This window comes from Eumetopias jubatus, unplaced genomic scaffold (assembly GCF_037043125.1).
Source record: "Eumetopias jubatus isolate StellerSeaLion01/CBP00866 unplaced genomic scaffold, mEumJub1_p1.0 scaffold_6, whole genome shotgun sequence".
Taxonomy (NCBI): domain Eukaryota; kingdom Metazoa; phylum Chordata; class Mammalia; order Carnivora; family Otariidae; genus Eumetopias; species Eumetopias jubatus.
Window position 1 is genome coordinate 135,277,445 of NW_028274812.1, and position 71,749 is coordinate 135,349,193.

The window sequence follows — 71,749 nt, forward strand, 5'->3', positions numbered from 1 at the left end:
CATGGGTATCGAATTCTGTAACAGAATGGGAAACAGTAATTCAATCTGGCTCAGTCATATATTTGAAAAACATCAGCAAAATTGTAGACAGTACAGATCAGAACCCCTCACAGCCTAGGACCCAAGGGAAGAACATGGGTATAGATCATGGTGCTTTTAGCCCTGGAATGGAAAGACTAACTGTCACACTCTTTTCCAGATTTTGGAAATTTGTGCTAGAACTGAGGCTGACTAGTTCATCATCCTGGATGAAAAAAATATTAGTAGACCAAGGTTAAATAAGAATTTGATTTGTTAGAAACTCTTCTCCACTTGGGAACTAAAACACTGGTAGGAAGTACTAGAGGAGTTGGAGCAACCATTTCTGGCTCTTCAGGGCAAGGGGGCTGGGTCTCGTCTTGTAAAGGTGTGTGAACACAATGACCCCTGCAAGTCTTTTTTCCAGTTCCGTGTTTCTGTGATGTCAGTGTTACTTCCTCTCCCAAAACCCCCAGCAGTGGCGGAGTGTCAGAAGCCGCAACTGACAAAACCCGTGATGGTCTTTGTTGAGTTCTTCTTTTGGTTTCTCTGGCAGGAGTCTGATGGAGGAGGAGTGAAAGGCTAGAGGTCTGCTTTGGGGCTGTGGTCTCAGGATGGTTGGCTCATCAATACCAAGATGTCACGTCTGGATGCCTGGTTGCCAACCTCCGGCGTCATCCCTGTGCTTGAGGGTGTTGTGTGTGGGGGAACCACAGATGCCTGATTTGTGTGGACTGGACGTCATCGAAGACCAGGTTCCACTTCCAAAGTTTTCATACAGATCATAGGGTCCTCAGAAGGCATACAGATCATAGGGTCCTCAGAAGGCATCCGGGGGGAATGAAAAAGTTATTGAAAGTCATTCTGCCTCAGTATCCTCAATGAGCAGAGGGGGTAGACCAGCTACCTCACAGGGCTATGCAGGTTAAACATAAAAATAGATGTAAAGGTCCCAGCATAGCACCCAGCACATAGTAAGTATCTGCTAATGGTAGCTTTTCTTCTTCTTCTTTTTCTTTTTCTTCTTCTCCTTCTCCTTCTCCTTCTCCTTCTTCTTCTTCTTCTTCTTCTTCTTCTTCTTCTTCTTCTTCTTCTTCTTCTTCTTCTTCTTCTCCTTCTTCTTCTTCTTTTTACAAGACAATACCAAGAGAATCTCATTATTTGGAAACAACCAGATAATGTTTTTCTTTTTCTAAAATATTTTATTTATTTATTTGAGATAGAGTGAGACAGAGAGCACAAGCAGGGCAGGGGGAGAGGGAGAAGCAGGCTCCCTGTGGAGCAGGAAGCCCGATGCGGGGCTCAACCCCAGGACCCTGGGATCATGACCTGAGCTGAAGGTAGACGCTTAACCAACTGAGCCACCCAGGAGACCATAATGTTTTTCTTTTTATAATTCAGTTTGGTATTATATAGACAATGTTAGCCTTAGGCAGTAGTGACAGCGGTAGGTTGAGATCCTAGTAAAAAAATTCCTCAGACGCTCCCACGTAGGGAAGTCTGGTAAAAAAAAAAAAAAAAATTGCTTCCCAAGAACTGTTTATCAATAGGCAACATTATCTGGCCTTGGGCCCCACTGCTGAAGCGTGGTAGGTAATCTGGGCAGGCATCCTCTACCCTCATTGGTTTTCTGACCCCAGACACACACGTGACCGGACTGGTTTGTTGCTTGCTCCAAGGTGAAGGTGATGTCTTACCCATTACCGTGGGCTCCATAGTGTTAAGCCTAATGGATGGTAAACTCCATGTACTCAGTTAATGAATGTTTGCTGAGTGAATGAGTCAATCCAGAATCAACCTATATCCTCAGTGCATATCCACCACCCACATCAGCTCAGGTGCTCCACCGATTTTCAAATTATGGGCTCAAAATTAACATGAAGTATATGATTATACCTTATGGTACAGGAGATGTTCTATCTTATGAGACCATCCCAGTGGCTGAATTTGGGAACGAGGACTTTGCATTGAATGAGCTGTATAATGGACCCTGGCTGCTCACCGGCTGGGGGCCTCTGGCTGAAATTTCACGAAGCTTTGATAGAACTTTCATCAAATTTACTGAGAACTTTTCATTCCTCTGTCTAAGCATAAGACTCCATTCAGGGGAACTTCTTCATCAGAGTGTTAAGACCAAACCCAGCCTCTTGTTGTTCCACATGGGAATCCATCAAAATGTCACCCAGCCTTTGTAAGTTTCCGGCTGGTTTCCCATCCCGGCAGCTGTACCTGTTCTCACTACCAGGAGACCGGGCCTGACGTGGACAGCCATCAGCATCACTAGTTTCCCTGCGAGGTACCCAAGGCTGGATTTTTTTCTTGCTTCTGAACTTGAGTTTCTCCTTCCTTGACCCCGTTCCTGCACTGACCTACCAAGTTCTCCAGTCCACCTGCCAATCACTTGCTTTCCCTCTATCTGGGTAGACAGCCTAGGTTTTGTATCTCGGCCAACAGAACTTGAACTTGAGTCCTAATTCTCCTTTCCTTTCTTTAACCCACGAACTTTATATAGCAATTTTTATTTATAGCTGTGCCTGCACCTTCTGGAAGATCATGTCATGAGTGAAGCGGGTGGGCAGTGTGGAAGCGGGGGTGGAGTGGGGTGGGAATGACAAAGACCTTCAGCGGCTAATATTTTGCTTTCCCACTTTGGAGGACACACACACGGGTGCAGAGCGCTAGTTCTCTGCCGTGAGACAAATAGTGGTGTGAGCCCAGCCTCAGGTTCAGATGCAGGTGGGGGATGGGGAACTGGTGGTCACATCAGCCTCTCATGCATGGATAAAGGGGTCTTTACCCACAAATCTAGCCAGTGTTCCCAATCTTGTTTGTTTTATATTCAAGAGAAGGCAAAAATCTGGATTTGCATATAAAATACCAGAATTTTTCAACATTAGCTGGCTTATTTAAAAAACAACAACAACAACAACAAAAATCCTCTGTGCTGGCCAATTAAAACGGCCGGTGGGCTGTGTTCAGGTCTGCTGGCTACTGGTGTGGAAGGACTCTGGCTTACAGACACCTTTTGTAAGTGGCAATTTTCTGACTACGTGGGGCATTAGTGTTCTTCTCCTTTCGTATCCGCATGAGTGAATGCAAGAGTCAGGATCTGAACCCACATCTTCTGGCTCCAAGTCCATGGGTCTTTTGCCACAGTGACTGTTATCCCAGTTGCTGAGGTTTTCAACGCACTCCCTGATGTGCTTATGCTGGGATAGCTGACCCTTCATTCTACTCTTGTGGACACCGTGTCTACTAGACCTCTGGGCTGGGCTGAGAAGTCAGTGTTCTCCAGGGAAGCTCCTCCCAACACAGCTGGAGCCTTGGGGGCCACGCACGATGGCCTCAGAGCATCTCCTGTCCCCACCCGTAATTAAGTAAAAATAGCAGGTGCTTGAACAATATTTCCAGAAACTGGTCTCTGACGTCTCTCAGCTCTGCTCTCCTCCATTTTGGCTTCACTTCAAGGTGGCAAGAGATCTACCACCTCCTGGATTCCAGTCCAGAGAAAAAGAGAACGGTGGCCTTTCTCTGAACAGTGGCAGCTACAGGCTTGTGGCATAAGACTGACTCCGTCTGTGTTGGGTGCCCATAGGGACTGGGCCAGTCCCTATGGCCAGAGAAATGCAATACACAGAATTGTGTCCTCTGCCCACCCGACCTGAAACACCTGCAGGCGGAGCAGGTGGGAGGAGTGTTTCCCTAAGGAAAATCAGGCCCTGGCCACCCAAAGAAGGGCAAACGGGTACTGGGTGTTAAACTTCATTAGTAATTTAATATGATTTGGTAATAATAGAACATTGACATTCTACCCAATGTCAGAACGATACAGAAAGGTACACTCAGAGAAGCATCACCCCATGCCATAATGCTTTTACCCCTCTCTCCCATACTCCTTGTAGGAAACCAACAACATTATTTTATATTTGTTCATCCTGTGCTTCTTTGGAGAAATATGTATGCAAATCTTCTTGTTCTTCTTTCTTACACAGAAGATAGCAGGATACATATGCTCTTTTGCACTTCCCCTTTTTACTCAACAATCTCTCTTGGAAATCACTCTGTATCAAATCTCATATCAAAAAAGAGCCATAGAACTCTTCCTTGTACCGTTTTTCATTTTTTATATCTCAGCACCTCATTGTGTGTACACACCATGTTTTTTTCAACCAATCTCCTGTGCTCGGGCATTTAGGTAGTTTCCAAAATTTTGCAATTTTAAATAATGCTACAATGAATAACCTTGGGTACCTGTATTTTTATGTTGTTGGAGGTATACATTTGGGGCGAATTCTTAGAAGTGGAATTTCTGGGTGGAAAGGTAAATGCATATGGTGCTTTGTTAGATATTGCTGGGCTCCCCTCCGTGGGGATGGCACCATATCACATTCCTACCAGCAATGGACTTGGGTGCCCGCTTCTTTAGCATCACCAATAACAACATAACAGCTGTTAATTGTTAACAATAACAGAGGGTACTACGAAGCTCTTGAAAAATTTTTTGCTAATCTGATAGGTAAAAAATGATTTTTTTTAAAAGATTTTATTTATTTATTTGACAGAGAGAGACAGCGAGAGAGGGAACACAAGCAGGGGGAGGGGGAGAGGGAGAAGCAGGCTTCCCGTGGAGCAGGGAGCCTGATGCGGGGCTTGATCCCAGGACCCTGGGATCATGACCTGAGCCGAAGGCAGATGCTTAATGACTGAGCCACCCAGGCGCCCCTAAAAAATGGTTTTTAATGTGGATTTAATTTGCATTTTTTTATTTGGAGTAAAATTGATAATTTTTTTACATGTTTAGTGAGCAATTTTACATCTCTTTAATCAATCGTCTCTTCATGTCTTTTGTCCCCTTTTCTACTGGATTTTTAAAATCTTTTTTCCTCAATTTTTAGAAGTTTTTAAAATATTAGATACTGGTTCTTTGTGATCAATGCCGCAAATATTTTTCTGCCAGTTTTCGTCCGTGTTTTGACTATTTTAAAACTTAAAAATTTTTTAACATTTTCTGTTGTCAAATTTACCAGTCTCTCATCTAGATTTTTGGTCATATTAAAAATTCTTTTCCTGCTCAGATTCCATAAAATTTCATCCTTGTTCTTTTCTGGTACCTATGCAATTTCATTTTGCATCTAGATTTCTGATACCTTTGGCAATTTTTCTTGTAGATAGTGCAAGAAATAGATCTAGGGCGCCTGGGTGGCTTGGTTGGTTAAGTGTCTGTCTTTAGCTCAGGTCATGATCCCAGGGTCCTGCGATCGAGTCCCACATCAGGTTCCCTGATCAACAGGGAGTCTGCTTCTCCCTCTGCCCCACACCCCCGGCTCATGCTTATTCTCTCTCTCTCTCTCTCTCTGGCAAAAATAAACAAAATCTTAAAAAAAGTAGATTTAATTTTGTCTATTTACTTATTTATTTATTTACAGATTTTACTTATTATTTATCTGAAAGAGAGACAGATAGAGAGAGCATGAGCAGGGGAAAGGACAGAGGAAGAAGGACAAGCAAACTTCCCGCTGAACTCAGAGCCTGATTCAGGGCTCGATCCCAGGCCCCTGGGATCATGACCTGAGCTGAAATCAGATGCTTAACCAACTGAGCCACCCAGGTGCCCTGATCTAATTTTATTTTTTTAAAAGTGACTATCCGGTCAGCCTAATACCAGTTAGCCCCACTGATTTTGGAATATCAACTTTATCACCTTTATCACATTTATCATAACCCAGATTTCTACAAGTATTTGAGCTGATTTCTTGACTTCCTATTTTATTCCATTCATCTATCTGTCTTTTCTTTTTTTTTTTTTAAGATTTATTTATTTATTTGAGAGAGAGAGAGTGCTGCGTGGGTGTCAGGGGAGGGGCAGAGGGAGACAAGTAGACCTCCCCGCTGAGAGTGGAGCTGGACTTGGGGCTTGATCTCACGACCCTGAGATCATGACCTGAGCTGAAATCAAGAGTCAGATGCTTAACCAAGTGAGCCACTGAGGTCCCCCTCATCTGTCTGTCTTTTTAGGTGTTGGTATTAGGCTGTTGTGATGATAAAGGCTTCATGGTGTATATCAATATCTTACAAGACCAGTCCTCTTTCATAGCAGATTTTTTTTTTTTTTAGAGAGAAGAGTTCACAGAATATTTGCAGGCTGATGGCAATGACCATGTAGACAGATGAGTCAGGAGAGAGAGGGAAATATTCCAGTGTCCTTGAATAGGCAGAGAATACAGATTTGGGAAGTCGGTAGCTTTGTTGGGGAGAAGAATTCTCTTCTGGTTTTGTTTTCCAGTGACATAAGGACCAAGGTCATCAGCTCAGAGTGGGGGAGGGATGGGGAAGAGAAGGAGTCATCTTGCAGAAGGCGGTGGCAGAGTGACTATGGCATTGCTCAGGCGACGCAGAGGGCCCACCTGAAGTGTGTGGTCACGCATACCAGGCAGAACCTGTCAGCCTAGTTGTGTGTTTTTCTCCAGCCTCATACAATGGCTTGAGTTTGGGAGCTGAGTGGGCGAGGAGTTGAATTTAAATGAAGTTGGGATTTAGCCAAACAGATACGACAAATGGAAAGAGGGGTTTAGCAGTATTGGGAGCCTGGATGCAAGGGAGCAAAGGGATGCGCCGGGGACCCAAGCTGGGTAAGAGGGGCATGAGGGCAGGGGCACTGGGGCTGGGGGGCGCTGGTGTGTGGAATGGATGCAAAAACATGGAAGCGGTCTAAGAAATGTTGGGGTCTTTGGAAGGAGCGGTAATGATCCTGGGTAATGATCGACAGTCTGATCTGGGGATGGGTGGATAAGACGTCAACCAGGACATAGAAGAACCGGGAGGCCAGAATGCAGGGTAGTTGTGTTTGCTGTTGTGATAGAGACAGAGAAGACAGCGAGCCAGATCCTGGAATCTTCGCGAGGAAGGGACAGTGGCTGGGAGGCTGGAGATGACAGCTGTGAGAGGGGCAGCGGGAGGGTCTCTGTGAGTCACTCCTCAGGGACCTGCAGGATCGCAGCATGGGGAAGCTCTGGTCCCCATCACCCCTATCTCTTCAGGATCCTCTTCAGTCTGCTCCCCTGGCAGCCGTCCAGGGTTGGATTTAGCTGAGAAGTCTGAGTCTAAGGGGCTTGCCTGAGAGATTTGTCTTTAAGTTTGTAGAACCTGCTGTTTCTTAAAACTCAGAGGCAATTCGGGAGCTTTGAGGGAGATGATGGAGAGCCAAGTGGGGCACTTTCTGAAGGGCTGGCGTGAGTTCCATCATAGGTCCTGGGGTTCCCCTGCAGTGTAGACCAGGTGAATGGAGATGCTACTTGCTGTCATACAGGAACTCAAGCTCAAACACTCAAAGAGTCAAATAGGCAAAACCCTGTGGAAACCTGGGGAAGCCTTGTGTATAGGAGGAGGCACCCTATATCCTCAGGTCAGCCTACGCAGGCTCCAAAACTAAAGCCTTAGCTCTTTCTTCAAGTTCCTAAGTGCCCAAACCCACCAACCTGCTTCTTCATTTCTCATCCAGGCTTCCTGAGAATCCCCAAGCATCTGAAGTCACTCCTGAAAGATGATGTGTCCCAGCCAAGTAAACTGGACCTTGGCCCCCTTCAGAAGGACCAAAGCTGTAATGAGCTCTGGCCGAAGGCCGAAGCGCTGACCCCAGTGTGGCTTGAGACACGGAGCTGAGGCTCACTCTGCCTGAGGCCTGTTGACAAGAAGGGCCCCAGGTCTCCATGAGGGAAAAATAGATAATGTCTGAACAATTAACCTTTAAGGGAACCGGCATATCAATGGAGTTAGGATGGGGTCCCTGTCTGACCAAGGGGACACGTGAACATGTATGATCTAGATCTTTGTTAAGAATTAAGGATTATGGTCTGTGCCCAGTTAAGATGTTAGAAATAAAATTCAAATCGATGTTCTTTTCAGTCGTCTACAGTAATTTGGAAGTTGGTGTAGAGGTAGGAGAAAAGTGCTGGACTTGGGGGCCCCCAGACTCACGCTCACATGGACCAGGGCTATCAGGTAAGAACTTACATCGACTTTCATGCGGTGTCCCAGGAGGTCTGTGTGTGGAGGAGGGGCAAGGTCCTACCAGCTTTTATTCTCAGGCTGTGCTTTGCCAATGGCATTGGGTCCCAAGGTTGACAGATGGAGCCTGGATTGGTGTAGAAAAGTGCGAGGGCTGAAGGTGGTTCCTTTGCTCAGAGGAAAATGGCACCTCAGGATTCTTAGCCCTGAATCCCCATCTGAAAGAAATGCCTCAGATCTTGTAGGAACACATACATACCCACTCCTACATAGTTATATCCTCAAATTCACAAACTCAGAGCTGTGATTCTCCCCCCTCAGACAGAAGCAGCTGCATACCCTCTATTTGCTCAGTAACCGGAGGTCCCGGGTAAGAGAGAAGAGCCTTATCACATAGAAAATGTGTTTTGAACCCCAAGCGCCAAACTTTGTTCAAATGTACAGATCAGCGGCTGTGCCCTTTGAGGAATAAAGGCTCCCCAAATCCTCCACCTTCCATGGCTTTTTGAGGGTTATGTGCCTATATACAACACCCAGCTCTGGGCTTGGGAACACGTCTGGGGGCCCCGGGTAGGAAGCTCTGCTCAGCTGGGCACTCTCGGTCCTGCCTCACTCTGGGTCCCCAGAGTCCTCAGGATCGAGGGTCTTGTCCTGTTCCCAGCCTGACTTTCCTGTCCCAAACCCTGGTGTTGGTCCCTGCCACACACACACACACACACACACACACACACACACACACACACACACACACACACTGTCATATCGCCTGATGCCAATCATCTGCCTTCCTGACCTCCCCCCCGCCACCCCGGGCAACATATACACAAATGCATACATTGTCTGCCGATTCCAGCTTGGACCGACTTACCGTATTTCAGAACCCACTGAAATCTTGGCTTTTGCCCCCCAAACATCCCACCTCTCTTTTTCCTGGTTGGAAGACCTCCTTTTACTTTCTGGACTCATGACCCCACACAAGACTGTCTTTGGGATAATGGACAGTTGAGTGTCCTGTCATGTTTTGATCGTTAGGTAAGGTCTATTCTGTTTGCTGTGAGATATGAGAAAGCCTGTAATTTAGTGACGTCTTACTACTTTACGCTCAAGTGGGCTACTGTATGTGCGTTCTGGAGGAGCCCTTGTTAGCTTGTCTGCATCTCCATTATATAAGTGACCACAGACAAATTTGAATTATCTCTTTTCTTTTGGCTCGATGCTCACTTGAGTTACCTAGAGGGCGGTTATAGAGTAAGTTCTGTGGGGCACTAAGGAAACCTGGGCCAATGGGGCTCCTTACTGGCAGAGCAAAGGAGCGAGCACAGATTCTGAAGTCCCAGCCTGGGACCAGGTTTAAGCGTGGAAGAGAATATTCAAAATTTGCAAAGTTCAAGACATATGCTTACCATATCCAACTGTGGTCTTTTAGGTCAGGTCTAGCTGGACACCAATTCCCTCAGGCATAGAAGCAGACATTTTAATATCACCTATGGGAATCATTGTAAGGATTAAAGGGTGTGCTGTGTATGTGTGGTGAGTACCACTGAGGAGAGGTCTTTTCTCTTCCTAGACCTAGTGGAATGGGCTTTCTGGGGCACTGGTGACATATATTCTTGAAAGCAAAACCCTCGGGGCACCTGGGTGGCTCAGTTGGTTAAGTGTCCGACTCGTGATTTTGGCTCAGGTCATGATCTCAGGGTCGTGAGACCGAACCCCGCGTTGGGCTCCGCACTCAGGGGGAGTCTGCTTGAGAGTCTCTCCCTCTGTCCCTGACCACTCTCTCTCTCGAATAAGTAAATAAATCTTTAAAAAAAAAAAGACAGTAAAACCCTTAAGAAACCTTAGATGTTTTTGTGTGTGAACGAACACCTTTGCTGCCATTACAATTGGAGACAAACACTCTGACATATCAGCTCTTCCTCTGGCGGCCTCTCCCAGGTCTGTTTGGGTGGGGGAGACTTTTCCTGGCCTTCCATGGAACCATCATTTGTGCAGCATCCCCAGGGCCCCACACAGCAAGGAAATGAGGGAAAGCAAGCAACACCTGGTGCTAAACAAATACCATCATCTTACAAATGAGTTGTCTGTGGGAGAATGATTCTTGCAATATGTAGAGCAGAGGGAAGTCAACACCAGGACCCGGTACTAGAGAATCAACACCTGAGAGGCAGTCCCAGGACTTACTGATAGCTCTGCTGTGTCTACAGCTAAATTCCAGGAGAAAGCTAAATTTGGAAGAAAGAGCAGGTGCTAAAGTTCATAGATTTCAGTCACACCAGACGGAAAGCCCACCTCTTGCTCTGTGGTTTGAAGAGTGGAATTCTGCAGGTACAGAAGCATGAGAGTGGGTCATTGTTTGCAGGGGTGCCTAGTGGAGGGTGAGCTCATGCGAGCCCTGGGAACATCCCCATCTTTCTCCCTTGCCCTGGCTGAGACCATTCCTGTTGTGGGTGCCAGGGTAGTTGGGAGCTCCTGAGACGTTCTCCAGCATCCTACAGAGTTATGTATGTGACTACTAATGACTAAGACAGATGCTTTATGCCTTGTTCGGTTTTTATGGGGGTTATACCCCCAAAGAAGAAAAATATTAATGAATCATTCAGTAACAAGGGGTCAGATGGTGATGGAGAACTTTGTCTCTGGCATCCACTTGTTATGTCCTCTCTCCTCTTAGCATGAGTTTTCCTCTCTCACCTGAAATCCCAGGCCATCAAGGATCCTCTCTGTAAGGTCCCAGACAAGCCTGCTGCCACTAGATGTTGCCCGCCATGACATAAAGGAGAGGTTGCGTGGGGACAGCCATAGAGGTGTTCAGGTGGTCTTGCATGGTGTTTGGACAAAAATCTATCATTTGTAGCATTTAAGAGATTTCACAAATATCCAAATTCTCAACTTCTCTCTCTCTCTCTCTCATGCCTGTGTCACACATGCGTGCGCATGCACACACACACACACACACACCCCAAACCTGAAAGAGTTGGCAAGCCTGGGTTAATTTCACATTAGCAGCTATTGGCTGGAGCTGAGTAGCGGCTGCTCCTTTTAGATGGGCTGCTGTTGTTCAGTTTACCAAAGCCCCCACCATTCCCTATTGCCTCATTCTCACTTAGTTCAAATTTATAGTCAGGCAACTGACTCTTTTTATTCACTCACACTTCCCTTCCTGGTCCTGTAGGTGTTTGTTTGAAGTCTCTGCTTTGGATCTTCGGAGCGTTCTACCTCCTCACCTGTTTCCATACAAACCTCATCAACTTGTGCCCATTTCCATAAGCTATCCTGTTTCAGTGACGACCGAAGAAGCTCTAATTGGATCGGCAAACTCACAGAACAATATTAATGGTCCTTAATGGTTTGATAACTTTATCAGTTTATGATGACCATGATAGTATGGCTTAAAAACTAACCACAGAATCTTTATGGGGATTCAGCAGAAGGCATTCACTTTGTTCAAGTGGTCTGCTTAGTGGATGAAGGTCAGCTGTTCCAGGTTGGGTTAGGCTGGAGGGGAGGTGGGGATGGCTCTGTTCCACATTTCTTATCTTCTTCCTGGGATTTGGGGGCCAGCCTAGACATGTTCTTCTTACGGTGATAGCAGAGGTACAAGAGAGAGTGAAATTGGCACACCTTGATTTCTGCCTCATTCTACCAGCCAACAAGTCATAAGATGAAACCCAAGTCAAGAGGTGGAGGAGCATTCCCACCCACAGCTCAAGGGTATGGCAAGGTTACAAAACATATGTATAGGTACTAGTTAACCTTACACCAAAAGGATCTGGCCTTTGCCCTTGGCTATTGGGGGTGATCGCTAGGCCCCTGAAATGCCCTGCTTGATAGGATTGTCTCTGTTGGCCTGGGGGCTTTGGCTACTGGACGGAAAGTTTAATAATGTGATTTATGGTGGAGGCTTGTGGTGGAGGTAGTATATCCATGTCATTTCTGGAGGGACTGGGGACTAAAGGTGAGACGTACAGGTAGTATGTGATAGAATCCAGTAAAACCTCTGGACACAGAGGCTTGGGTGAGCTTCCCTGGATGGTAACATTCCATGCACACTATTGCACATCATGGCTAGAAGGGGGTGATGCCGTCCATGGCTATATAGGGAGAGGATGCCTGGAAGCTCTATGCTTGGATGCCTCCCAGACTTTGCCCAGAACCTCTTCCTGATTTTAATCTACATTTTTTCCCCCTGTAATAAACCAAAGCTATGAGTGTAAAGATTACCAGTGAGTTCTGTGAGTCCTTCTGGTGAATTTTCAGAACTGAGGGTGGTTTGGGGAACCCCCTTGAAGTTGAATTGGTGTCAGAGGTGAGGGTAGCCATCTTGTGTGAGCTGTTCCCTCACTTTGCAGTTGGCCTAAACTCACAGCACAGAAACAAGAAGGGATGAAAATCCAAGCTAGTAATGAAAATCGCCACAATATCCCTCTCAAGTACATCTTTATCCATTTATTCATCCATTCAGCAAACATTTATTGAGCACCTACTATATATGTCTAATGCTATTCCAGGATCTGAGACTAAAAGAAGTTAATAACACAGAGCCTTAAATTCTAGCAGAGGAGACAAAATATAAAAAAGCACACAAATATTTGAGACATACAATGGAGAAAAATAAAGCAGGGTTCAGTAGGTGGTGGAGGGTGGCTGGCTCTACTTATATAGGGTAGTTAAGAAGGACTCTCAAAGGGGCACTTGGGTGGCTCAGTCGGTTGAGTGTCCACTCTCGGTTTTCGCTCAGGTCACGATCTCAGGGTCCTGAGATCCAGCCCCAGGTCAGGCTCTGTGCTCAGCAGGGAGTCCGCTTGCCCCTCTCCCTCTGCTCTCCCCACCTTCCTCTCATAAACAAATAAATAAAATCTTAAAAAAAAAAAAAGAAGAAGGACTCTTAAAGTCCTGGAAAGGTGACATTTGAATAGACTTGGGTGAAATGAAGGAGAAAATTGGGATATGATTCAGGGCAAGAAGGTTCTAGAAGTGTGGATGGGCAAGCGCAAAGACATAGGACGTAGGAACATGTGAACAGGGCATGCCAACAGAGATGTTACTGTGACACGAGGAATTCATCCTACGGAAGGTTTTCCTCCTGTGTCCTTGGAGGACTGTGTTGTGTCTGAAGGCTTTTCTCCCAAGTGTCTCAAGTTAAGCCTGAGGCCAATTTCTCTGTTTTGTTTTTGTGCACCTTGCTTAGGCGGTGTGGTTTCTTCTGCATGGTCAACATGGGGATCATTTCACCTGCCTCTTTCCTCCCTCACAGAGGACGAGCAAGTGTCTCCAGAGGCTTCTAGTTTCTCAGAGGGGAAGAAGAAAGAGAGCAAGAAAAGTACAGGAATACAAGTTACTTCTGTTTATTTTGTTCACTAAGCGAACAAATGAGCACATAGCTGGAAAGTACAGGGTGACTAAGAAATAGCCCAAAGGGAAAAACCTAATGGGGGAATTTTATTAAAAGGCATAATTTACATATCCACACTTTGGGCTTCCCTCTCAGCCTCTCTGTGGTTCTCCACCCCTCCCCCCGAGGGGGTGGGTGGTGGTGGCCGTGCAGGTGTCGATGCCAGAAAAAAAATGAGGCGTGTAGGGTGTGCATGAAGGTCCTTTCAGCTTGAGGGAAGGACCGTGGGAGTGAGACCCAGCACCTTGTGGCCAGCTGGTAAGAGCTCCCCCACATAGGGCTCTGTTGGGGCTGAGATTCAGAAGGTGCTTACCACAAACCCTGACTCTTGACAGTGCTCAACAACTGGTAGCTGCTGTGGCAGATTTGTTGCCAGAATTAGTTCAAGTGTATTCCTTTCTCTCAAAAACCCTTCTCTGGAAAGGTTCAGAAGGCACCCTTGGGACAAAGGGGAACCCCGTCTTCCCCTTTTCTAGGACTTCCTTATCTACCAGGTCTGTCAACCCAAGGGTGAAAGGTTGGAGACAGATGGGTGCACAGAGTATTAACGCTGCGTTTTGGTCCCCTCCCCCCGCTTCAACCAGCAGCAGTCACCAGAGCTACTCCTAGTCGATCTCAAGCATCTTTTGCAAATTTGTGATGTGCTCAGCATTTGAGAGGTACCCGGAGGCTATACCACAAATGTGCTCACCAGCCCCTCCTGCAGGACTTTTCGTTAAAGGATATGCCTTCCTCGCAGTTTCTTTTCCCGATTATCCAATCTCCGCCTTCCCTGAATGCTCTCCTCACTAGTTCCTTCCCTCCTTGTAGAACTGCCCTCAGTCCCTGTACACCAGCCCCCCGGCCCCCAGCCTCAGACTTTTAGAGAGGAATGGTGTAGAATCGAGAGACAAAGCAAAGTCCACCTTAAGAAGTCTTGTCCTCCCACGTCAACTTCTTGCGAACAACCTTTCTATGCACAACTTCCATGCTGCTTAGTTTAACAGTGAGCCACGATTTCCTCCTGGCTCTGCCCATCTCCCCATGTCCCTGCCCTGGAAGGAGTAGTTGAGAAGAACTCATGGAATATTCTAGAACTTTCTCCTCAGGGTCTCCAATCTCTGACCAGGCTCTCAAATGTCTGAGTTCCAAATGTTATGCCATGCTTTTACTGGCCTGCTCTCTGAGAGAAATAAAATAACAGAGCCGCAGTCCTGACGTAAGGAGTAAGGAGAAAGGAGGCTGTGAGGGTCAGCCGAAATGGCAAAGGGCACGGGCTATCTTCGTTTTCTGCCCACGGTTAATGAATGCCTGCCAGTGGCAGCGCGGATGTGTAACCAGGATGTCTTCTAATGATTTAGGGTTTTTCTCTTTTTAAAGTAACAGAACAGAAAGATGTGAAGGTGACAGCTAGTGGTTTCGGGAAGACAATAAGCACTTTGTATTCACTTTCTTTTCTGTCTCCGGTCAAAGGGGAGCTCAAGCAGCTTGTAAACTTCTCTCACTTGTTCAAAGAAGACCCCGAGCTAGTGCTTGGAGCTGTCGCTTTCCCACATTCACCGCCACTTCAGATCCACGCTGTGGGGCTCTCTAGTTTTTCAGTGGAACGTGGCCTGCAGTTAACCTGAGAATGTTTCATAGGGAATGGCCATCTCAGAAATACAGTTCACGCCTCCGTGAGAGGGACTACGTAGAAGATACGGAAGAATAAGTGTGAAAATATAGTTGGGTACTTCAGTGAGTTAAGAGGGAGTTGCTGTGAAGTCACACTGTTAAGCTATTAAATAATGGGGTTGGGTACTTCTATTTTAAGCAATATGGTTTTCTGTGTAATTTAAAAAAAAAACCCTTTTGGAAATTTCTAGAACTAAGGAATAAAGTCTAACTGATGTCTAGATGTACCTGTGAGAGAGTAAAGGCAATCTGAAAGGGCAGAACGAAGGAAGCTTATGAACCCACATGAGCTGCCCTGGGGGCAGGGCTGGGGGAATGGGGAACAGGGGGGTGCAGATGGGGAAGAGCAGTAGCCCAGGCTTGGGAATTGGCTGTGGAATCAGGAGCTTAGGTTTTAATGACCAGCAGGTGCACAAGAGGAATCTGGGCCCCAGGAGAGTAGAAAGACAAAACCGAGGCCCCCCTCCCAGCCCCGCATCTCCCCAGTAGAAGGATGAACTGAAAGCAGCTGCCCCTACTCACACCCGAAATGACAAGGGAACTTGCAGTTTTTTTAAAGAAGAGCCTCCCCTTAAAATTCATAATCATAGAGATGCCCTCACATGAATATGATATTTAAATTTATATTACCAGAGTAGTCTCCCACACACCCCACCAAGAAATTAATAGAAAATGCTGTCTGAGGCTGGTAACGCCTTTAGGGCACCTGGTTAAAACGAACATAACATCTCTCTGGAAGTCCACACCCTGCACCCAGAGTGTCCAGGATTCCCCTATGTGAAGTCCCAACGAGAGATTAATTTACAACTAAAAATTACAAAACATTGGAAAAAAACAATCCATGAAAAACAGGAGTTAGCAAACCAAAACAAAAATCCATATTAAAGAACTTCCGATAATATCATTGTCAGGCAGATTATCAAATAAACATGCCTAAATTATGAAAGTCACAAAAAAAGTAACAAAGAACACCATAAAAGAGCAAGACACCATCAGAGAAGATCAGACTTGAGTTAAATAAGAAATCAACTCTAACTTCAGAAATTTAAAAAATATATGATTTCAAATTTAATATGTTAAACTGAAGATTACACACCACTGAATAAGTAACTAGTAGACGGGAAGATGGATTAGAGGAATGTTCAGAGGTCTGCACAGAGAAATGAGTAAAGGTGACACGTGGAGGAAGGGCTTACTGATATGATGGAGTATGCAATGGGAGGATCCAACACCCATCTATCAGGTGTTCCAGAAGGAAACAGCAGAGCAAACGGAGAACAGGCAGTAGTCCAAGAGAATAAAAGAGAATTTTCCAGAACTAATGAAAGCTAGAATCCTTAGCAGGTTAAAGAATACCGCATTCTCTACCAGATACAACAATGCCAAATAGAAAGGGAAGATTTTAGAAGCATTTGTAGGTAAAAGACCCATTGCCTACAAAGGAATGAGTATCAGATTGTCCAGAACTTTGCAACACCAACAACAGAAGCCAGAGGACAATGGCATAATATATTCAAAGCTCTAGGAGAAAATAACAATCCCCTTACATTACAACTGAATTATCATTTAAAAATATGGGCAAAAGAAATATTTTCAGACAAACGAAAATGAAGAGTGTTTACTGCTAATAGGTTTTTGCTGCAAGAATTACTCAAGAATATACTTCAGAAGAAAATGACCCTAAAAAGCAACAGTGAGACTTATGATATCAGATAGATTTGAACAAATATTTAATATATAAAAAAGACTAACTGGGGAGTAGTGAAACAGGGCAGAATGAAGGTCCTGGTCACACCAGTATTCAAGATGGGCAGGGAATGGGCAGAGGTCAGGTATTTAGACATTCTGGGGAGAAGTGGGGCAATTTGGTTAACTTTCTTAAATCAACTATGCTTATTAAAATTATGTAAAGGTAATCATAGCAGATGAGAAATTATATGTACAACTCTTTTTTTTTTTTTTTTTCAGAGTGTGGCCTTGTGCGAGTAGGGGGGAGGGGGAGAATCTTAGCCTGGGGCTCGATCTCCTGACCCTGAGATTACCACCTGAGCTGAAAGCCAGAGTCAGACGCTTGACCCACCGAGCCACCCAGGCACCGCTCTATCTTTCAAATAAGTAGAAAGAACACCATTGAATACAAAGAAATTGGTCAATATTAAACAGATGCAAGACAGAAAAAAAAAAGAATCAGATGGAAAGCAGGTTAAGATACAACATGAAATCAGATGACTGAACTAGATTCAACATAGCAGAATTCAGACAAATGTAAAATTAAACTCTGAATTAGAAAGACAGATTGTTAGTTGTATTGGATTAGAAAAATTTAACTATATGCTTAAAAAAAGACATTTAGAACTTAAAGGCAAAGAAATCGTGAATTCAAAAGTATAAAAAATAAATAAAAGTGTAAAAAAATACTGGCACGATACTAGCCCAAAGAAAGTGGTGTGGTTGTAATAAGAGTGGACCAAATTCTTTGAAGCATAAAAGGAATATTAGGGGGGAAAAAGTCACAAAATAAAGATAAAAAGGAACAATTCACTGGGAAGAAATAATGATAACTTGCTGTCACCTAAAACGTAGAATCAAGTTATAGGAGGCAAAAAAAAATTGATAAAATTTCAAAGATAAATGGACAATATCATAGTCACAGGGGAATTTTAATACAGTGTAATTGGTAGTTTAAGATGACAAAAAGTTAGGTCAGATATAGACCCATCATACAATGAGCAAGCTTGATTAAAGAGACCCACGTGGGGGCATCTGGGTGGCGCAGTCAGTTAAGCATGGAACTTTTGATCTCAGCTCAAGTCTTGATCTCAGAGCGATGAGTTCAAACCCCGCGCTGAGCTCTACACTGGGCATGGAGCCTACTTTAAAAAAAATAAAAAGAGACACCCATGTGGAGAATGCACATTCTTTCCAAGAAGACATGACACATTTACTAAAAGCCCACATATTAGGCCATAACAATTTCTTAAGAACCTGCAAAGAATCATACAGACCACATTCTCAAGTACCCTCAACTGCTGGAGATCAGTAGTAACAATTAAATCCAACCTACATATTTGAGATTTTGGGAGGAAAAAATCCTCTAAATAATTCATGACTATTAACATGTCATGATGGAGAATCTAAGAATGGATTGCTCACATTAACCAGAAAGTTCAACAAGTTTGCTGGCTATACCAAAGTAAGTTTTTATTCACTTGTAATGAGCAACTAGAAAAATTTAGTTTAGTTTAGAAAATTTTATCTGAAAATAGCAACCAAAAATATAAAGCTACCTAGGAATAAATCTACCAAAAAAAGTAGAAAACTTTCATGTATGAAATTTTAAAAGTTCTTAAAGACCTAAACAAATGGAACAATAAGCAATATTGATGGATTTGTAGAATCACTTTCTTAAAGATGTTAGTTTTCTGCAATATATAATTTGAATGTGTTCCTTTTAAAAGTCAAAAGAGGTTTTTGAAATTCACAAGTTGATTATAATATATCTAAGGTAGAGCAAAGAACCAAGAATTCCAGACAATTATGAAGCGGAAGATCAACATTTGAGGGCTCACTCCTCTCCACCACCATATCAAGACTTAACTCTAGTTTAAGTAATAAGAAAGTGATATTAGTACAGGGAGAGACGGACTAGAGAAACATATATGGAAATTTGTATATAACACATGCTATTTCAAATCAATGGGGAAAATAAGGACTTTTAGTAAGCAGCACTGGAAAACTGGTTATCCATATGGAAAACATAAGTTAAATCTCTACACCAAACCAGATTTAAGTGGATTAAAGAACTGCTTACGAAAAAACATGACTTAAAAAGTTTTGGAAGAAAATGAAGAAGGATGTTGTTATGTTCTCAGGGTAGGAAAAGATTTCTTAAACACAGCACCAGAAGCACAAACCATAAATGAAAAGACCCATACATTTGACTACATTAGATTATTTTTTTAAAAAACTCTTTTATACATTAAAGACATCATAAACAGTAAAAAACACAAACCTTTAACTTGGAAAAGATATTTGGCATGCACGTAACCAAGAAAGGATTTGGCCCAGAATTTATAAACAGCTCCAATGGAAAAGGCCAAACGATATGACTGGCAATCCTCAAAGGAGGACACCCAATGGCTTCAAAACGTAAGAAAAGACATTCTTTCCTCCTGTAATCAGTGTCATGTAAATTAAACAAAAAGGATCTGATATTTCACACTCATTAGATTGGTGAAAATGGAAAAAAAAATCTGATGATGCCAAGTCCCGCTGAAGAGAGAATAAATGGGCACGTGTATTTTGGAGGATAAGATATCAACGTCTAATAAGGTGGTGGGAATGCTTGGCCAGAGGATTTGACCATGTCCAGCTTCAGGCAACATTGTTTGTCACAGTGACAAATTGGAAAAAATCTTAAATGTTCAAGTATGGGGTTTAGCAAGGGACAGATGTTTTATTAAGAATATATTGCATAGAGATGTGTTTGATACTTTTATTTTCTGTACGTGTATGCCTAAAAATTTCCTAATTAAAAAATTAGGTTGGCGAGGGTTATGGGCAAAAGGCACTTACACTGTCAATTGCTATAACCTCTTGCAAGGGCAAGGTGGAAGTTTGATAACTATTTATGTTGGCAAGAGTGTTGGGAAACAGGCACCCTCATACGCCGCGGTGAGAACACCTCCGTGGTGGTAATTTTGGCAATATTTAACAAAATTGTAAATTCCTTTTGACTTAGCACAATTTCCTCTAGGTATTCATTCGAAGAAAGTAAGCAATGTTAGAGCAAAGGTTTATCCCCAAGGCAGTTCATCATAGCAATCACAGCACTGTTTGTAATGTGTGTGTTTTTTAAAAGATTTTATTTATTTATTTGACAGAGAAACAGCGAGAGAGGGAGCACAAGCACGGGGAGTGGGAGAGGGAGAAGCAGGCTCTCCACTGAGCAGGGAGCCCAATGTGGGGCTCCATCCCAGGACCCTGGGATCATGACCTGAGCCGACGGCAGATACTTAACCAACTGAGCCACCTAGGCGCCCCCGTTTGTAATGTTAATAATAAAGAAGCAACCTACCACCACCAAAGATAGTCTACTAACTATAACATTAGACTGATCATGTCTCGCACCATCTAATTGGTTCTAATTTATGATGGAACTGCATGATAGAATATTCTGCAGCCACCAACATGATGCTGTTGCAATTTTTTAATCATGTGGAAACTCTTGCAAAATATTAAGGTAAAAGAGAGTAGGCTACAAAATAGTGTGTAGAGTGTCCCATTAAAAATACCTAGCTATGCACGGAAGCTGAGACACCGACATGTCAACAGAAGTTCGGATGACTAGAAGGTGATTTCTATTTTCTTCTGTTGCGTTGTTTTGTTTTGGTCTTTCCCCACAGACTGTGTGCGTGTGTGTTTCGTTTTAATAGGAGAGGCTCTCCTGTGGCTGAGATAATTTCGACAGGCGGGCCTGATAGCCCAAGCCAGAAGGCAGGGAGCCGCGCACTAGACCTGCGGAGTTCCGTGGGAAGCCTAAGGAGTCTCTGGTTACAATAGAACCTGGAGAAGAGTGAGTCCTGGGTTCACCTCTGGCGTCACCACCCCGACGGTGGGCGACTGGGGAAGCTGCGCCACCTCTCTGAATCCGGGTTCCTCTGGGGGACGGGAGGAGCAGACACCCCCCTCTCCCCGCCCCCGGGGAGGGCCTCGCTCCCGCTTGCGGGGAGGGTCAGCGGGGCGCCGTGACGCGCGCCGCGCCGTTTGCAAAAGCCCAAGCGCGCCGCGTCACGCCCGGGTGGCGATCGCCGCGGCCCCGCAGCCGCCGCAGCCGCGCGGACTCGGGGCGCGCGGGGGCGGGGCCGCGCGCGGGGGCGGGCGACGGGGGCGGGGCCGCGCGCGGGGGCGCCCCGCGGGTGGCAGGCGCGGGGGAGGGCTCGTCGCCCCAAGCTGCGGCCGCCCGCCGGGGATTTCCCCTGGGCGGCGCCCGGGGAAGTCCCTGTGCGCGCGGCTATAAGAGAGCGGCGCCGCCGAGCGCGCCCCAGGCCGGCGGACCCCAGCCATGTCGCGCGGCTTCCGGCTCCTGCTCCTGAGCTGCGGTAGGGCCCCAGACGCCGAACCCCCCCGCCCCCCCCCCCCCGCTCCCGGCGATACCCGCCCTCTGCTCGCTGGCTCACGCCGCTCTCTCTGTCCCTTTTGCAGTCTGCAGCCTGGCGCCCGCGACGCGGGAGATGAAGGTGGCTTGTTCCGAGGCTGTGGACTTGCCGTGCACCGTCCACGTGGACCCTCAGGGCCCCTACAAAGTCTTCTGGGCCAAGGTATGCGCGGCGATGCCCGCGGGCTCAGGCTCGGCCGGCTCCGCTGGGGGCAGCGGGGGACCACCTCCCTTGAGCAGGCGACTCTGTGTAGCCCCGGGCGGTCTCCAAGTCGCCGGTCTTCCCGCACGCCTTCCTTTCCCTCCCACCTCGTCCCCCCCCCCCCCATCTAGGTACCAGGCGATTCGATTCGATTAGATTTTGTTCCCCAAGGACCTAATCCTTTTCCTACCCCTAAAGGTGGCCTGAGATGAACGATCCAAATAAGCCGCTTTGGAAGCGCAGAGACCCTCTTATTTGGTTGAATTCTGGAGGCCACCTGTGGTTGTGACCAGCAGGCCACGAAGAAAGCAGCTAGGGCAGATTTGGGTATCGGAGAGGAGGCCTGTCCCCGGAGTTCTGATTTCTGATGTCTGGGGACTGTGATGCCCAGAATTTGGGGACAGGGAGGGAAGGAATGGGCGCTTTGAGAGCAAGGACTCAGAGATCGTTCGAGATGGTTTCGGCTTGTTTCCCAGGTGGGAGTTGTCTGTCAGCCATCCCCTTGGTGGGTTCCCCTGGCCCCACGCTGGTCGCTGCTGCTTGGCGCTCCGGCAGGCCATCCTGAGAGGCCCAGCATGGGGGGCGTCTGGGGGGGGGGCGGCGTCCCTGTAAGAGAAGTGAGTTGCTCTGGGGCGTTTTTTTAAGGATGCCTCTCAACTGGAACCTTTTCAGATGCTAAGACCGCCGTTCTGGCGGCTTTGCCAAGCCAAGCGGTCTCTGGTCTTTTGCTCACCTCCTTTCATGAGGTTACCCACACAGCACCTCTAGTTTCAGCCAAGTGCATGTGATATCCCTAGCCTTGCTCTGCAGCATCTGACCTTAGTGGAAATCTCAGAGCGCAGGCTTTTCTTCTGCCTTCCAAAAAAGATGCTTTTAAGAACCTGCGGCGGCATTCAGCAAGACAGCATGGGACAGTTGTGTGTGTGTGTGTGTGTGTGTGTGAGTGACCAGACTGTCAGTTTGCCTGGACCGTGCTGCACCATTGCTTTTGTGTATTTTGCGCAGCACCCAGTGTCTGCCCTGCTAATTGTGAAAGTGCCCAGTGAATTCAGGCTGGCACTTGGTGAGTTCCGTGCACTGGCTACATTGTTGCGGCCTTGGAGCACTGTCCTGTGTAGCAAAGTAGGTTTGTGATTATTCCCACTTCATTTCTGCTTTATTCACTGTGGGATCAGAGAATGTCGCAATTCCAAAATGGTTCTTGTAGTAAAAACAATAGCACCCAAACAAAAATATTGTAAAAACGTGATCGTTTGAGTGCTCACTCTATGCCAGCCTCTGAGGTAAATATTTACCTACGTTATCTGTTTCGGTCCTTCCAATGGACTTAAGAGATCGGTCCTGCTACTGCTGTTCCCATTTTACAGATGAGGAAACAGTCTCAGGGAGGGAAGGAATGCCCGCTCACTGTTACACAGCTGGCTGAATGATGAGGGAGGGATTTGAACTAAGTAGTCTCATTCCACAGCCTGAGTGCTCAGAGGCCTATCTTGATGTCTCTGTTTTCTACCTCAGTTACTTAAGGTAAAGAAAATAAAAGTGTCCTTGGTCTGGCCAGGCAGGGACTTAGTTATCTTAAAGAAGGGGGGGGGGCATGAAACCATGATCCCTTTCCAAGACAAATTTAAAAAAGAAAATAATATTAATATTCCCAGGGGAGTAATTAAAAGGTACTCATGAAACAAGTAGATGGGGTTTCAGACTGTAAAGTTCCAACAGTGGTCAAGGTAAATCCTCTTGCACAAAGTCATTTGGAATGAGTAAACCATAGCAATTAACCTTTGGCTTCTCCTTGGATGTCAGCTGATGATGTAACTCTATAATATATGTGCTTGTTTACTGAACACGGTTCTTGCGTGATTTACCCTGAAGGTCTCCCAAAACCCTGTTAAAAAAAAAAGACAGCAGTCTCGGCATTTTCTTTTTTTCTGTTGGTTCATGGAATAGGGTCACTGCAAAATCATGCCGTTGTTACTTTTTTAAAAGAGGGAAACGGTGAATCAGGTCCCGGTGGAGAGGCGAGCTTTGTGATGCCGATAAACGATTCGGATCCCTTGAAAACGAAATGCATTGTTCCTTCAAGTGCTTTTTAACAGGTCTCTGCATGTTCTGTAGATATTTATTCTTTCCCAGCCCAGTAATTATACTTTTGTGCTGATTGTGTTTGTACAACAAAAGTGGATAGAGTATTCTGGAAATCAGGTCAGTGGTGAAATACTGAAATACTTGGTTTTACAGAAGATTGAGCAGCTTGTCGCTTTTTTCCCCCACACCACTTTCTTGTAAAATGTTTCCGGAGACTGAAGAGGTGGCTATGAAAGAGGACTTTAAACCTGATGGCCACAGCTGGCCTCACTCATGTCACCTCCCTCCTCATCGCTAGTATGGTTTTTCAGACTCTTTGCACAGCTGTGGGCCCTGAGCTGGACAAGGGAAGCAGAGTCGCTTGGAGTGGGTTTGTTGTTGTTGTTTTTTGTTTTGTTTTTACCATCCACCAGATTGATTCACATTCTCATAGGTCTTCTGCATATCACAATTATGGTTATAATGACACAATTTAAATTTCTGTGTACCACTCAGTTCACCCCCACCACAGGGCATCCTGCCACTGTCCAACTGACAGTGATTACTAGTGATTACCAAAGGACCCATATAAACCATGTGTTTCTTATCATGTGCCTTTTACGGGAAGACCCAAAGCAGAGGGCATCCAATTAGTGTTTGTGATTATTAGGGCAAGTGGGGAAGAAGCAGTGTCCATATTATCTTCTGTTTCAAAGGCACAGTGAGAGGGGGCTGGGGGAGGCTTAATACAGATGTGCACAGGGGGTCATAGGGGGAGCCAAGGGTGGGCAGAGATAGCCCAATTCCTGTTAACCCAACTCTTATTTCCCATGGACCAGTGGCCTTCTCACTGGGGTCCATCAGTGGGGCCTCCTCTCATCCTTTCCTGCCTGTACCTATTAAGGCAGGGTGGGTGGTTGAGAAGAAATAGAAATGTGCCTTCACATATCCATTAGAATAGTAGCTAAATTTAGCCTTTAAAGTTGTGAATTGACTGTGGTTGTTTAGGGAGGTATTTTGAAAAAATATGCAAGCCGACTTTGGTCCAGCACTCTCTCCCATTGGCTGCAAGCGTCTTGCATCAGAGGGCATAGCAGCATCCTGTGTCTCCCAGGAGTAAGCACATCCATTAAAGGGGTACTCCTGGGCGCCTGGGTGGCTCAGTTGTTTGGCGTCTGCCTTTGGCTCAGGTCATGATCCCAGGGTCCTGGGATCGAGCCCCGTATCAGGCTCTCTGCTCCGCGGGAAGCCTGCTTCTCCCTCTCCCACTCCCCCTGCTTGTGTTCCCTCTCTCGCGCTGTCTCTCTCTATCAAATAAATAAAGAAAATCTTAAAAAAAAGGGGGGGCTACTCCTGAGCTTTCTGCTGAGTGTAAGTGGGGTCACAGTCTCTTTAATGAAGCTGCACTAGTTTGGAGGGAGAGGATGATCCTGGATGGAGTGTTTGAGCACGGTCGTGTTTGCTACTAATAATAACAAGTGGTTATTTATCAGAGAGATGTACTACCATCTTGTAGCATGCTAGGAGCCCCAATCGCCTATGTTGATGCATAACGAAAGAGGATATACAGTGTCAACCTAGGATGATATTGCGGGGGTGAGGACACGTCACAAGACAAATGCCCTTTTCAGATTTTTTCCAACGGAAGGGAGAAAGGGGAAGTAAGACTGATTTCAGAGGTCAGTCTTGATTTTGGAATAGTGTGAAGAGCCCCCAGCTGTGGCAGATAATGGGCTACCCCCTGGCCCAACAGGGCTGGCAGAGAGCCGGTTAATGGCTTGCAGGAAGCGACTTGCAAAGTTCAAGGATAGTCACCACGCAGATCTTGCTTCTTCTTGATTTGTTATGAAGCTGTCTTCCGTGTATATTGCGAATCTCCTCTTCAGTGTAGTTCTGTTTTCTGTCTCGACTATCGTTGTGTGATGATGCACCACAAAGCAAGAAGCCCTGCGAAAGCAGAATCCCTTAGTAGGCACTGGAGTTGATGAACAGTCTGGGCAGATGTGATCTGTTCGGCCACAAATGCTGATGGACCTGTGAAGGAGCCAGTGTGTGCCACTCACTAGACTTCCTTGATTCTAGAATTTTATCTGCTGTAAGATAGATTTAAGAACATATATTTAGGAGAGAAAGGAAACATTTCCTATATTAAACAGAGAAGCCCTGAAACATTGAAATGTGAAAACAATGTGTGTGTGTGTGTTAGCATCAAAGGAAAGTCCTATACTACTTGACCTGGTGGAATCACTTTTATGGGCTTTACATTAGGTCAAACCACGAAGGACATAAAGTTGGTTTTCAGAGGTCTCTTGTATTTACAATTTTTCGTTAGTCAGTATTTCTGAAGTCCCAAATGTGTTCCAAGTCCTGGGCCTCATGCTGGCCATCTTAAAATCAGCAGGGAATTTTGCCGGAGGACCATCTTGAGCAAAGACGTGGAAAAGGAATCCACAAGCATTTTGGGGAACCACTGGGGTGACCAGTGATCTGTGAGGGAGAATTATACAGGAGAGGGCGGGGATATGTTACTGAGAAGGCTGGGACTAGGTGGTGAGGAACCTTGAACGCCCACCTATAATGGCTTGAACTCCTTTTGGCAGCAAGGAGTCATTGAAAGTTTTTAAGCAAAGAGGATGACCTAATGACACGTATTTGTAAAGAAGAGCATATTTCTTGTGGTGAAAGACCCACTCTGATTCATCCTGGAAGATGAGTCCCAGAGGGAGGCCTTGTTCTTTCACTACAGCAAAATCTAATCAGGTCAACTCAGCCAAGACCTCAGCACATTTCTGAGATTCACCTTCCCTTCTTTCTTGGCCACCCGTCGTGTCCCGTGGTTCTACAAACGAGTGGGCAACACAGCACGTGGCTGCCTCAGAGGGGCTCTAGGAGTCTTAGCCAGCTGAGAACGGGCCAGCACTGAGATTTTGGGGACAGTGACAAGTCAGAACAAAGTTGCTACAGTCTTGCAGGGTGCAAGAGTGTAGGGAGGAAGAAGGCAGCTGGGGGTTAAACAGAAAGAAATCAAACACTTGTTTTCCATGAATAAAAGGGGAAACCTAGGTCATGTGAGAAACAACATTATCTTAGTTCTGTATTTGGTCGTATCACTACACACAGAAGAGGAAGTTAGGAGAAGGTCTTAGTGATGTAAGGGAAGGTCTAGGGTAGAGCAAGGCTAAAAAGAGATTCATTACCTAAAAAAGGGTTTCTTCATCTGAAATTGTTTGCATAAGCTTTTCCTGGCGACTCCAGTGATGATCCCACATTTTCTACCAAAAGCCCTAGCTCAGAGCTAGACCCATGTACTTCCTAAGATTTAAAGAACACCCATAAACTGACTTTGGATTTTTGGTTTTGCGCTGAGGTGTAGCTGGTTCAAATTCCTGTGTGGATCATGTAATATTGGTTCAGACTAGGGAGCCCAAGGCTTATTTCTATCACACGGTGTTTTGTGGAACACCAGCTCTTGGTCTACTGCGTGTTATTGTCCCAAATCTCTAAGAGATGATAGATTCCAGAAGAGGGGGTAGTTAGTTAGGGTTATAGGTCCAGGTGAGGAGAACCCAGGAGAAAAGCAGGATGCCAGTTGCCATAAGCAATTCATAATCACCTTGGACCAGACACTCTGGGTCAGTTCTGGAGCACGGAAGTTCTAAATCAGATTAGGCCTGGATGTCTCATTCCCTGAGGAGAGGCGAGCATTGTGACCCCAGGGGACAAGTAAGACTGGTCTGCAGGCTGTACCATGTGGAGAGAGCTCCCTCCATGACACATTAATTCATGGGGCGGTTCGAGGTATCCCTATCAGTGAAGGACCCTTTCAGTTGCGAAGCATTGTAATCCAGTCAAAACTCGCTTAAAGTAAAGGGAATATATTGGTTTATATAGTTGAAAGGGAACAAACTTTAAAATTATAATTCACACTTCAGTTATACCTCGTGTTGTGGGTAGAACTGTGTCCCACAGAAATATTATCCCTGGTATCTGCACATGTGACCTTATATGGAAATGGGGTCTTTGCAGAAGTCATCAATTTAAAGTGAGATCATACTGAGTTAGGGTTGGTCCTAATCCAATGGCTGGTGTCCTTATAAGAAAACAGATACAGACAGGGACACACAGAGGGAGCGCCATATGAAGGTGGAGGCAGAGGCTGGAGGGATGTGTCTACAAGCCAAAGAATGACGAGGATGGCTGGCAAACACCAGAAGCTTCTGGAATGAGGCATGAAACAGATTTTTCCCTAGAGCCTTCAGAGAGAGAGCATGGCCCTGTCAGCCCGTTATGGGCTTTTGGCCTCCAGAACTGTGAGAAATATATTTCTTTATTATTATTATTTTTAAGATTTTATTTATTTATTTGACAGAGAGAGACACAGCGAGAGAGGGAACACAAGCAGGGGGAGTGGCAGAGGGAGAAGCAGGCTTCCCGCGAAGCAGGGAGCCGGATGCGGGACTCGATCCCAGGACCCTGGGATCATGACCTGAGCTGACGGCAGACTCTTAACGACTGAGCCACCCAGGCGCCCCTTTATTATTTTTTATTTTATTTTTAAAATTGTAATTCCAGTAGAGCTATCATGCAGTGTTATATTAGTTTCCGGTGTACAACATAACGATTCAGCAGTTCTGGGCATTACTCAGAGCTCATCGTGGTTAGTGTGCTCTTCATTCCCGTCCCCCCCCACCCCCCCACCTTTCCTCTGGTAACCATCAGTTTGTTCTCTGGAGTTAAGAGTCTGTTTTTTGTTTGTCTCTTTTTTTCTTTGTTCATTTGTTTCTTAAAAGACAAATATGGTATTTGTCTTTCTCTGACTTATTTCACTTAGCATAATACCCTCTAGATCTATCTGTCTTGTTGCAAATGGCAAAATCTCATTCTTTTTTTATGGCTGATAATATTCTATTGTGTGTGTATATGTATGTGTATATGTACACACACACCACATTTGCTTTATTCGTTCATCTATCGATGGACATTTGGGCTGCTTCCATAGTTTGGCTATTGTAAATAATGCTGCAGTAAACATAAGTATGCATATATCTCTTCAATTTAGCCCTTTCGTCTTCTTTGGGTAAATACCCAGTGGTGGAATTACTGGATCATAGGGTAGTTCTGTTTTTAATTTCTCGAGGCACCGCCATACTGTTTTCCACAGCGGCTGCACCAGTTGGCGTTCCCACCAACCGTGCACGAGGGTTCTGAGAAAATACATTTGTGTTATTTTCAGTCGCTCAGTTTGTGGCGCTTTGCTATGGCAGCTTAGGAAACAAATGGAGCTGGGTTTAGAGGTTCATGAATATCCCCAGGGTTTGGTGACTTTCTGTCCCTCAGCTCTTCCTTTCTTCATATTGGTTTTACCATCAGCCTCCATCTGCATGGCAGAGAGACTGTGGCTGATAACTGCAGTCTTCGGGGCCTCTCAGGATCACGTGCAAAGGAAAAGATTGTGCCTCTCTTCTAATATGTCGACAAATGTCTGCTTATATTTAAGTGGCTTTGATTGGGGCATGTGGCCACCAGAGCGGTCTCTCTGGTCACAGATGTCAGGCCTGAGTTATGCGTGTGCCTCCTCCAGAACCAGGCTGTAGTGACCCCTGAAGGACGCGAATCAGCACTTACAAGACTGCCCCTTCCAGGTCCCGCGGGACCCAGGAGAAACGAATGGAAGGAGGACGTGTGGCGTGAACAACGAGTGGTTCCAAGGGGTTTTGCCACATTTATTATCATGATGCTTTAGAAAATCCAGAATGTTGTGGATATTTTGGACACATTGTGGGTTGAAAATAATTTCTTTTTAGAGCAGAGGTTGGGACTTCTAGCACAACTTTGCCAGGGAGGAAATGGGAGGTTATCAGGTACAACAACAACCGCTATGACCAACATTCCCTGCACTTTCATGTATTTTCTCTTTTGTTACTTAAAATATCTCCCAGTAGCAAGTAAGAGAGTCACAGGTGGGGAAATGAGACTCAGGGATGAGGTGCTTTACCTAAGACGACCCAGCTCACTGACCGTGAATCTGGACTTTGGGCCTTTGATGCCAAAGCCAGTGCCCTTGTAACTCCCACATTTTCTCTAAAATTTACTCGTTCCCTCAGCAGAATGCCTTTTGAATAATTCCAGTGTGCCAGGAACTATTTAGAATGGGATGGGAAATAGGTGGGCTGGGAAAATGAGAGAGAGAGAAGAGTAACACGTTTAGGGCTCTCTGCGCGATGGACAGACGCTATGGCCTGTGATACACGCCCATCGTCACGGGGTCTTCACACCACTCTCGTGAGATCCAGTCTCCCCCACCCCCACCCCCGTGTCCGCAGAGCAGACGGGAGCCGCTGGGTCAGTTGGCCAGAGTAGCACTAGCCGCGGTAGGGCTGGGCCTTGCTTCCAGGTCTGTTTGACTCCAAAGCCTGTGCTCCTAATTACGTTGCCTCTGCCATACTCATAACTCTCTTAGCAGCCATAAATTCAGCTCTGTCTGTTAGACCCAGTAAATTTCAAAGTGGAAAATCATTTTTCCAATAAAACTACACTTAGAAAAAAACGATGTTAATGCGCATACATTCTACCCTCATTATGACATCAACCTCCGAGCCAAACTATTTTGCACGTTATAAAGAGCTGTTTTTATGATGAATGGGGATTATATTGGCACTTTAATTGAGTTAGAAACCAAGGTACATGAAAGTTAGTGCATGAGAAATGCAATAAAGAAAAAGCTGTTCAATGTGATTGGAATATATCAAATTACTTTCATTCCACCTTTAAATACATAAAGTCCATACCTTTAAATACGTTTAATCAAATTGTTGGATTAAATATTTAAATGCATATTGCACACACATTTTGCTCCTCAAAAAAATCTCTTCCTTTTCTTTTAGTTTTCTATCACATTCTTAACAGATCTCCTGTATGATAAATTTGAATTCCAGGTTTGTGATCACAATTCTTTCTTTGCAACAGGCATGGAACTATTGCTCTTTTATATTCAAATATGGTAATCTAGAAGGTGAGCATGTATTTGGATAAAATTATTTAAACTGAAAAAAAAAAACTTCCAACAATGCAGGGTTTTTGACTGAAATATCGGTTCAATTTAAAACATATTAAATCTTTATTTGATTTCTTTTATTCTAGTTCAGATTTGTCCATCATTAAAATAAACACTTAATTCACATGCCCTTAAAATTAATACTTGTATTTGCTTGCTTTAGCATTCAGCAAATTAAAGAGTTTATTTAATTTGGGGCTTGTGGTTCCTTAAGGTCAAATCTCCATTTTAGAGAAAGAACATGTTACTTAAATTATTTAGTCACATCGAGGGCCTTGAGACAAATCAAATGTCCCTCGGCTTTCTGAAAATGAGATGTCCTGTATTTTACCCTTCTCTAATCCAATCAAAAATATAGAATTGTCAGCGTAAGAGTTAGTGCATGGAGCGTGGATTTTTAAAACATAATTGGGATGAGTGTTTTGAGGAATTAATTTGCCCAAATCGTGTTGTGGTTTAGCGCACTACAATATTAGCTTTGTAAAGTACGCATTAAATAGTTCCCATCAATTATGCTTGGCTGTGAATGAATCCGAGGGTTCCTTTTGTTATAAATTACTATTTCCTAAAATGCTTTTGCAGAGAGGCAATGAAACACTTTCAGATTTGGAATGTTTAAAGAGCTGTTCTTTGCCAGTGGTTGATTTTGAGCCAGCTCAACTGTTTATAAGAACTCATAAAACAAAGCAAAGTTGAGGATGGCCCATTTGCTGGTTGCTTCTTTTCCCTCTTTCTGAAATTCTCCTTTGGTTCTTGATGGTGCTGCTTTTCACCACAGAGGACTCAGCTGATAGCTGCTTGGCCACAGAACTGAAGTTAATGATTTGGACTTTTGCATAAAAAGTCTCTTGGTGCTGCTGGTACCTGCTTGCATTTTGAGCATGCAACGTTAACATAAAATCGACAACGATTTTTGCAGCTGTAGGCAAATCCCAGACTCCCCAGATGGAGTCACATGAGAAGATCTGTCTTGAAATGGCATAAAGAAGGAGGAATAGGCATCGTGTGTACATACCTACAGCTTGAAGCTAGAGGGAGTGTTCTGAAATATTTCCAAGTGCATTGTGTGAATTCACAGAAGGTTTTGCTGTGGTTGGTCATCAGGCAAAGACCGCTGCTCGTGACTTGGGCAAGGGTTCCCAAGTTCAGCCCATAGTTTGCTCAGTTTTCTGGGCCTTTCAGGAAGACCCAGGAAGAGGCCATTGGAAGCTGGCCCCATGAGAACTGAGATATTTTGCCTTGATCCCACGGATGGCTGTGATGGGTCAGTAAATCAAAATTCTGCAGGTTGCTTTGGGGTTGTTTTGCCTTTTGAAACCAAATAGAGGCCTGTTGGAGGTTTTGCCACAGGCCTGTGGAAATCTGACCATCGAATAAATGCTTTCGCTGTTTGATACTGCTGATTTTTAAAGTAAATTATTTTCTGCAGATAGGCGGAAGGCATCCGCCAGCCCATTCTGATCACCTGCACACACTCGCTCCAGCCGGTTTGTCAGCCGGCAGGATAATAGGGCCACCTTTCTGTAAATAAGCGCAATAGTTTCTGTTTCCACCCTCTCCAGAGGGCTCTGCGGTTTTGATCTTGACTTTCAGATGGATCTTTCTGAGTTGAGGGGAGGGGTCACTGGATGGGACCAGAGGCCCCCAGGGAGAAAACCGGAGATGGATAATCTCAAAATGATTGTTGCAACCAAGTTTCTGTCCTTTCAGATGCAGGATTTCTAGCAAGACAGGGTCTGGTGAAATTTATTAGAAATAAATCTGAGTTGACGCATTTGGAGGGTAATTCAGAGAAGAAAGGCAGGATGAGACAGGGAGGCAGCAAACACCGGGCTGCAGTTCCTTCAAACTGACCTCATGGAGGTGTGAGGGCGGCTCTTGGGACAGACGGACCCTGGAGGGTCCTGGGCACCTGCCCCTCAAAAGCTCTGGTAGGAGGGAGCCCCTCAGCCAGGCGCGGAGAAGGGGGCAGGGCGTGAGCACATGATGAGGCTGCAGTTCGTGGTTTAATTAGGCTTGAAAAGGGGAAAACTGGACTAAATTAGATGTATTACAGAATCAGTTGTATGGCTTGAGTTCCCCCTAAGTTTCCTTGGGTACTCCTTGTTTTTTTTTTTTTTTTTTTTTTTTTGCTTTGTTTTTGAACATCTGAAGGCCGCAGTCTGTAGATCCTTGATTATTTAGGAAGGAACCTTTCAACCCAAGAAGAGCCGTCAAGAAATGGGGTTTACTTTCATAGACTCTGCCTGAGAAAACCCCTTCGTCTCAGCCCCCGGTGCCGGCAGTGAATGGAGCAGGGTTTCTTGCGGGAGCCGTAAATCTGCCACCAGATGTCTCTGCAGCCCGCTCGGCAGAATGCTAACGAGCACCGGGGCGGGGGAGGCCGGAGCCCTGGCTTTCTGGGGACCTCCAGGTGCATTCCCTCGCGTTGTAAATGAAGCAGAAGCCGCCGAGTGTGTGGTTTGTGTGTGGTGTGTGTGTAATGTGTGTGTGCCCCGCATGTGCGGTTTGTGTTTAGTGTGTGGTGTATGTGTGTAATGTGTAGTGTGTGTTGTGTGTGTGTAGTGTGTTCGTAGTGTGTGTGCAGCGTGTGTGCGTGCGTGTTCTTCCCTGAGCTGCCTGGGGCTCCCCGGCCCCCCCCCCCCGCCCCGATTCCTCAGTTCCTGACTTCCCCACGCCGACTCCCCTGGGCGAGTGCAAGAGGAGTGGCCGGCTGCCAGCCCCGATTAAACTCAGGGAAAGGGGGGTGAAGGCAGGGCGGTGACCGCTGCTGACCGCTCCGTCCTTCCCGGAGGTGGCTCGTTGGCGCTGTCCCGACGCTAGGGACAGGTAGGGAATGCCACTAAGGCCCGGGCTCCCTGCTGGTCCCCGGCCATGGGGCCAAGGGCGAGGGCTGCCCTCCCCCCCCCCCCCCCAGCGCTGAGAAGAACAGTGACTTGCCTTCCCGTTTGTCACTCGGTTTTGGAAGCTTGAAAACATCTCACTGGAGGACTGGCGGGCAAGCTCGTTAGGCAAACTAAACATCTATCTGGGGGAATAAGGGGACGGTTGCCTAATCTTTGGAGTACTAGATGATGCAAAGACCCCACCAATTTGACCAAAAAGACCGTTGAGGGAGAGAGACCCAGCCAGATGAGCGGGGTTGGATTTGGCGTCTCCTGCCGTCAGGCTGCTCTGTGTGGGTACAAAGATTGAAGCCATCAGTGTCCTTCCCTGTGCGTCTTGGCATGAGCGGCCCATGATCTTGCACACATGGTGTGCACACAGTCTTCCTGCCCCGCTGGAGAGTCAGCCTTGTCCAGTCTGCGGCGTCACGCGCGGCCCCACGCATACCGTGGGTTTGGAAGGACGCGGTGCCCGTTTCTAGGAGGCACGGCTTGTGCAGCTCTGTGCTTTTCGCTGAGTCGTCAGGCCGCAGTCTCCAGTTTAGGAACAGTTCCAGATAAAGGGCCGAGATACTAAGGATCGTTCGGTGGGTGAGTTGGTATCTGAAGAAAACAAGAGAACGTTTAATAACGAACAACCGGCCACAAAATATGACTCAGTGTGATTCATGCACTTCATCTCATCACCCTCGTCCACACGTCGTTCTTGTCGGCAGCAACACTCTGTCCTTTGTGGAGGCTGGAAGCTGGGCTACAGAGAATCATAAAATGCAGGCCTGATCCTATTCCAGAAAATAGAGCCTGAGAGAATTTTCACATATTTTCTCCTCCCCCGAAGGTCACACATGCATAATATTTTGTTTTAAAAAAACTAGCTGAGGATGGATATTATGAAAACAGGAGGCAGAACCTGGATGGTGGCGGGTGGGGGGGCTGTTTGCAGGCTCTGTCAACGGCGTGATGCAGTGTGATTCTTTTTCAACAGCTGATGGAGGGTGGCAAGGAGTGGACTGAGGTGCCCCCGGAGGGTCTGCAGTACCACCGGCAGAAGGAAGACTCCTTGGAGGCCCCCAGTGAGGGGCTGTACTTGAAGATCCAAAACGCTAGTCGCTGCCACACGGGGACATACAGGTGCACTGTGGAGGAGCAGGACGGGCAGAGAAACCAAAGCGGCACGGTGACCTTGAAAGTGACAGGTGAGGTGACCTGCTGCACCTGTTTCCCCCTTGCAAAATGCGTGTGCACTTGCAGTCGGCCCTAAAACCCTCTCGGCCCTAAAACCCTTAACTGGGAGCTTTGGATCGCATCTGTGCCTGAAAGCTAAATTCTCCTACAAGAATGTCAGAACTTTTTCTGCTCCTTCCTCCCTCCCCCCTTCCCTCCCTTCTTCCCTCCCTCCCTTCCTTCCTTCTCTCCTCCCCCCTTCCTTCCTTTTTTTCCTTCCTTCTTAATAAAGACAGATCTATCCTAGTCAGATAAATGCCAGATGTAGCCAAACCACTAATCAGGGTGTTGTTTATTCATACGAGAGTCCTTTGAAGCAAATAGGAAGTATTCAAGACTAATTTTTGGAGAAAGGGTGTAGTCCTGAATACATCAGGGTACTGTAGGGCCTTTCTAACCTGGGCCTTTCTAACCTGGGCTAAGGGGGGCTGCGTCATGTTGCCACCTTTTTACCATGAGAACAGCATCTCCTTCCCATTTACAGTGATGACTTTGCCCAATACCTCAACTAGGGCCGAAGAAAAAGGACACAGTGAGAAAATAATGTTCCAGTGACAGAACACACATTTTTGCTCTATGCAGTAATACCAAGAATTGAGCTCCAGGATGAGGATTATCTCTTTGGATTTCTTTCCCATACTTTTTCTTTATGGAGCTTAAAATGTGCCTTGCATTTGACTTTTGCTCAGCGCTTATTAGTGGTGGGGGCTTGAAATGACAAACACGTTGTTGTCATAGAGTTTCCTGATTTTTGTACCTTAACGACTTTTTCCTTTTATTGGGAATCTAAAAGGAATCTGACTTAAGAGAATATTCCTTTTTTCACAAGAACAGGATCACTGTGTTGGGCTCAGTGTTTGGATTTGGTTCACTGTTACACACACACACACACACACACACACACACACACACACAGACACACACACCCCTTATGCCCTTCTCAATCTCAAGCCCCTTAGGCTGCTTTGTTGGTCTTCATCCACTTGCTACATCCGACACGGTGCGCTCTGTGCTGGTGTCCGCAGTGGCTGTCACACGGTAGGCTGTGTGTGAATTCACGCTCACACGAGTGAGGGAGGGAGAGCAGAGAGAGGAGGCGTGTTGTGTGGGGTACGGAGCCGAGAGAAATCGAGAACAGCTGCTTTCCTCTCCTCTCCCGACCACGTTGCCTGCAAGTTAGCTGGTTAGACTCCAGAGTCTCTGGGATCGGGTTCAGCTCGGAGCAATGCTGCTCACTAGTGTGTGACCTTGGGCAAATCACCGTCCTCTCATCTCTAAAATGGGAGCGACCGCATCTCCAACATGTGCTTATGGTGACGGTTGAGGGGGATATTGCACTAAAATGCTTCGCCCCTTGCCTGGGATACACTGAGTGCCAGATAAAGGTTAGGAACCATTAGGAAAATGGCTCTCCACCTTTCATTTCTCTAGTCACAGACCCTGGCGAGAATCCATCTCTGCCGATACTCAGGAGATGTTGAACCCAGCCTCAGGGGTTGCCAGCAATCTCCAGGCCCATCCCGGCCCCAGGGGAGGACCTCCCCAATCATCTGCACTCCACCTGCCCCTGCCTGGGCCTTCGAGCAGATTCAGCACATGTTGGATGTCATGTCTGAGTGAGGAGAAGCCACCCTTGCTCTGTCTGCTCCTTCTGCCTTTGCATCCCCAAATGCTGCAGCCACAGCCTTTGGCAGCCCCCTGGGGAGCCCCTTAGCCCACCTTTGCGGGGGGCCTTGGCGGAGGAGCTTTCAGGATTCTATAGAGACGTGCTGACTTCTTCACTCATAGCCCGGCAGCTCACCCGCCCTGTTCCTTCATCCCCCGGCCTCCTGCGGGTAGAGCACCTAGTATTCTCCACAGCACAGATTCACAAATGGTGCGTCATCCGGTGTGAAGGCATCAGAGAAGCCAGGAAAGGCCGGGCCTCTGAAATGGAGGCAGGTGGGCAACGGGGTCAGTCTGGCCTCGGACTACTGGCTCTGCCCCGGCCTCACTCCCTCCGCCTCTCTGCGCCCCGAGCCCTTCATCTGTAAGATGGGGGTACTCACACCTGCCTCCAATGATCGAGTGAGATCCATAGGCCAGGCCCGCTGCACACGGCCAGGCACAGGTGCGAGTGAGCTCCAGCCGCCATGGTCACCGCTCTTGCCGCTGTCCCTCGCGCTCGTCTTCCCGATGGCCCAGACGTGAGCTTAGGAGTGGGAGACAAGCAAGACGCGGAAAAAATCCGGCGCAAAGCATTCTTAGCTTTTTATCATGGTCGCAAAGTCCTGTTAAATGGCCTCACGTGTTCCTCTTTTTTTTTTTTTTTTTTAAGGTTGCCCTAAGGAACACAAAGAAGAGACTTTTCAGAAATACCGAGCTGAGATTGTACTGTTGTTGGCTCTGGTTGTCTTCTACTTAACACTCATTATTTTCACTTGTGTAAGTATCTTTTTAAAAACACCGATTATGATGAAAAGATCACCCGGGGCACCAACCCAAATATATTTTGTAGATAGCGTGAATCATTTAATGGTGGCGAGAGATGTTCTTCCCTGAACCTTGCACTTGCCGAGGCGCCCGCACTGTGAGCTCATTGTGGGAAGCGCCGGGCTTGTTTTCAATCTGCTTGCTCTGCGCAGAGCACTGCAAAGAGAAAACACAGTAAGGTGTGAGAGGGAGGTTTGAGAAGGCCCCGGGTGGAGACAGTGGTGGAGAGTGCAGCACCAACCTTCCACCATCCTGGGGCAAAGGCACCTCTCTTGCTGTAGGCTTGTGAGCCCGTGCAGCCACGGTGGTAGACCAGCCTCCTTCTCCTGACCTTGAACTGTTTCCTCCTGGCGGGTTCTCTCCTCTTATATTTTGGGAACTTCCACCTACTCCTTGAGAATTAACCCTGAGAAGTCAGGATAGTGGGGCATATACAGGGAGTGTCCTGGGGTGCTTAAGTGTCCTTGACATGCCCTTGAACTGTTGGTAGCAGGCTCTCCAGCTTCAAGACCCTGAACCTCTTTCTGCATGGCCATGTGCCTGGATTGACCAAAGTTGTAGGGGAGCAAGGCCAGCTCTGGGCCTGATGCACTAGGAAGCCGGTCTGTCGCATATGTTCCAGTAGCGTCAGGAAGGACAGCCTACTAACAGGACAGAGCTCACCCAAGAGCTGTCCCAGGGCTAGTTCTTGTCACTTACTGGCCCCCTCTACTCACTTCCTTGCCTCTCTGGCCACGGACTCGTCTCTTGGGTGCTATTTTGGATATCAGCCAATCCAGTAACCGCCTACTGTACAGGCATTAAGCTAGGCACTGATAGGGGGCATAAAAAGGTTATAGGACATAGCTCCTGCCCTCAAGGAGCTTATGATTTGGTCATTAGAGTTATCTGCACCCAAGATGGTTAGAATTACTAGAGAGAAATTTTAAGATTGAGTGACTTTAGTTTCTTGTTGGCAAATGCCTGTCTCTGTGGGCACTGATTTTCCTTGCAGGTAACTAACAGTAGAGGCTTGCAATGGCCCCAGCCTGTAGTCAGGGAATCTCGTGGTCAGTTTGGAGTTGGCAGTGAAATAGTAGGAGCCCCCTTGTAGACTGAGTGAGGATGCCAGAATGAGCTGGCCAGCCAGCTCTTAGGGAACGAGGCATTTTCCCGATTATTCATTTCTTGACTTACCTCTTTTACTTTTCAGAAGTTTGCACAACAACAGAGTATTTTTCCAGATTTTTCTAAGCCTGTCATGGAACGAGCTTTTCTCCCAGTCACTTTCCCACAGAAACATCTGGAGCCGGTGACTCTTCACAAGACAGAACTGGTATGAGCAGGATTTCTGCAGGTTGTTTTTCCAAAAGTCGAAGAAGGCTCAGTTGTACGCCTGGACGTCCCACAGGACAAGAGAAGAATGAGCCCCACACCGAAGAAGGCATCCTGCCTGTGAAGTCCTTCTGAAACCCCTGACAGTGGGTCTCAGCCCACTTTTTGTGAGCAGGACTTCAGAAACCATTACGTGACCACGTAGCATGGGGCCACCTGCAGGAAGTCCCTAGTACTGCTGCTTCACAACTACCTTTCTTAGCATTTTCCTCAGCTATCTGGTCAACCTCTTGGAAGTCTTTTCAGTCATATGCAAGCTATGGTGAGACGCAGTTGGAAGAGGGTCTTGGGAAATACGGACCTGGAGCTGGCCCTGTGATAGACTCTTGAGGACCGCTGTCCTCTGCACATCTGGGAAACATCTCTTTGAATTTGCTTGTGTTTTCTTGTACTAGCCCAGATGGTTTATGTCTGGGAGAAATCGACAGGCCAAACTGTGAGACAGCGGGGAATATTTAGCAAATAATTTCCCAGTGTGAAGGCTCTGCTTTTACTAAGGAGTATTGTGTGTACATAGAAATAACAAGTTGATGAACTGTTCCCCAATGGGGCTTTTTCATCTGTGAAAGACACCCATAAAGAAGCAATAAAGAAGAATGCCACGTTTATTTTTATATCCATAGATACCTGTCAAAGAAGGATTTGTTTTTTGTTCTCCTTTTGAAATCTACATCTATGGTTATGTGTCAGGGCTGATGGACAAGTGACCTCAGTATGGAGAGTGAGTGAGATGTCAGAGAGGTCAGAGAACAGGACCACGGGACAGCCAGCTAGGTGACGACCTGTTGGAGATGCTGGACCAATCATGCAATCTGGGTTCTAGCCCCGGTTGTCCCACTACCTGACTGTATGATCTTGAACAGGGTCCTCATGATTTCTACTTTCTCAGTTGTAAACCGAAAGGTTGTTGTCTGAGTTGATTGCAATAATGTATGTGAAAATGCTTTGGGAAAGCATAAAGCACTATAAAAATTTGAAGCTCCATTGGGTCATTATCCTTGTTATTACAGTGGTGTTCTAGGCATGAGAGAATGCCTTTCATTTTTCATGTTTTCCATCATTCCAAACAAAGAAGGCCACCAATAAGCCTTTTCCATAGTCTTCTGTGAGTTCTTTTGGGGAAGCGAGGAGGTCATGTCAGTGACACAGCAGCCGAAAGTGCTCTAAGATATGGACACACAGGAACCACTGGGCCATGGGGAGAAAGGAGTCCACAAAATGTTAAATTGACATTTTGACAGTTGTTGGGTTTCTCTTGTCAAACCTGGCCCTTTCCCAGCTTGCTTTCCAAAGAGATTTTATCCCATTAGTAGTGCGTGCATTGCCCGTACTGATGTTAGGGAGTCAGAGGGAAGCCAAGGTAATGCAGTGTTCTTGCTTCTTTGTCATACCCTTCACGTCATGAAGTGACTGCATGTGAATAGGGAGTGTTTTTCTTTTTTAGATTTAAAACTACTCCTAAAACTTTGGGATCAGTGCTAGGATGTCTGTAAACTAGTTTGAGAACCAGAACCCAAGATGAAATTCTGGAGATGTAACATTGGCTGAGCCCTTCCAGAGCGAGGGCATTTATGGTCAGTGGACGTCTATGAAACAGCACCCCTTTGTGCCCAAGGATGCCCTGAATCCATCCTCGAGTTGCCTTGCCGCCAGGATGTCCATGATCAGCGGGACCACATGCGTGACTGCTGGTGAGGGGTGAGGGATGGAAAGAAGGAGGGTCTTGACTTCAGAAGGATGTGGACAGTCAGGGTCTCTGCACCTGGGATTCCTAGGGTTTCACTCAAGATTTGCATATAGGTCCATTACCCTCGAAATGGTAAGAACAGTCTAGTACAAGTGGCTTAATAGTTGTAAAAGTATCATAGGTGACTCCTCTTTGGAAAATGGCTCTTTATAAAGATGAATGCTCATAAAATGTCTGTAAAAGCTGTAGATTCCCTTTCAGTGGCATCAACTCCATTCTCAGATGCTTTCCCAGAAGTGCTGGGGAGCCCATTGGCCTGGTAATCACAAGCTCTCTACTCAGCCAGGTTTGAAGCCCAGCCTCAACACTTACAAGCTGTACTTGTAAAACTCTGGGTCGTGGACTGCCTTGTCTGAGCCTCAGTTGGCAGATCTTTAGAATAAGAATAAGAACAGCATCTGCCTAAGAAGTTTGTTGTGAGGATTAAATGAGGTAATAGGTCTAAGAGCTGAGCCCAGGGTCTGGCAAATGGTAAGCCTTAGAGTAATATCAGAGCAAGAAAGAACAAAAAGGCAGCAGAGAAGGTGACCATGAGCCTTTGACAGACAAAGTGGTTTTGTCAAAAGCAAGGAATTGACTTGGTGTAGGAGTTGTGTTGCTTTCAGAGGATGAATACACAATGAAACCAAATACTTCGTGGCCATTGGGATTGCAGTTCAGGGAAGACCAGGGAGGGGGCCACCCCCATTAGCTTGAACTGACTCAAGCGAAAAACATGATGGAGATTTGAAATCAGACTCAACATTTTGCACCTAGTGTTTGGAATGAGAAAAAACTGTGTGTGTGTATGTGTGTGTGTGTGAAAGAGAGAGCAGGGTAAGGTGGGTAGGGCAGAATATATCAAGGAGAGTGAACTGCCTTGATTGAGGAAGGTAGATGATCATGAACCATATTTGTTCTTTGTCTCCACTGGCAGGGAAAGCTTTATTCTCTGGACCCTCCTTGGTCTACGCAGTTAGATCTAAGGTTCAAATAATTTCACTTTGGGATGTCCCAAGACACCAATACAGACATGAATATCAGCACCACATCTTTCCAAAAGAAGGCCTGTGGATTTTGTTTTCATAAAAATTCATAGCAGGTTTCATCATAGGAAACACTGAGCTGCACTCACAGAACCCAACAGAGCCCAATTATTTGCCGGGGTTGCAGGAGAAGGGATCCAGCCACAGCCTGTGGACATAGAGTATGTGAGGCTCATGTGTTTGACCCCATAGCTCAGGGAGAGTCTCAGAATAATGCCGTCTGGTTGTCCCGCCCTTCCCTCATTGGCGACTTTATTTGGCTAGATTAACTGGATCATTGTCTGATACTCCATCTTTCCTATGTTAAAAACAGCCAAAGGCCTAAAAATCCTAGGATAGGAGATGTTTGCTTAATTCAACAGCAATTAGCCCTCATAGTTTTGCAGCTGATTGTTTGCAGAGCCAGATTTGATCGAATTGGTTGGTAAGATACAATCAATCAGTTCTTCAGTCAGAGTCTTTTATTGCTATTTATTATCCTTTTAAGACTAAGTGTGTTTATTTTCTAATTTTCATTTTTAAATTGCATTCCAAGTTCAAATTCTACCACCTGTAGAGTTCTACCACCTGGAGTGTCTTGTGTGTATGTGTGTGTTGAATGGGTAAAGTTAAACATTAAGTGTGTTTGCTGAGCATTTACTCTGGACAAAGTACTATTGTAGGCATTCTCTGTAATACTCAGAAAAAGCAAGACACACCCATCCTTTCAAGGACTTAAAATCTAGTGGAGGGAGAAATGAGCCTTAAGCTGTAAGCACAGCGACCTGTTAACATGAGGCAAGTAAACAAAGAAGAGTGGGAACACAAACAAAGGACTGTAGGAGGGTCCAACTTCATGTGGGAGCTCCTTAGCAGGCTTTAAAGAACTGATTCCATTTGAACTCAGACTTGAAAGATAAGCAGGATTTTGAATGGTAATAATGGGTGAGGAAGGGCGGTAGGAATGGCAAAGACATGATTGCTAAGGCCTGAGGTAGAGCACACACTTGAACAGCGAATTGCATGAGAGTTCTGTAGGCAGAGGGCACCTAGAGCCCAGGTCACATAGGGAGGAGGCAATAATGGAAGGTAGACACGTTTTTGTAGAGAATTTGTATGGTGGGGCAGTATCGAAGGATTCTGAGCCGGGCAGCCATAAGATGAGGCCCATTTCCAGGACGATAACCTGAAGGATGAAACAAAGGAGCTGGAGGAGGCGGGAAGCAGGAAGATCATCTGGAAGGCAAAGAAAGGAAAGGAAGCCCAAAGAAACATAGCATGGATAGGAGAGAAAGGGAGGAATGGAAATGAGCTCATTCTTATGTGTTGTCTTTTCTATCTTCACTCCTGGGTTTGCTTATGATCCTAGCTGCTGTAAACTTGGGTCTGCTTGCTTTTTTTAAGATCATAGAACAGGAAGAAAGAAGCTATCCCTTCTCTCCTGATCTTTCCATCACAGGTTGAACTTGAATCATCTCAGACCACAGAGAAGGGCCTTGTGTGTCACAGCCATTGCGATAGCTCATGGGACTCTGGTGGTGTTGTAGTACCGGATATTGCATGGGTAAAGCTGGTTTTATCCCTCTTTGCGCCCACTCCTGCCTCAGTTTCCCTGTCCCAGCAGAACAGTCTGGAGTTTTCCCCTTATGGAATCTGATACTACATTTGGTCCACAGTTGGTTGACTCAGGAAACACGGAGTACATCATCCGAGCTCGGCAGGTGGACGTTTTCCTGTGCTTACAGCCATATAGCAGACGTAGGCTTCTTTCATTGGGTCCGAGCCCTTAGACTTTCTCCAGCTGATGACATGTTACATAATTGCTCCTTAGCAAATTTTTACAAATAAAATCTTCTGGCAGTTGGCGGATGGACAGACCCCGCCAACAAAGTGCAATGATAAACCAAAACAGATACCTTCCAGGGAGCCCAGTAGGTGCAGTGTGGCTAGCACGGTGTGGGTATGAATATGTCTACATGGATAATGGTGCCACGTAACATGGCTGCTTGTCCCAGAGCTTGACAAATGCCGTATGCGCCCCATTCTGTCGTTCAGAGACAAGGCATTTCACTTGCAGACCTAGTCTTTCCTTTCCACTTCTTTTTTTTTTTTTAAAGATTTTTATTTATTTATTTGAGAGAGAGAGAGAATGAGAGATAGAAAGCACGAGAGGGAAAAGGGTCAGAGGGAGAAGCAGACTCCCTGCTGAGCAGGGAGCCCGATGTGGGACTCGATCCCGGGACTCCAGGATCATGACCTGAGCCGAAGGCAGTCGCTTAACCAACTGAGCCACCCAGGCGCCCTCCTTTCCACTTCTTTATGTCGTTCTCCCCATGGGATCGCAGGCAGGCGCACAGTTAGGTAACAAAGGACCATCGGGAAAACATCATCTAGGTGGGTTGTATTTGTTCCCATGGTTCCTGAGAAGTTAGGGTGAAGGGAGGAGGCAGAACTTGGACGCTGCCAGCAAATCTTCTCTTCTTTTCTCCTTTCAATGCACGAACATGTACAGAATCTCTCTGGGCAAGGGAGACAGACCTCACTTAGTGGTTCATTTAGATTCTGCATGAATCTAAATTCATGTCTTCAAGGAAGATATTGTTTTATTCTTCATGGTAGGAGGGGCAATTTCTTCAAATTGACCATTCCCCCCCCCCCCCACTCTTTTCCGAAGTAGCCTGTTTACAATCTCCTCTTGTAGATTATGGTACTTAGTAGAGACAAGTAAAGAGAAATTCAGACACCGAAAAGCTTCAAGACATCCCGCAGAGTTGGAATGCTTTTTACAAAGGGGAAAAAAAATCTGCAAATGTGTATGTACTTGCTTCTCTCCCCGAAAGAGCCAGCTGGACAGCCCATAAACGGTTCCTATTCAGGAACAACAAAAGCCTGTGTCAGAAGTCAAGGGACAGGAGGCTGAGAACTAATAATAATTTTGCACTTACTCAGCAGTTTTCATCCAAAGACCTCAGAGTGCTTTATAAACATTAATTAAATTGCCCTGCAACCCCGTGAGATGGCTGTGTATCACTATTTTCAATTTGCAGGGGGTGGAGGGAGGAGAGAGGTATGCATGGAGTGAAGTTGGAACTGGGCCATGCGACGATGCACGTGGCTTGTGGACTCAGAAATAGCAATAGGATCTCGTCCCCCATGAAGCCAAGGCTAGGGTCATGCGCCACACACAGTACCTGCTGGGCTGCAGAGGAGATGGTCTGGCAACCGAGCAGCTTTGGACCCCTCCCCTCCAGTGGGAGCCACCTTGTGCACAAAGTGAACAAGGTGCCACCTGCCCTGGGCTTGAACCGTGTGGACACATGCTTATCACCACATGCCAGGCTGCTGTTACTACAGACTCATTCCTTGAGTGGCACTCGGGACGGCAGGTCGGGTTCCCCAGAGATGCTGCTTCTGCTTATCTTGCAGTGCAGTGGGGACAGCGCTGTGAAGGACTGTGGTGTCCACTCCGCTCAGCAGAAGAATCCCATGATCAATTACTGATATCTGCCCTGCCAGTGGGAAAAGTTATTTGCAGGTTGAATTGTGCCCCACCCCCCAAAAGATACATTAAGGTCCTAACCCCCAAGTCCCTGTGCACATGACCTTATTTGGAAATAGGGTCTTTGTAGATGTCATCAAGTTAGGATAAAGTCATATTGGATTAGAGTGGGTCCTAAGTCCAATGACTGGGTTCATGAGAAAGAAGACATTTGGACACAGACTCAGAGAAGGCCATGTGAAGGTGGAGGCAGAGATTGGGGGGATGAGTCTAGGAGCCAAGGAATGACTAAGATTGCTGGCGACCGCCAAAGCTAGAAGAGGCAAGGAAGGATTCTCCTCTAGAGCCTTCAGAGGCAGCGTGCCCCTGCCAACACCTTGAATTTCAGACTTTGAGCCTCCAGAACCACGAGAGAATCAATTTCTATTGTTTTAAGCTACCCAGTTGGCAGTATTTTGTTACGGTGGCCCTAGGAAATTCACGCGATCGCCTAAGCATTGGAAGTTCCAAAGGTAGGATCATAAAATAGTCATTGACTTAAAAACTCATCCCACCATTGTAAATAAGTGAAGGAAGTTTTCCAGGAGAGATCGGGCAGTGACAGGGGAGGCGAGGACGGGGTGGGTACATAGTAATGCCAGTGACAGGGACGTCACCGTGTCCTCTAACATGGCACACGCTGATGGTTCTCAGCCAACTTAGATGTTTTGGCAGGTCAGTCCTATTATAATGTGTTGAATTGCAATTGTGCAAATGTATTTAATGCATCCCATTTCTTAACCCCTATATGGAAATAGAAAGAAAATCAAGCAATGCATCCAGAAGCCAGATCAAGTGTTGCAAGAAGGAAAAATAATCTACAGGAATTAAGATCCAAAGTCTGGGAAAATAGTCCGGTGTGGGTGAGGTTGCTGACATTTGGGGCAAGAGAACATCTGTTGCCTTTGGGTTCAGTATTGCCCTTTTTGGGCTTCTTCTTTCTTTCTTTATTTTTAAAAAATTTTTAAATTAACATATAATGTATTATTTGCTTCAGGGGTACAGGTCTGTGATTCATCAGTCTTACACAATTCACAGCGCTCACCATAGTACATACCCTCCCCAACATCCATCACCCAGCCACCCCATCCCTCCCACCCCCCTTGGCTTCTTCTTTAAAAAATGCAGACTGTCCTGGGAGGGGTAACACATAAAGCAGTCCAATCATGCCAGGCTACATACTGTTCTGGAAAGAAAATGGTCTTTGGAGTCAGACAGATGTGACTCAGAGTCCAGGCTATGTTATTTACTAGCTCTGTGGCATTAGGCAAGTCACTTGACCTCTCTGTGCCTCGATTTACTTCTCTACTGGAGTGGGTGTCATGATATTCTCATAGGCTTGTTGTGAAAATTCAATGAGTTGGTATTTGTTTCAAAACCTGCCATCTTGTATGTGTAGTACTATCAGTAACGCTTATGTCTGCTCAGTAAGTGGCTCTCCTTCCAATGAAGAGTGAATGAAGAGGGAGAGGCAGGCTGGGGAGGGGCAGAGAAGGAGGTTGCGTGGGGTGGGGTGGGGAGGGGGACCGCCCGGTCAACCGATCTTGCGTAGTTGAGTCTGCCGTTGGACTGTGGTTTGAGAAGTTGCTCCCTTCTTTGCTTGGTCTCAGGTTAACCTTGTTCCTAGGATTCTTCTTTCCTCCTTGTCTAGGGTCCCCCAGAGTGGCTGGGAGAGAGTAGGCCAGCTGCAGGCAATGGGACTGCTTCCTTGTCTACATTGATCTCTAGGGGCCTGGAGATGGGCAGCCACTGGATGCAGCTCCAACTATCGATGGAATCCTTTTCACAGGCTGGGAACTAAGCAGGGCAAAGAAAAAAAGTAGAAGTTGCTCCTATCCGGCTGGGCCAAGGGAGAAACCAGCAACCTCACCTCCTTGGATAGTGATCTCTGAGACCCAGTTAAATGTGTCACCTCTAATTTACCCAAACCAAAACAATCTTTGCCAAGTGACTCATCAGCTTTTCATTTTTTCTTTTTTAACAATGCTAACAAGTTTTGAGTATAACATCTTATCCATCCCCCTCCCCCAGGGCTCTACACAACCAAAGGCATGAGTATCGGCCTTGATAATGATAAAAATATCTTTTTTTTAAAAGATTTTATTTATTTATTTGTCAGACAGAGAGAGACAGTGAGAGAGGGAACACAAGCAGGGGGAATGGGAGAGGGAGAAGCAGGCTTCCTGCCGAGCAGGATCCTGGGATCATGACCTGAGCTGAAGGCAGATGCTTAATGATTGAGCCACCCAGGCGCCCCAAAAATATCTTTAAAAAATTATTTATTTATTTTAGAGAGAGAGTGGGGGGTTGGAGGGAGAGCAGAGGGAGAGGGAGAGAGAGAATCTCAAGCAGACTCCCTGCTGAGTGTGGAGCCCGACAATGCAAGGCTTGATCCCATGACCTGATAAAAGATAAAAATATCTGATACCTGATAATAATATCTTTAATGATGAGTTCCCCCCACCAAATATGGCTGGTATCCCAAACACTGACCCAACTCCTTATGGGTCCTGATTGGCTCACCATTGCCCTTGGCCACCACCATGTTTTCCTCTTGGATGGCCATGTTACTCTAGCTCTGCCACCTGCTGGACTCATTCAGCAACTGCATCTCCCATACCTGCTGCTTACCTGTCAGAGACTGACAGGTGCTCTTTGTTGCTGTTCTTGCTGCTGTTGCTGAGGCCAGGAAACTTGGAAAGGCCTCCGCTGCCAATGAAAGCTCCCTAAGTAAGTTAACTTTTTGAAATATCTTTCCTCTCTTCCTAGAACTGGGGCATTTTCCACCACTCTGGTTCTGTGTTCAGAAACATCTTGTCCCCCTGCAATTATCCAAAGCCCACAGTAGGGCCCAGGCACTTGACAGAGACTCTCCTTTGACCAAACCTTGGCTAGGCTCCTCGGAGCCTTGGCTTCCCTCTCTATTCTTGTAGAATCCAGTGTGAGCAAAGTGATCAAAATCCTATAAAGTCAGCTTAGTGAATATTCTCCACCTGCTGTCTGACCTCTTGATAGTATGCTGGTATCAGGCTGGCCTGTCTTCAGCAGGGATTCTATGGAATTGGTCTAGCAAGAATCCCCCCTAGTGCTGATGTCGCCTCTTAGAATTTTCCAACCACTGACCCCCACTCTTCTCCTTCACTGCAAATTCCCACTAGTCCCTGTTGGAGGCAGAGTTGAGTCCAATCTCTCTCCTCTACTACAAAACCCCACTATAGTAGGTCCCGTTGAGTAAGAGCTGCCTGACCATCTTTAGCAGGGGTCAGGCATAATTTTTTTCTTGAACACACCCAGCTGTCACTGCAGGAGGCCTGCCCGGCCCACCTGGGGCATCACAGGCCGGGGTGTGATTGACTTACTCTCTCTTCTTTGAGACTCTTAATCCAGGAAGGGCCTGACCCATCAGATTTAAGGACTCTCAGTAATCTCCCCCAGGAGGCCTACTGAGCTTGGCTGTCACATATCCTGGATTTGGATGGGCTTTGTAATTCCAGTTCATCTTTCTCACTGCCAGCAAATGAATCTGAGTTTTTGTTTAAGAAAAGGTCCCCATACCACCTCACACCAGTCAGAATGGCTAAAATTAACAAGTCAGAAATGACAGATGTTGGTGAGGATGTGGAGAAAGGGGAACCGTCCTACACTGTTGGTGGGAATGCAAGCTGGTGCAGCCAGTCTGGAAAACAGTATGGAGGTTCCTCAAAAAGTTAAAAATAGAGCTACCCTACAACCCAGCAATTGCACTACTAGGTATTTACCCCAAAGATACAAATATAGTGATCTGAAGGGGCACCTGCACCCCAATGTTTATGGCAGCAATGTCCACAATAGCTAAATTATGGAAAGAGCCCAGATGGCCATTGACAGATGAATGGATAAAGAAGATGTGGTACATATATATATATATACACAATGGAATATTACAGAGACATCAGAAAGGATGAAATCTTACCATTTACATTGACATGGATGGAACTGGAGGGTATTATGCTGAGCAAAATAAGTCAATCAGAGAAAGACAATTATCATATGATTTCACTCATATGAGGAATGTAAGAAACAGCGCAGAGGATCATGAGGGAAGGGAGGGAAACACGGAATGGGAAGACATCAGAGAGGGAGACAAGCCATGAGAGACTCTTAACTATGGGAAAGAAACTGAAGATTGCTTAAGGGGAGGTGGGTGGGGGGATGGGGTAACTGGGTGATGGGCATTAAGGAGGGCACATGATGTGATGAGCACTGGGTGTTATATGCAACTGATGATTTACTGAACTCTTCATCTGAAACTAATGATGTTCTATATGTTGGTTAATTGAATTAAAATTAAAAAAAAAGAAAAGGTCTCCATATTTTCTGCTCAGGTATACTAGGGCTTCTGATCATGCTAGGGGTACTGTTGACATTCCCTGGGGCTCTTACACCATCCTTTCTGTGGGAGGAGGTGAGACCAAGAGTCCAGCTACTTCCTTGAGCCTCAAAGCCTGCATGTTCTTCGTGACCCTCCTGAGGACTCAGCTCACAACTGCAGCCACCTGGCTGGAATGTGGCTGGGAGACCTGCTTTCTTGGTGTCCCAGGTCCTGGGGACTCGATAGGGACACAAGGGGACAAGGGAGAGGAAGAAACGTGCCTTTGTTCTCATTCCTCCTCCCTGCCTCCCTGCCTCCCTGCTGAACCTCACGCTGGCTGGGAACGAGATGCGCGAATCTGGGTAGTTTTTCCTCTTGAAAATCCAATCCCGTGGTCCCCAATTCCCAAATGCTTGGTAAAGAGAGGGCCAGGCCAAACCTCGAATGTGATGGCAGGAAGCAAAATAGCTCTGAGATTCTGGGCATTAAAGGGAGGAGGAGAAGAAAGACGCTCTGTGGCAAGCCTTTGTGAGAACAGGGGCTGGAGTCACACAGGGGGAGCACGGGCTTTGTGCCAGGTACTTCACATCCATTAGCTTTTTCCCACTTTATAGATTAGGTAACTGAACCTCAGAGAGGTTAAATCATGTCCCTGGGTCCCATAGCTCATGAGTGGAGCCAGGATTCAGACTTGGGTCTGCAGATATATTTGACTTACATGCTCTGGCTCCTTCCATGAAACCCGACTCCTCCCACTGGGGGGAAAATGTGTGTGCTCCTGGGAACAGGTACGCAGCTCTGACACATCTTCTATAGAAGAAGCCTGGCTGTCTCCCTCTGCTGCCCCTCCGAGCAACAGCTCTTGTTACCGTTCATGAGCTTTCTAATAAAGTATTTGTAATAATCTCTGAAGTGACAGAAGTGGCACCAGTCCATAGACATCTGGAAGGGCTCAGGACTGCCATGACCACTGGTACAGGCTCCAATCTCCGCCTGTACCCGTTGTAGACTGCAGATGGTCTGAATCTGATACCTGAGCAGGAAAGGGTGTGAGCACAAAGGCAACCAGGCCCAGGAGGTTTCCCTGAGATACAGCCATGAGTTATGTCCCTTTGGTAAGGCTGATCTGTGCAGCAAGCCCTTGGGGAGTAGATAACCCAGCCTGACAAGTGACCTTGACAGAATTACAGCAGTAATATTTTCAGTTGGTTGAGCCAGTCTTGGCCAATTTTTCTAGAGCGTTAGGTGCAAACATAAGTCTGAGACTCCACACTGCATGTGCACGTGTCTGCCTCTTCCCCTCCACTGTTTAAAGTATTTATCCTGTGGCTTGTACAAGTGACTTCTTTCTCTTTCCTGGTGAGAATGAGAGTCTCCAGTCTTCCCTCCTCCCTCCACTGGGTGTGCAGCAAAGCAGTGCGGACAAGGATCTTGTTCCAGGCCCATTGAGCAGTGCTAGCATTTACTGACCTTCTGCACCAGTAATTCTGTCCTTCGGGGATTGAAATTGATTTTCCTCCTTTCTGTGTGTGAGAACGACCCGAGGGTACAGCTCTGTTACGAACGCTGATCTCAGGTGTGTATTTAAAGGTGAATAGCAACACTCTTGAAACAATAAATGAGAAGAGTTGTTTCAAGAATGCCCGCTATAACCTCTACAAATGAACAGGATGTGTGCTTATGTTTTCCAAGAGTAGCTTTTAATTTCTCTATGTCACTGTGTGCGTGTGCATGTGTGTAGAGATGGGTGGGGATGGTTGATGCTGGGAGAAAAGATGCCAGGCTGAGAGCCAGGTAGGCAAGGTGCTTGCCTTTTGGCATAAGATTTAAGGACGTGTCCAAAAAGTCAGTACTTGAGCTACAATGTTTTAATGTAATGTATTTTTAAGAATAAAAATTAATTGCAAAAATCCACCATGGGCAACATATCAAAATTTCAAGTATATAAACAATTGATGTTACTGATCTTCTTTTTTGCCTCAGTCTCCCAATGCGACTCAGCACAGCCCTTTTTCGTAAACTTCTGCTCTGTCGTTCATCATTGACTTTTTTTTCCACATTAATTTCGATTTTTCAAATACCACATGAAGAAATTATTTCTCTTGATGACTGAGTGTTCTGGCATCTCTTTATGTTTTGGATGCTGGATGAATGGACCTCTACCTGGTCCCAGCCCCCTTTCCACATGGCCCAAATCAGAGGCAGGACTGTTTTTGAGATTGGCTGAAGATACGAGCTGGCATCCATTTTCAGCCTCTAAACTGAAAATGAGTGGTTGAACTCTTCCTCTAGCTGATAACTGTTTAAGCCCAGAATGGCCTGCAGATTTTGTCATTTGCTTGGTCATAGCTAAAGTCCTCTCGAGTGCCAAGCAGGAGCTAATTGGGATTGGTTCTCTGGGAAGTAGTGCCCATTCTGTCTGTGCCATGGATGGTCTGGAACTATCCAGGCCATTGGAAGAGACAGCGAGGGTTTTGGTAGGTGCTCAGCTTTCATTTCGATGTCCAGTCCTTGCTGCTGATGTTTATAGAAGAGCCTCAGCCTCCTCTCCCCAGCTACGTAGCTCATGGCATGTGCTCAGCTGTGTGCCCAGTGCTCTTTGCCCACACACGTCATTGTCACTGGTGCGCACTCACCAGCGAGAGGCTGTACAGGTATCACTTCAATAGCTGTCCTTTTAAGGACATGGCCTGATGACCTCCGGTGCTTCTGGAAAAGCTAGCTGTTTCATAACTGTACAGCTGACCTCCGTTCTACACCTCCACTCTACAAGGGCATATTTCCTGGCAAATCCATCTAACCCAAAACTAAGTGACATTTCCTGGCAAGGGATGGGCAAGCAGTTGGAAATATCACAGGAACTACTGCACTCAACCCCTGATACTCCTCTACAATCAATAGCTCAGCTCGTGCCTGGGTCTATTAACTGGTGATGTTCAGGGGCAACATTGTGAGTTTGGCGTCCTGCCATTTGGAATAAGAGGTCAATGAGGGGCTGTCTGACTCTGGTTTTTGGTTTGAACTTTCCCAGTGTATTCTTTCCCATCTCAAATCTGCTCTTGCCCCTCTTTGATGTCTTCTTTGAGTTGATATCATCGCTTATACCCAACCAATCTTTCCCAATATTACCTCTTTCACCATCTAGATCCCACTCTGCTGCCAGAATGATCTTGTTAAAATGCTGATGTAATCGTGTTGCTCTACTTTCTAGAACCCTCTGCAACTCCTTCTAGGCTAGAAGATGAGGTTCAAGTTCCCTGTTTTGGCTCTGCCCACATCACTGTGCTCGTGGCTCACTGTTCTCCCCATCCGTCCACTTGCAGCTCTTTCTCAACCCCTGGGCCTTTGCACACACCCTTCCCTCCTGTCACACTCCAGTTCCTGGTCTTAGGGTAACTGCATGGCTGCCAGCCTTCTCAGAGTTGAGCAGCTGATGAGGTGGCAGTGGGGTCTCAGGGTTCAGCACGTAGACTTGTACCCAATGCCTTGACATCACTAGGGTGTCACTTTCTTGCCCTCATATCATCCCCCAAATAAGACCCGTACACCACCTGGTGGGCGGGGTTGGAGAACAAATGCCCAACTGGACAAGCAGATGGAGCCTCCTGGGAGATCTTTCCTGTTGTGATTTCCAACCAATCCTGTTTCCAGTCTCCTGCCTCCCTCCTGCCTTCAACGATACTCTAACTTCTGAATCTTTCTAGGATTCTAGAGAGCAGATCATTGTTCATCCTTGATATCCTTTTTTTGAGGCACTGAAGATAGAGCTTTCTCGGGCTTGCTAACACCCTTGGCTGGACTTCATTTTACTTATCTGTAAAATGATAAAAATTATACATCATGTTCAATTCCTTTGAAGGAGTTGAATGAGCTAAGCCCTCATATGACTTCTCAGCCAGGATTATTTTACGATTAATCAGGGAACTAATTGTGGGAATGTTGTGACATGTCTCTTTCTTTCCTTGCTGACAGTGGTCAGAGGGAAATTAGGCACTGTCAGCTCAAGGAAAAACTGGCCAATTCATGTACATTTGGTTTGAGATTAAAGTAAAATGTTTATTGATTGTATGTATCAATCTTTTTTTTTTTTTTTACAGTTCCTTATTTTACTAGACTTTTTGATGAATTGCCTGGCAGCAATAGTGTGGATAATGTGGTGTTTTGTTTTGTTTTGTTTTGTTTTGTTTTTTAAGAGACTGTATGACAAGAAATGATCAGGGGCTCATGCTGGGGAAGATCTTGAAGGGCCTCCTTAGAGAGGCGAGTGACGTCACCCTCGGGCTAGGGGAGTAACACATTACCTGTGTCCCCTCTGTGACTTGGTGGGTAGTGCCGTAAGGTTCAGGGAGAGATGTTATTGTCCAGTTAAATAGTTCATAGCCCTTAAAAAAGACCAACTTTTCATTAAGCTCTCGAAGAGTGGCTGTAACTTTTACTTAAGCATACACCAGACCAGAAGTCTGAAATGCATTACAACTCAATGTATGTACTGTTGTTCGGTGTATGGGCCATTGCCCTGAATGACTACTTGGGGAACTCTGTGTGGTCAGCACTGGCCACAGCCAGTGACTGGGCAGCACTTCCCTGGCAAGCATGGACAAGATCTTAGCGCTGCGATTATTTTGGAAGGGAAAATGAGCAGATGTGCCCCTCGTCTGCCTCCCCGCCTGCCTTGGGACTCATTTGCACATTCTATGGGGCTCTGATACCCTAAGGCACATAGTTGCTTTTGGTTAATTGTTATTACTGTGTGTAAGAAGAACTCTGGGTGAAACTGCCAAGTCTTTCGCTAGGGCCAGAAATAGAAAAATCTTTCAGACAGAAAATGAAGTTTAGTTTGGCATTCTAATAGATCATTAACCAGAAAATGTACACTTGGCCTTGCCGGTACGTTTGAAGAAGGGAATAGTGACTATGCAGAGTTTATGGGCTCTGCCATTTGAGGCCGGCCTCCTGTCCCATGGGACCCATAGAGCTCTAGGTCCGGCTGAAGCTCTGCTTCAGATCGGTGCTCTTGCCCTGTCTCTTTGCTGTCGGGGGAGCGTTGGCCCACCCCCAGAGTCTCATTTACAGCATGAGCATTTGGCTCAGGAAGATATTACCCTTGGTCTTTTCAAATCTTACTGCTTCCTGTGGCTATGCCGGCTCCATCTGACTGGACCTTACTCCCCTGCACGACTTGGCCTCACTTCTGCTCCTCCTGCTCCTCTGTACGGTTTATACTGGGAACTTCAGGATGATACTCCTGTGGTTTCTTCCTCCTTCTCCTCCTTCTCCTTCCTTTCCTTCCCCTTCTACTACTTCCCCTCCTTCTCCTTCTTTAAAGAAAATGATACTCCTGTGATTTCTTCTTCTTCTTCTTCTTCTTCTTCTTCTTCTTCTTCTTCTTCTTCTTCTTCTTCTTCTTCTTCTTCTTCTTCTTCTCCTTCTTCTTCTTCTCCTCCTCCTCCTCCTCCTCCTCCTCCTCCTCCTCCTCCTCCTCCTCCTCCTCCTTCTTCTTCTTCTTCTTCTTCTTCTTCTTCTTCTTCTTCTTCTTCTTCTTCTTCTTCTTCTTCTTCTTCCTCTTCCTCTTCCTCTTCTCCTTCTCCTTCTCCTCCTCCTCCTTCTTTAAAGAAAATGATACTCTTGTGATTTCTTCTTCTTCTCCTTCTCCTTCTTCTCTGCCTCCTCCTCCTCCGCCTTTAAATATTTATCTATTTATTTATTTTAGAGAATGAGAGAGAGAGAGACAGCATGAGAGGGGGAAAGGGCAGAGGGAGAGAGAGAGAATCCTTAAGCAGACTCCACGCTGAGCATGAAGCCCGACTCAGGGCTGGATCCCAGACCCCTGAGATCATGACCTGCGCCAAAATCGAGTCGGACGCTCCACCAACTGTGCCACTGAAGCGCCCCAAGCTGTGATTTCTTCTAAGGTTGGAGTCCCTTCTTGATGAACCTGTGCTTATGGAGGATTTTGTTTGATTTTGTTTGGTCTGTTGTATGGGTTCTCACAGAGGCCATTTACCCAATTTCTGATGTTGCTAAATTTCATCTTGTGTGCAGAGAAATGTACCAATCTTTGGACGTTCACAGCTGGGTTTGGAAGCCAGTTGATCTCACTGATGTCGTAGGGGTTATGCAGATTTCTGTGACGAGCTGGTCTGATAAGCCACACCAGCAGGCCTTCCAACCCCTGTCCCATCCAAGCTGTAACCAAAACTTATCTGTGTCTCGCAGTGTTCTTCGCGTGAAGGTCACAGACTCAAATGAGGTGCCGAAATAAAAGCAAAATGTTCCATCCTGAGTTGACTCTGTATGTGAGGGAGGGTGAATTGGAGCAGGGAAGGGACAGAAGGAGAGACAACAAGGCCTTGTGCACGGAAGGAACAGAGGCTGACAACTTGAATGGGAAAAAAGAGAATTCCAAGGAGACAGAACAGACTATTTCAAAATGGTTTTCTGGGACCTCACACTGGCAGAGCTCACAGAAGAACCTAAAAAAGTAGACTGGGACTTGACACACCTTTAGGGTCAAATAGGTGGAGTCTGAGTCCTGACTGTGCCAATCACTTACTTGGAGACTTGACTCCGTGCCTCCATTTCTTGTGTTGTGGGCGCCATGAAGACTAAGCAGTCAGCCTTCGTGATGCTCCCTGGAATTTGGAGGAGACTGTTTCCAAGTGTGGAGTGAGGGGCGATTGCAAAGACCAAGGCTGTGGCCAGGACTCTGTGAGTTCTTCCACATAACTGGAGGTCAGATGCTAGATGCAGGAGGAAAGGCATCATTTGTTTGGGGCCCAGAAGGGATAGAGCCTGGGCAAGCAATAGGAGAGAAAATACCTTAGGAAGAAATCCCAGTCAGAGCCAGACAGGCCATCCTCAGGGGCACAGTCTGTTATGTTTACTGTACCACTCAAGATGTGTCCCCAGAACCCCCTAGAATGTGCAACTCCATGAGTGAACTGGAATGTAAGCTGTGGACCTTGGGTGGTACTGACATGTCAGTGTAGGTTCATTGATGTTTGCCATCTATCACTCTGGTGGTGGCTGTTGGGAATGGGGGAGGCTACGTGTGTGGGGGAGCAGGGGGTGTATGGGAAATCTCTGTACCGTCCCCCAATTTTGCTGCAAACCTAAAAGTGCTCTAAGAAAGAAAAGTCTTACTATATTAAAAAAAATATGGCCCCAGAAAGCAAGTTCTCCATGTAGATGGATACTGTCTAGTCAATGACAAATGGGCCACTACACTCAGATCTGGGCATTTAAACATTTATTAATACAAAGCATTTTCTTTTCTTTTTAGCAATCATTTTATGCCAATGGCTCAAATTGGTTAGAGATTATTTGAAGCTATAGGTGAACATATAGTGAGGACTCCTCCTGCTGTTGCAGTTGTGTGTGTGATTTCAGTAATTCTGAATACACTATTTTATATTCAGTTCCACCAAATCTAATCATCTTTGATTTAGATCATTGCTCTGATTTGCCAAGCTCTTCTTGAGACTGAGGTCTGACTTCCAATATGCTGTATGTTACCCCCAGCTTTCTGATAAATGCAGATTTATTCAGTATATGTTCGATACGCTTTTACTGACAGAAAGTGTTGAAAAGATAGGGTGAGGAACCATTTCTGTAGAATTTCATGAGTGATTTCTTTCCAGCTTGATATCAACCCATTTCAATCAGCCAAGGGTTGATCATTCTAGCCAATGTGCCCAATATAGAATCTATTTCTCCTTTGTGACTAGTGGTCATGCTGCTGAGGCCCCCTTTCCCTGTCATCCTGGATCTACCACCTCTCTTTTAAGAGGAACTCCCTTACCTAGCCTCCTACTTGGGGAGACTTGCTTTGTATCTGTCACCACTCCTTGTTGCTGGCTCATCCTGACTCAGGAGCAGCCTTCCTATCCCCTTTGGCCTGAGACAAAAAAGCTGGGTCAATCTGAACTGAGGAAAATGAGAAGAATTTTATAATTTGCAATAGATCTGGAAGTGAAAGGAGATCATCAGGTTGATAGGGAGAGAGAGATGAGCAGGAGTTCTGAAGGCTTCCTTTGTGTCTGGGATCACTCTGAGAAAGAAGGTCGTAAAAGTGTGGACTCTCTCCCCCAGAGAAAGGCACAAAGGAACAAATATAAGACATTTGGCTTAGAGTTTCAAGACATTTATATACCTTCTAAATCTTGGGGTAGTTAGTCCTAGAAAAGAGCTAATAAATCTGCTTGGTACTGAGACAATGAAGAGGATGCACAGAGAGAAATAGGGTTGGAGAGAGACAGAGACCCCTAGACTTGCTTCATCTTCTGTGGTCTATAGGTTGGGTTCTGGTCCCCATGATCTTTCCAATAAACCCCACTTTCCTTGAGATAAATTAAGTATGTCTCCATTCTTGCAACTGAAGGTGTCTAACTTAAATAATGAGGTCATCAGGCAACAGCCATGCAAGCAAGCCACACACCCTAGAGTCACATCTGTATCTCCAAACATCACTTTCCAAGGGCGTCATGCTTGACCCTCCATCCTTCTTACTTTGCTAATATTCTGGGGGCAAACTCGTCTCTTCTGTATCACTTATTTGCCTATATCTTAATGATTTCTATGCTTCTCTCCCAAACCGTAGACCAGGTATCCAATCACTTGCTAAACATCTCTACCTGTTTGCCCCGTAAATACTGCAAAGGTAACTTCAAAACCAAACTCATAACATTTCACAAAAGAGAAACAGAAAGCAAAAACAGACGCAAGGCATACAAAATTGCTCTTCTCTAAATATGCTTTGTCTTTTTTTTAATTTGTCCTCAGTATCCATTCTAAGAAGCCTAAGAGCCATTCCTGACACCCTTGTCTCATCGGACCTCAACCGAGCCAATCATTACAGCTTGCTGATTCCATCCCCTGAAAAGTTCCCAACCCGTGTGTTTCTTTCACCCTCTCGCCATGACCCTACTCTGCCTTCCTCATCCATCATCTGGATGAGGTTTGTTGTAAAATAAAAGTCTAATCTGTCTCCCTGTTTCCAATCTTGACCACTTCGAGCTGTCCTTTAGCTGCAGCCACGTGGCCAGTCTCGGTGACAAATCTAAGAAACTCTCACTTGACACTCTTTGGCGGTTCCACATAAGCTACGAGATCAAGTGCACACGTCCTCCAGGGCACGGGGACCCCCACGACATCTGCTTATTGTCCCTATAGCACATCTCCTGCCCCCCCCCGCCCATCCCTTCACGCTCCAGCCAGCTGACTTACACTTCCCATGACTGCTGGCCATGCCCTTCCCCAGCTGAAGGTTTCTCCTAGGCTCTTCTTCAGCTATATTCCTTTTGGGGGTCTGAAATATAGATATACAAGTACACAGAATTACTGATGCTCTCATAAAGACATTCAGAAGAATTGCACATCCCACACCACATAGCCAAACATCAGAAAATTCCATTGAACGATATGTAACATGCTAAACGTATCTAATATCGATTAACTAAGGTCCCCAGCGTCTCTCTTTTGGTGATCTCTTCATGGCTCCTTTCTGCCGCCAGTGACATTTAGTCTGCAACCTCTCCAGCCATGCTCACTTCAGCCTTTGCTAGCTCTTCTATCTCTATCCATCCACCCTAGCTTCCTTCCTTCCTCTTTCCTCCCTCTGTCTTTCTCTCTTTTCCTTCCTTCCTTCCTTCCTTCCTTCCTTCCTTCCTTCCTTCCTTCCTTCCTTCCTTCCTCTTTCCTCCCTCCGTCTTTCTCTCTTTTCCTTCCTTCCTTCCTTCCTTCCTTCCTCTTTCCTCCCTCCGTCTTTCTCTCTTTTCCTTCCTTCCTTCCTTCCTTCCTTCCTTCCTTCCTTCCTTCCTTCCTTCCTTCCTTCCTTCCTTCCTTCCTTCTTCCTCTTTCCCTCCTCCCTCCCTCTTTCTTTCCTTCTTTTACATTTTATTCATTACATTTTATTCAAGTGCCTAAAAATCTCTGGATGGACCTTCAAGAAATTGGGTCACTAAGGCCATTTTATATTCAAGGGCAATATTGAATTGAATAAAGCTTAAGGGAATTATTTAGTGACTTTAGACTATTTAGAGATATGTCACTATATATTCTAAAGAGAACAGAATATTTTATATTCAAGTCTCTTTCTTTCTTTCTTCTTTTTCTTTCTTTCTTTCATAGAGACAACTGTGATTCTCATTTACATTTTCCAGCTACCCTCCTTCCACTTAGCACTCCATTTGCAAAAGCAACATTTTTCTGGGAGTTGACCTTCATTGGAAGGTAGGATGAATCTGAAATATATGAATTTTAACTAATAGGTGAATTTAACTATCATATAAATTTTTAAATAACAATTTTTTTTCCTACTTATAAAAGTAATTTCTGTTCATGGAGGAAATATTAGAAATTACAAAGGAATATAAAGAGGAAGCTAACAACTACCTCATCACTAAGTACCACAGATAGAACATCTTTCTCTCTCTCTCTTTAGTTTGGCTAGGATCCTCACCAGAAACCAGGAAGAATCTCTCTTAGGACCCCTTAGAAGGCTGAAATCAAGCCTAACTTGCAAAAAATTCTGAAGAAGTTGAAATTTTCTTTTCTTTTAATGAAAACAAACCACTGCAATCAGGAAACCCATAGGTATTCTCTCTCAAGAAATGGCTGGTTTTAGGGCCCCTGGATGGCTCAGTTGGTTGTGTCTGACTCTTGATCTCAGCTTAGGTCTTGATCTCGGGGTTGTGAGTTCAAGTCCTGCATTGGGCTCCATGCTGGGCATGGAGCCTACTTTAAAAAAAATGATCGATTTCATATTTGAATAGGTAGTACATGGCATGGTTCAGAATTCTAGCAGGATAAAAACTTCGGCTTTTAAATAGGTCTATAAATTCTTTGCCATTCCTCCCATCAAAAGACAGAGTCTAATTCCTCTCCTCTTGAATATAAAATTGGCCTAGTGCCCCTATTTCTTGAAGGTCCATCCAGAGATTTTTATGCACTTGAATAAAATGTAAATATGTATTCCCCCCCCCCCCTTTACACATTGTTTCATACTTTGATTTTTTTCAGCCATCAGTACATTTTGGAGATCTTTCATTCTTTTTTACAGTTGAATAATACTGCCTTGTCTGGGTCCCTTTTTATGGACATTTGGGTAGTCTCCAATCTTTTGCTCCTACAGTGTTGTGACAAATAATCTTGTAGATACATCACTTTGCATATATGTGGGTATAACTGTGGGGTGAAGGTCCTGAAATGGAATTGCTGGGTCAAAGGGGAGGCACATTTGTAATTCTAATAGATGTTGCCACATTGACCTTCGTAGCCTTCCAATTTATCCCCCTTCCAGTGATAAATGAGTTCCCTATACTTCAGGCCTCACCAACCCTGGCCATTATTGGACTTCTGGATCTTTGCCAATCTGAGTGACAAAAAAATAGTATCTCAGTGCAGTTTTAATTTGTATTTTTTTTAACAAGTGATGTTGAACATATTTCTTATGTTTAAGAGCCTTTTTACATTTACTTTTTTGTGAACAGTTTATATCCTTTGCCCACTTTTGAATGGCTTGATAGTCTTTCAAAAAAATTAATTTGAACTTACCTATTAGGGAAACTGAGACTTTGCCTATGATGGAAGAAGTAAAGTTTTTCCCAATTTGTTGTTTGTCTTTTTGACTTTGCTCATAACATTTATTGCATGGAGAAGCTTGATTTTATTTTTCCATAGCGCAATGTATTGTCTTTTCTTTTATGGCTCCTGAATCTTATGTGACAGTTGGAAAAGTCTTTCTGATTCTAAAGTCACTAAATAATTCCCTTAAGTTTTTTTTCTACGACTTTGGGGTTTTAATTTTCTACATCTGGAATTTATCCAAGCATAAGGTGTGAGGTATGGATCCAACTTTCCTTTTTCAAGATGGCTCCTGTGTTATTTCAAAACCATTGACTGAATAATCCACTTTCCCCTCACTCATTGGAAATGTCACCTATGGATGTATTTTGGTTTATTTCTATACTCTCTATTTTGTTCTATTGATGTGTCTGTCTGTTATGAGGTAGTATCATACTTTTTCATTGTTACTGTCTTAGAATGTGTTTTTATATCTGGTATACATATTCTCCATTCACTGCTCTTTTCATTCATAGTTTTCAAGGTAAATCTTCTTTATTTGTCACTGTGAAATTTTGAATCACTGTATCTGCATTTTTAGAAGTGATATCTGAAGTGGATGTCTCCCTATGCCCTTAAAACTTTGATGATAGGACCACATTCTTTCAAAGTTCTTATCTCTTTCACACGCAATCTTAAATGGTTCTTACTATTTGGTCAGAGGCATTTCTAAGGGACACAACTTCCTCTACCTTCTGAAAATGAAGTTATTAGCGAGATAAGGCAAAGAAACCACGCAGCTAGTGGACTCGGTCTTTCACACCTGTCTGGAGAGTTTAAATCCATCACTAGTAATGGGCAGATCTTAGAAAAACGTTAGTGGTGTCCTCTGTCTAGCAGGGCAGTCTGTAGCATGGCGCAGAGTCTCTCGCCACACACTCTCCACTGATCTTTCCCTTCATATGCATGAATTTCCATACTTATTTATTCATCAGCTATTCGGGATGGAACTCACCATGGCTAGGTACTGTTCTAGAAAATGGCAATGCAGTAGTGTACTAAAAAAATTGTTTTCGGGGCGCCTGGGTGGTTCAGTTGGTTAAGCGACTGCCTTCGGCTCAGGTCATGATCCTGGAGTCCTGGGATCGAGTCCCGCATCGGGCGGGCTCCCTGCTCAGCGGGGAGTCTGCTTCTCCCTCTGACCCTCTTCCCTCTCGTGCTCTCTATCTCTCGTTCTCTCTCTCAAATAAATAAATAAATAAAATCTTAAAAGAATTGTTGTCTTTGTGGATTGTGGAATTTACTTTCTAGAAAATCTGATGGGCACATATAGATACCAGCACGCAAGTATAAAATAAAATTGTATTACTCTATTACCAAACCCAAGTCAAGAACTCCTGACCAATGTCCCAGATATCTGTTGTTCTTGGCGACTCAGCTTCCTGGCCTCTATTTTGACACCAGCACTCTGGATCTCCTTTGGGGAACCATCCTTTTCACCTCTGGCTCTCCAGGAGCCAACAAGTGTGCTTCAAACCCTTGAGCTTTGTGACTGGTTCAGGCATATGTGATATATTAAATAGGAAGAATGAGAGACCAGGACTTTTTCTGGAATCATTGAATCACAGGAATTCTTTACACTGGGCTTAAAGCTTATAGAAGGCAAACTGTACTTTCTGTGACTATCTCAATCACCCTTCTAAGGGGGCATGTTTTTATTTTTTTATTTTTTTTTAAGATTTTATTTATTTGACAGAGAGAGACACAGCGAGAGAGGGAACACCAGCAGGGAGAGCGGGAGAGGGAGAGGCAGGCTTCCCGCAGAGCAGGGAGCCCGATGTGGGGCTAGAACCCAGGACCCCGGGATCATGACCCCGAGCCGAAGGCAGACGCTTAACGACTGAGCCACCCAGGTGCCCCCAAGGGGGCACGTTTTTAAAGAATGAATACAACACAGAAGAAAGCAAGACCAAGACACTTTACATCCATTTTACTGACTGAGCTCCTTGATCCACCTTGTTTGTTTGTTTGTTTGTTTAGAGAGGGAGAGGGAAGGGGCAGAAGGAGAGGGAGAGAGAATCTTTTTATTTTAATTTTATTTTATTTGAATTCAATTAATTAACATATAGTATATTATTAGTTTCAGAGGTAGAGTTCAGTGTTTCATCAGTTGTGTATAACACCCAGTACTCATCACATCCCGTGCCCTCCTCAATGTCCATCACTCAGTTACCCCATCCCCCACCCCCTCCATTCCAGCAACCCTCAGTTTGGTTCTTGTAGTTGAGTGAGAGAGAGAATCTTAAGCAGGCTCCATGCCCAGTGCAGAGCCTGACGTGGGTCTCGATCTCACAACCCTGAGATCATGACCTGAGCCAAAACCAGGAGTCAGGCTCTCAACTGACTGAGCCACCCAGGGGCCTAGATCCACCTCATTTAAAACCAGATCTACCCTTGGACTTTTTAGTTCCATGAGCCACTGATTGTCAGTTGAACCCATGAGATAATTTATTTCCTATTCTTAGAATTTTATTTTATGACTCCTATTCTGAGTCCTTGCATATGAACTGTGAAGCTATAAGCATTGTTTTAAACATTCTTCTCCACTGTCCTTTCCCTAGAGGACCTGGAGACCCACCTTACCACCGTTTGTTCATTCTGTGTCCTGTCTGTTTTTGCTGTGTCACCAAGACTAAACCAAGATAGGGAGAGGACTGCCTGGCAGGACCCTGCCCAAGTGTGGATGTTTCCAGGGCTACACTGGGCACAGCAGTCATTCCAAGATGATCTGGCTTCGTTGCCATGATGAGGGAACAGTACAGAAGCAGTAGCCAGAAAACCAAGCAATGGTTGAAAGCTGCACGTGGTTGCTCAGTGGATGGAAGTAAAAGAACCAGCTGGAGAATAAGATAAAAAGTAAGGCCAGGGTGGAATTGAGACTGTAAAGCCCTGAAGTAAGGCATAAGCAAGTGAAATGGCTAAGTCTTAGGACCTCAGTCTGTAAACTCTGTCCAGCCAGTGGGTGCTCTGTGATGGAGTGAACGCTTGAAGGGAGCAAACTTGGCTGGGCAATGACATAGTATTTGTCTGAGTTTTTCTCTTTTCCATACTTGAGTATCATTCAAAGTTATCTTGAACACATTATCATGTCTTGCTAAGTAGGTGAGTCCAATATTTACAGGATAAACCATAACCTTTTCCAAGAGCTTATCATTTTAGTACAACAGACCATGATCCAGAAGACTAAGCCAAGTTCCTTGGGAGAATCCGGTGCTACTCAACTGGATACTACTCCCCAAGAGGGCAGTTGGAATTGTGTTGCGGCACTTGTTGGTTGTCACTGTGACTGCAGGGTGTTAACTACTGTTCGATGGGCAACAATCAGCTGCATTGTTGGTCAACAAAGTGAAATATTGTCCCGCCCAGAGTGAAAACTGTGTTCACCCCCAAATGGAAAACTCTAAGTATAAGCTAGACAGTAACTTCCACTGTGTACTTCCGAAAGACTCCTTTACTTCCGGTCATGGATTTTAGTGGAAGAAGAGCTAAAAACACTACTTCTGCCCCAAACTCAAGCTTGTCTCTCCTGTGGTTATCTGTTTACACCTGAATCAGACACGCTGGGTAGCTCTCAGGACATCTGGGGAATGCCTGTCATGTTTCCTTTACTTCCCATTGGCTGTACCACGTGTACCCACAGCGGCCCCCATCCTTAGCTGGGAGAGTCCAACTACTATGATGAGTCTCTTCCTTTCAGGTTTATTTGCCCGTGCATTATGAAATGTTTATTCTGCTTCTTTTTGAAGCTCCAGACGCACCTTCTGTGGAAAGAGGCTACTCCTGATACAATGAATTAAATCTTTTCCACTTATTCATTTAGGCTTTTACTTCTTCAGTCCCATGCGTGGAGTAAATATTTTGTGCTGGACGCTGTGCTAAGGGCTGGGCGTGTTTCTTCCTCATGTCACGTGTTTTTCACTCACTAGCTTCTTGACGCTCTTTTCACTTCATTTTCTTTGAGTTATTTTTCCACTTGATGCTTTTGGCAATCATTTTGGTCATCACATCTAGGAACTACTTATCCTCTCTAGTCAACCAGAATTTAGGAGACCAACTCTCAAACCCTTTTCTCTCTAGCAAAAAGGTTTGTGTTTATATCATACCCAATCCACAGGGAGACAAATGTGAGCATGCTCTGCAACTCCCCAAAACAGCTTGGTCCTCAAGACATCCTTTTGGACCCTTGCCTGTAAGCTGCTGTGGTATTGAGACTACTTGCCATATTTGTTCACCAGGTCACTTCTGGTCTTGAGAAATTACTGGAAACTTTTACTTAGAGGTAGCAGTGTATCTGCCTCCAGTTAGTATATACAGTGCTCCAGCTAGTTGACTGTGTGTTTGCTTGCTATGCAAATTGTAAAAATCATTGTTATTTACTTAAAAAATTCCCCTATTCTGCTGACGGTGATATCACCAAGTATCCCCCTTCAGTTCACTGAGCTGCTTTTATGAGGACTAAATCCGTTCCATTCTCGAGACTTCTGACTCTAGGGTTACGGCATTTCTTTAACGGCCAGAATTGGTCTGAAGCTCCTTATCAGAGTAGCTTAACAATCATTGTTGGGAGAAACTTCAGCTTCTCTAGTCATTTAGCCCTTGTTTATCTCATCCTGAGTCTCGTTCCTCATGGTCACATCTTCCACACTGCACAAGGGCTGGGGTTTGAGGATGAGCCGGCTGCTGGCTCACAGGGAAGGCAGAGGTAATGTAATCCCACAGTGAATACCCCAGTAATTCTGCCCCTACAAGTAGAAAGTGTCCTGGCACCAGGCCTACAGAGACCCAACTTTGACAACAAAGAAGCTCACGGTTCAAAATTGTGAAACTGAGCAGCAAGGAGACCAGAGTGTGCCTCTGTTTTTAAAAAGTCTGATCCCCTACAAGCATACAGCCCTTGTGAGGGAAGATACAGTTATTAAAGGCATCCACCGAGGCTTGATCTGCTTCAGTCTAGAATTCAGAGTGCTCATAGAATTGAATTCTCTGAGATGAAAGAATTCTGCTTTGTGCAAAGAGAATGCCCAGTGCTCCTCTTCAGTTTCAGGGGCAGCCTTCTCATGGAGACTCCCAGGTCTAGATGATGGACCGTGCTTGGTTCTTCCCAGAAAGATCTACATGTGGAAAGAAGGCACTTCCTCAAGGTACGTTTAAGACATCGACTCAGGGTCTCTGGTAAGAGCCTGCCTTTCAGGGCCTCAGTAGGCAAGGGGAGAGGGAGACGTGAAGGAGAGGAGGGGGGATTTCTTGCAGGAGGCAGGAACTCAAAGCAAAGACTGGTGGGAAGCAGAGAGACATCAAGTTTGTAAAAAGAAAAATGGAAAACCTTTGAAAGAAGAGGACAGAGATGCTGGAAGCCGTGATAAGTCAAGAAAAGTGGGAGGCAAACCAAACAAAACCAAACCAGAACAAACACTGAACAGTAATAAGAAGCAGAAATCCCTTTTCTGGGGTCCCCTGAAGTGTGAATCTTAGCTGTAGGTAATTGTGCAGTTGACAGATACAAGCTGATTTCAAGGAGTGACAACATTTATTTATTTATTGTTTACTTATATTTTCTGGAACATCTGAATTTTCACAATTCTCTTCTTGGAGTGTGCAGAAGTGGCTCACCTTGCCCTGAGATTCATGAAACAAGGCGGAGGCATTCTAGTTTCTGAACATTTTGGTGGCCTTGAAACCTTCTAACTCAAGGCCTGTTCATTCACTGTGCTCTGGATAAATAAATGAGGGAAGCGATGTTAATGTCATTTCCAATGATGACAGACACGTAAACACCGTTAACATCCTGCAATAATCCAGCCTGGTTTAATGAGTGCTGTTGGTACCTCTTACAGATAGTAATTAATTTGGGCAGAATAGACCCACAGAATCTTAAAATAGTTTGTGTGCCTGACAGTAATTGTGTTTGAATCTATGCACACAACTGAACATAATTTCTGTGGTTGCTGTTGAAACTGGGTCTCTGTTGAGCTCCGGAATGAACAGTGGAGACACTCTTCCTCTGGACAACCCAACATGAGAGTTGAGTTTCTACTACTCGCAGAAAAAAACTTTTACTAATGTTATGGACTGAATTGTGTGCTCCCCAGCCCCACCCACTGCAAGTTTGTATGTTGAAGTCTAGGCACCCAGTCTGGCTGTATTTGGAGACAGGGCCTTTAGGGAGATAATTAAGGTGAATTGAGGTCATAAGGGTGATAAGGGTGGTACCCTGATCCAATAGGACTGATGCCCTTGTAAGAAGAGAAGGGAAGAGATGTTCCCCAGGTTGAAGGCCATCCAGTTGCGTCCTCGACACCAGGAGATATTTCAGCTGTGAAGGCATTTCCCTCCCACCGTCAACTCTCTGGCTTGCTTTGCAAGCACTGACTGCAGCAGCATAGAGATGTCATGAGCCTCACCTCATGCCCTTCAAGGTTGGCCTTTGATGCTCTTTATATTTGATCCATTATCTGTAGAAACTTCACATGCCCTTGGCATTGTCACTCCAGAGCTAAAAGCAATGTCTTGGCATTGCAGAATATTTTGTGACTTGTCTGATTCAACCCAGATGAGACTGTCTAATTCTAGCATCATGAGGAAGGATGAAAGAACATAATTTCCTAAAAAAAACCAAAATTGTTAGAAATAAAAGCCTGTGAACCCAAGAAGCACAGTCTCAAAATGGAGAAAGCAGAGAGTCTTAGAAGGCTTTCTGGAACCACAAAATCTGCTGTAGATTTTTTATGATCTGCAAGAATAACTTTAAAGAAAAATAAGAATTGACACACTAGAGGGAACACTCTGTGTGTATAGCGGTTTTAAAATATGCATTTGTTCACACTCAAGAGTACAAAACCTCTTGGGTTCTTCTTCCTACAGTGGCTTTCTATCTCACTCTAACTCAACAGCTGTAAATGGCTTTGGTAAATCGTGCTAGTACATTTCCATTAACATTAGCAAAATTTATGTCAACTGCACTGACAACAACTGTCAGTCTTTAAAGACCCTAATCTTCCCTTGCAAGAGAACACACATCTATGTCACACCTACGGTTTCTCATGCGTCCTGGTACCATTTGTCTATCTCGTTTCCCTTTTGTTCTCCTCTGGACTCAGAAGGCTCCTTGCTCATCAATCAGCTTTAGCGTCAATGAGGTATATCCTGACTTGGTACAGGCTCCCCTATTATTCCCTCCTCTGGCACAGCTGCCTTTTTATCCCAGGGAATGAGGTTTTCCTTGCAGGGCAGCTACATTTGTGTGCTGCAAAGACAGAAGACGAATTGATTTAGAAACTGCGATATACTACATAACTTCAGGTAATGTCCATTATTCCCTAAACAGCATTTTTTTCCTATGGAAACATATACAAGGGCTTATGACTCCCACCCATCAGGAAGCATTATGCCAGGTTTATAGTTTTTCCAGAAAGTCATGGGACGTGGACAGTCCTCAAGCTCGCAGCCTGTTCTATAGACAGATGGAGCCACCTCTACATTTGATCCCGCTCAGAACTCAGCTGGGGCTTCTCACACTATTTGTGTGTGAGAGGGCCAGTGTCTTTTATTTCGAACACGTCATGGACTGCAAATTTTATAAAATGCAAAATCAGAGGCTTGGCTGCTGCGGCAACGTCAAATTTCAAATAAGTTTCTAAGTGCTTGTTCTCACTTTCTATACTTATTGCAGATGGTGATGGTTCATGGAGCAGCCCAGATCTGTGGACCAAACTTTGGGTAGCATGCAGCCTGGATCTCTGGCCACATGGTGCTAAGACTCATCCCGCAAAAGCCATCATGTGACGCAGGATGCGTTCTCCTCTGTTTCTTAGAGCAGGATAGATTTTAGACCTATACGGAGGGAAATGATTTAAACTTGCTTTTGAAAGAACAGGTGCTGAAAGCATCTGTCTTTGTTGGAACCCTGAGTCACTGCAATCAAAGCATGATGATGTACGGCATTCAGGTGGGAAGGAGAAAACAAACAAACCTGCAAGAGAGCAAACAAATCCGTTCAGTGGCTACTCAGAAGTGGAAAGGGAGTCAGTACCAGAAATACAAATGAGTTAGAAAAAATAGAAGAAAATCATTAAAACAAACAAAGTTTATGTATTCATCCATTCCCTCGCCAACAAATATTTGAGTACCTACCGTATACCAGTCTGGGCGCTGGACACACAATGAACAAAAAAATCCCTGACAAATCCATGAGAAAGCATAGGTAAAATCTGACACAAGAATAAAACACAAAAAATGACTACAAAACCAAACCAAACCAAAGATGAAGTCAGTTTATTAGTATGATGTGTTATTTAAGGGAAACCGTGTGTAATCCTCGTATTGCAGAGACGGCCATGAGGTGACAACATTATGTTCCATTCAACATCCCTGGATGATACTGTAAGAGAAATAGCACTAGTTTGGGTGGCCCCTGAAACAGCCCAGGGTATAGATGAGTGGTGTTTTCTGACTGTAGACATTTGCCCTTGTAGAGGGAAAATGGTACAGGACAAATAAAATGGGAGCACCAATGTGAAGCAGTCAGTTAGGAATGAAATAGTAGCCCATTCTGGACAGAACCATGTCCTGAGTCTATAAAAATTGAACAATGATATATCGCTTGCTTTCCATGACTCGTTTACATTATTTAATTTTATTTTTGCAATAGTCCTAATATTAGATAGTATTATGTTCCTATCAGACATGAGAAAACCAGTTAGAAATGGACACAGCTGGGATTAACACCCACGTTTACCTCCAAGCCACTGATGTTTCCACCCTACTACATGGTCATCTCCAACCAAACTTCTGAGAGACAAAGAGAGAGAAACTTGAAAGCCATAAGGGAGAAGTGACAGATTGTATGATGTACAAGGGATCCTCAACAGGACGTGCAGCTTACTTCTCATCAGAGACCATGGTAGCCAGAAGACAGTGAGATGCCATATTGGAAAGGCTGAGAAAAAAAAATTGTCAACCAAAAATCTGTATCAGGCAACAGTATCCTTCAAAAATAATAGAGAATTTAAGACATCCCCAAATAAACTAAACCCAGGAGAATCTGCTTCTACCAGATGTGCCCCACAAGAAACTTTCCAGAGACATCATCAGGCTGAAATTAAAGGACACTAGACAGTCACTCAAATACACATGTAAAGATAGCTACATTAGATAATTATAAGTTTTTTTTTTAAAAAGAGTTTATTTATTTATTTGACAGAGAGAAAGAGGGAGAGAGAGCACAAGTAGGGGGAGCAGCAGAGGGAGAGGGAGAAGCAGGCTCCCTGCTGAGCAAGGAGCCCGATGGGCTTGAACCCAGGACCCTGGGATCATGGCCTGAGCTGAAGGCAGACGCTTTAACTGACTGGCCACCCAGGCACCCCTATAAGACAGTATTAATGTGTTTTTAAAAATTTTTTAAAAAGATTTTATTTATTTATTTGACAGAGAGAGAGAGAGCAAGCACAAGCAGGTGGAGCAGCAGAGGGAGAGGGAGAAGCAGACTACCCACTGAGCAGGGAGCCCAACGTGGGGCTTGATCCCAGGATCCTGCCATCATGACCTGAGCTGAAGGCAGATGCTTAACAGACTGAGCCACCCAGGTGCCCCAAGACGGTGTTAATGTATTTTTTTTTTGTTGTTTGCAATTCCTTTTTTTTTTTCCTATCTGGTTTAGATGACAACTGCATAAAACAAGAAGTATAACTATATATTGATGCAAACACAATATACAAAGATATAATATGTGACAATAACAACATGAAATAGTTTTAGTATACTATTGAAATTAAGTTGGTATTATCTGAACTGACTTTTGCACAGCAAAGGAAAGCATCAACAAAACCGAAAACCTATCAATGGGAGAAGATATTTGCAAATGATGTATCTGATAAAGTGTTAATATCCAAAATATATAAAGAGCTAATATAACTCAACACCGAAAAACAATCCAATTAAAAATGAGAAGACCTGAATATACGTTTTTTCAAAGAAGACATATACATGCCAACAGACACAGGAAAATATGCTCAACATCACTCATCATCGGGGAAATGCAAATCAAAGCCACAGTGAGAGATCACCTCACACCTGTCAGAATGGCTAGAATCAGAAAGACAAGAAGTAACGAGTGTCTGCAAGGATGTGGAGAAAAAAGAACCCTCGTGCACTGTTGGTGGGAATGCAAGCTGGTGTCGCCACTGTGGAAAACAATATGGAGGATCCTCAAAAACTTAAAAATAGAGCTACCATATGAACCAATAATTCCAGGACTGGGTATTTACCCCATGAAAATGAAAACATTAATTTGAAAAGATACATGCACCCTTATGTTTATTGCAGCATTTTTACAATAGCCAAAATATAGAAACAAGCCAAGTGTCCATTGATAGATGAATGGATGAAGAAGATGTGGTGTATATATACGATGGAATATTACTCAGCCATAATTAAGGATGAGATCTTGCCATTTGTCACAATATGGATGGATCTGGAGGGTATCATGCTAAGTGAAATAAGTCAGACAGAGAAACAAATGCTGTATGACTTCATTTATATGTGGAATCTAAAAATCAAACAAATTAATAAACAAAAAACAGAATCAGACCTAGAAATGCAGAGAACTGATGGTCGCCAGAGGGGAGGGGAGTGGGAGATGGGCACATGGGTGAAGGGAGTGGAAGAGACAAGCTTCCACTAATGGAATGAAGAAGTCACGGGAATAAAAGGCACAGCATAGGGAATATAGTCAATGGAATTGTGATGGCGTTGTATGGGGACAGAGGGGAGCTCATTTGTGGTGAGCATCGCATAATGTAGAGAGTTGTTGAATCACTAATTTGTACACCTAAAACTAATGTAACACTATGTGTCACCTGTGCTCAAATAATAAAAAAAAAGATGTGGATATTATTTAGCCTCAAAAGAGAAGGAAATCTTGCTATTTGCAATGTGAATGAAGCTTGAGGACATTAGACTGAGTGAAATTAGACAGAGAATGGTCAATGTTG

At 45.2% G+C, this 71,749-nt stretch overlaps 1 protein-coding gene across 2 annotated transcripts; it reads left to right on the forward strand.

Annotated features, from left to right (window-relative positions):
* Positions 1–21,088: 21,088 nt before the first annotated feature.
* CD83 (CD83 molecule) lies at positions 21,089–39,483 on the forward strand. 2 transcript variants are annotated; one of them, XM_088024392.1, is made up of 5 exons: positions 21,089–21,168; positions 21,272–21,387; positions 34,415–34,625; positions 36,971–37,077; positions 38,318–39,483. In XM_088024392.1, exons 1-5 carry the CDS (start codon positions 21,132–21,134, stop codon positions 38,444–38,446), a joined length of 600 nt encoding a protein of 199 aa, XP_087880518.1. In that variant the 5' UTR covers positions 21,089–21,131; the 3' UTR covers positions 38,447–39,483. The 2 variants fall into 2 exon arrangements, with proteins under 2 accessions (XP_087880518.1, XP_087880517.1); XM_088024391.1 differs by having other exon boundaries at positions 38,321–39,483.
* Positions 39,484–71,749: the final 32,266 nt, after the last annotated feature.

Bases quoted from the DNA above. Each gene is read 5' to 3' on its own strand.
- CD83 (XM_088024392.1), top strand. From the start codon at position 21,132: ATGTCGCGCGGCTTCCGGCTCCTGCTCCTGAGCTGCG. The intron at 21,388-34,414 runs GTATGCGCGGCG...CTTTTTCAACAG, and splicing joins ACAAAGTCTTCTGGGCCAAG to CTGATGGAGGGTGGCAAGGA. The intron at 34,626-36,970 runs GTGAGGTGACCT...TTTTTTTTTAAG, and splicing joins GGTGACCTTGAAAGTGACAG to GTTGCCCTAAGGAACACAAA.